We start from the raw sequence: 71,506 nt of genomic DNA, 5'->3' as shown, positions 1-71,506 counted from the left end.
CTTGTGGTTTTGTGAAACAAAATCCAGCATATCTATCTTGTTTGCTGTGTCATACAATGTTGTTATATCAATAATAATAATAATAATAATAATAATAATAATAATAATAATATTCACTTGCTGCTAGAAAGACACCATGGAGGGACCAGTCTAGTCTCTCTGCAAAGGGAGTTCCAGAACCTAGGCACTAAAAGGCCTTATATCATGTCACTATCACATATTCTGGGAAGGTGTTGAACGAAGAACCTTCCCTCAAACTGATGCTTCAGATAACCTGAACATGAGCTATATAGAGAACTTTTCTTCTATTCATTTTGTCAATGGTTGACTTCAGTTCTGGACTTCTACTCACTCAAGAATGGAAAGCAGTGGAAAGTGGATAGTGGTCCTCTTTACTACAACCCACTAAACCCCCCAAAATTTGCAAAAACATCTAGATCTATTCTTTGGAAATCACTGAGAGGAGGAGAATGAAGGTATGAAGGAACAAGAAAAAAACTCAGATGGTATCATCAGTGTCACCTTGGTATTAAACCTGTTGCATTTTTCTATTTGATTGTAAGCAGTCTCGGGGAGCTCTGGCGAAAAATAGCATAAGATGGAAGATTGCATATCTCATTAAAGTTGCTATATTTTGCCCAGTGTAGGTTGATCCCTCTCTCAGTAAGAACCGGCTTTGGCAGTAAGCATAACACTGTTTACTGTTAACACTGCATTGTTTTACATTTTTATATATTGTATTTTATTATGTTATTTAATTATTTTAACTGTTTTATTCTTATTTTATTGTATTATGATGTACTGGTAGTGATCCTACCAGTTGTGTAAGCCGCCCTGAGTCCCCTCGGGGAGAAGGGCGGGGTAGAAATATTGGAAATAAATAAAAATAAAATAAATAAATAAATAAACACTGGGAAACCAAGACCACATCAAAGGGTTGTTACTATGCACAAGATCTTCCTGATTTTAACATTGTATACACCTTTCCATGGAGCAAAATTAGAATAAGAAAGTGATTCTGGTGGAGCATGCTGTGAGTAGGATTTTGGGGAAACTGTGTAGTTTTAAAATGCAATATAAATGTATGTATGTTCATTATATTTTAATTTTTATGCTTCATGAGACAAAATATTTAATTTTCAGAAAAATTGTATTTGTGTTTCCATGCATTTGCTCTGTCTTCAATTTCTTTTGGGTCATCTTTGTTGTGAGCCTCCTTGAGTCCTTCGATCAGGAGAAATGAGGAATAAAAATAAAGTAAATAAGGGGGGCACAAAGGAAGGGGAAGGTAAGGAAGGTATAATAATAATAATAATAATAATAATAATAATAATAATAATAATAATAATAATAATAATAATAATAACAAGCCATAAGAACAAACGCAATTAAGGCCAAGATTGAAAAATCAGCTGATGACCCAAAATGCAGACTGTGCAAGGAAACCAACGAAACCATTGATCATATCCTCAGCTGCTGTAAGAAAATTGCACAGACAGACTACAAACAGAGGCACAACTATGTGGCCCAAATGATTCATTGGAACTTATGCCTCAAGTACCACCTCCCAGCAGTAAAGAACTGGTGGGATCACAAACCTGCAAAAGTATTGGCGAATGAGCACGCAAAAATACTGTGGGACTTCCGAATCCAGACTGACAAAGTTCTGGAACACAACACACCAGACATCACAGTTGTGGAAAAGAAAATGACCTCAAGATTGAACTTCAAAGACTCTGGCAGAAACCAGTGCAGGTGGTCCCGGTGGTGATGGGCACATTAGGTGCTGTGCCAAAAGATCTCAGCTGGCATTTGGAAACAATAGACATTGACAAAATTACGATCTGCCAACTGCTAAAGGCCACCCTGCTGGGATCTGTGCGCATCATCCGAAAATACATCACACAGTCCTAGACACTTGGGAAGTGTTCGACTTGTGATTTTGTGATATGAAATCCAGCATATCTATCTTGTTTGCTGTGTCATAATAAAATAAAAACATGTATAAGTAGATAAAAAGTGTGTAGTAGAGATATGTAGTAAAGTTGTAATGGAAAACTTAAAAACTGATAAGAAACATGCTTAAAGATATCTTTGATTATGATTTTTTTTTTTTACTGTTGGATTGTATACAATATGATATGTCTAAGATACCGCAAAAGGAGGAAATAACGTATACTTATACATTTTGATTGATAAATTAATTATGTAAATAATAATAACAACAACAATAATAATAAATATAAAACATGTATAGTAGATAAACATGTGTAGTAGAGGGATATGTAGTCAAGTTGTAATGGAAAAGTTAAAAATGGATAAGAAATACACTTAAAGATGTTCTTGATTTTTTTTACTATCAGATTGTATACAAAATGATATGTTTAAGATATTGTAAAATGAGGAAATGTATACTTATACATTCTGATTGATAAATGAATGAATAAATAAATAAAATAAAGAAAGGCTCAAGATCTTGCCAAACTACACTTCCCTAGGTTCCATAGCATTTATGTTACTTCGACAGTGAATATGCAACCAAGAAACACTCCGATGTTGCTTGGGTGCATGCATTCCAGTTTTCAGCCATGAAATGTATTTTTTCCCACAGAGCCTAATTACTTCTGGGAAGTTTGGAAGCAGGATATGATGTGAATAGCCCTTTCCTTTAGCTGTGAGACCGGAAGTGAGAGGCACGTTGCCTCTGATGCTGAAGGTGGCATTTAGTCATCATCATGACAGATAGCCATTGAAAGATTTATTCATTCTGATTGCCATTTCTTTCCTGTTTTACCCACCATTGCTGCAGGAATAATATTATTCCAGAAATATACATGATATTTGAAGTTTTAACTGAGAGCAAGCAAGGAAAAATAACCAGGACCTTCTTCCAAATTTATAGTTGGGTCTATCGCCATTGTAACATAATAATAGAACCATAGAGTGGAAGTCCAACCCCAAGAAGCAGGAAAATCACATTCAAAGCACCCCTGACAGACGGCCATCCAGCCTTTCTTTAAAAGCCTCCAAAGAAGTAGCTGCCACAACATTCCAGAGCAGAGAGTTCCACTGCTGAACAGCTCTCACAGTGAGGAAGTTCTTCCCAATGTTTAGGTGGAATCTCCTAGGCTGAAATTTGAAATACCCAAATTTCTAGTCGAGTCTCCATGGGAAGATAGGGCTGAATAGAAATAAAGTTTTACAGTAGAGTCTCACTTATCCAACACTCGCTTATCCAACGTTCTGGTTTATCCAACATATTTTTGTTGTCAATGTTTTCAATACATCGTGATATTTTGGTGCTAAATTCGTAAATACAGTAATTACTACATAGCATTACTGAGTATTGAACTACTTTTTCTGCCAAATTTGTTGCATAACATGATGTTTTGGTGCTTAATTTGTAAAATCATAACCTAATTTATGTTTAATAGGCTTTTCCTTAATCTCTCCTTATTATCCAACATATTCGCTTATCCAACGTTTTGCTGGCCCGTTTACGTTGGATAAGCGAGGCTCTACTTCCTTCTACTTACTCTTGCAAATGCCTTTGATTTGTAAAGCCCATTACAACTGGTTCCAAGGTAAGGATGTAGTTCATTGACAAGTTTCTTCTTGGAGGAATCAACAGTTAATTTCAACGGCTATCTTCATACTGTGAGAAAGTCTCCAAATGCCATGCAGTTTCCAAAGACTATTTGCAATTCAGTGCAAAATTCACCAAACTATTATTTTCTGCACAGAAAATGCTCTTTTGTGCAGAAATCAGCATACGTGAATTTAGCACATAATAAGTCATGAATTGCGACTATTCCTATCAATCCAGAATATTTTTCATTGGGTTTCTTGATACTTGAAAATTATGTTTTCTAAACTTGCACCCTCGGTTTGCTTCTGACATGATACAATACTGGGTGTTGATCTAAGAAGACCAAATGTAGTGGAAATGGTCCTAGTTGAGATGATCTTTACTTGCTGCAGAAAACCAGGTGAGGTGACTCTTGAACAGATCAAGCCTATCCATATGCTTTTGGACTCTAAATCCCAGAAGTCCCAAACAGCACGGCCTATGGCAAATAATTGCAGGACCATCTAGAGGTCCTAAGGTGCACCACCAAAGCTCTGGAGATGATTTAGATGTTTCTGAAGAAATCTGCCACAAAGTGCTTACATATTAAGTAGCCTGAATCTGTATCTATAATAGACCTTCAATTATAAGCAGCTTTGTTTAACTTTGAGAATGGAGAAACAATCGGTGTTGCAGATCTGAAGTGGCCATTTTATTTGGAAGGTGCAGGCTCAAGGTTGCAATTGAAATCACTCGGCCAATGCAAAAAGCAGATTATCGCATCACCTTTTTTGACCATCTGCAGGCATGGCGTCGCTCTTCGGAGGCGTCGAAGGGGGAGGGACCCACTCCAAAGTGGTGCTTCTCTCCGAAAACGGGCATATCGTGGCCGAAGCAGAAGGTCCTTGCACCAACCATTGGGTGAGTGAGGCATTCTCTTCTTCCTCCCCATCCGCACTGGGGAGTTAACGCAGTTTGGAACCGCTCTTCACTGCCATGGTTGCATGCAATGCAGTCGTACTGTTACAAGGCCTTTGCCTTCTCTGCCGAGGAGCTCTAGTTTCCCCATAATGCAAGAAACAATGCATTGTTTTGTTTTTTGCTTGTTGGGCTTTGTGTGTATGTTTCCCTATCAGCCAATGACTACCCGGGGGTTGATTTCTGTTTTACACAACCAAACAATTGACACAGTCATCAAGCGCATTTTGTTGTGGGAGATTTCAATATCTATAGCTGTGCCTGGGGCTATGGCGATGCCGATAGAAATGGCGTAGCAGTTCTGATGTGGGTTGACAATAGTAAAACGGACTCCTCTGTGACAGTAAATTACCACCATCATTTAATAGTGGCTGACAGAAGCATGGTTATATCCCTGATCTGATTTTTGTAAATGAAAGGATAGTCCACCAATTGAGCTTCTGTTCAACCTTTTCAAAGCTCCCTACTTGGACGGTGATGGCATGATCGTCAGCATAGATGAAATTCTCTGTCCCTTCTGTCAGTGGCTGGTCATTTGTGCAAATGTTAAACATGGATGGAGCAAGCACGCTCCCCTGAGGCAGGCCGTTCTTCTGTTTCTGCCATCTCTGACCCTGGAACTCAACAAAAAAGCTCCTGTTTTGTTGCAGATTTCCTACGAAGCAGGTGAGGTGGTTGTCCTTTGTGATATTATATAATATATAATAATTATAACATATTGTATATACATATAATATTCGTAATATGATATTGTAATACGACATAATACTAATAATACAATATAATAATATTATATATTATATTTTACATGTACTGTAATATTACTAATATTACACTATATTGATACACTATAGTAATTTATTGCCAGTATTGTGCTATGCTAATAATATAATATTGTATGTAAATTTAATTTGTAAGCCGCTCCGAGTCCCCTTTGGGGTGAGAAGGGTGGCACATAAATGTAGCAAATAAATAAATAAATAAATGTGGTCGGAAAGGAACAAAAGATGTAAACAAGCGTGGGATGGAGATGAGAAGAATGTAGGAGCTAAATGGAAACAGGAATGTATATAATTGAGAAGGAGGGGAGAGAGTCGAGCTTATTCGGGCTCTTAAAGCATGCCTAGGTTTCTTTACATTATGAGTCTCCCTGATGAGCAGCTGCCTTGCATTGGTATGATTTGGAGATCACAGCAATCTTCCCTCTCATCTAGCGTTCCAGGATTGCCAGAAAAAGAAAGAATGCGGAGGTGTGGAGCAGAGGTCCTTTCTCAATCACTCCACCAGATCTGGGCCAATCCAGATGAGAATAAAGGATGATGTGCCTTGGGGCTGGGGTGGAGGAAGGATGTGAGGCAGAAGGAGAGAGAGAGAAGCCCTTCCTCATGACTAGTTCTGTTGAAAACTTAAGCATTAAACACTGGCATAAATTAACCAACCACCATCTTTCCCCTTCTCTTTCTTTCCCTTTCCTTCTCCATCCTTTCCGCCTTCCCTTCTCCTTTTCTCCTTTCCTTCCTTCCCTCTTACTTCCTTCCTTCCTTCACTTCTTTCTTCCCCATTCCCTTCTTCATTCCCTCATCCTCTCCCCTTCCCCTTTGTTTCCAACCTGTGGAGACCATAAGGCATCCCTATCATGGTGCTATCTTGGCAAAATGTGTTGTCTTTCATTGTAACCATTGAGTCCAGAATTTCACAGATGCAGCAACTGTCCTTTAGAAGGTCACTTTGAACCAAGAAGAAGGTGTTTCTTGTTTTTCTTATCACAATAAAAAGAAAAAGTGTGAACTGTAATATTCTCAGGGACGAAGCATTAGATATTCCTAGGTGGAAATAATATTGCATTCTCAACAGGAAACGGGTCGGGTACTTGGGCTGTGTTCAAGACAAAGAAATGCACCAAGCCAAAGAAGATATTCCCATGGAATTCAAATTACAGTGACAGCATTGTAACTGCAAATCATTTTTGGTAATATCTGTAAGCATGAGCTGCACCAACTTATTAAGTCAGGTACTATTGTCTCCTGTCAAGACACTATTATTATTATTATTATTATTATTATTATTATTATTATTATTGACACAACGACGCTGTGCGACACAGCAAACAAGATAGATATGCTGGATTTCGTATCACAAAATCATAAGTCAAACACTTCCCAAGCGTTTAGGACTATGCATGCAGATCCCAGCAGGGTGGCCTTTTGCAGTTGGCAGATCGTAATTTTGTCAATGTCTATTGTTTCCGGCTGAGATCTTTTGGCACAGCACCCAATGTGCCCATCACCACCGAGACCACCTGCACTGGTTTCTGCCAGAGTCTTTGAAGTTCAATCTTGAGGTCCTGATAGCGGCTGAGTTTTTCCTGTTGTTTTTCATCAATGCGACTGTCACCTGGGATGGCAACATCAATGATCCAAACCTTTTTCTTTTCCACAATTGTGATGTCTGGTGTGTTGTGTTCCAGAACTTTGTCAGTCTGGATTCGGAAGTCCCACAGTATCTTTGCGTGCTCATTTTCCAATACTTTTGCAGGTTTGTGATCCCACCAGTTTTTTACTGCTGGAAGGTGGTACTTGAGGCATAAGTTCCAATGAATCATTTGGGCCACATAGTTGTGCCTCTGTTTGTAGTCTGTCTGTGCAATTTTCTTATTCTTATTCTTATTAGAAATAACACTCCACAAAAAGTTACAGACTGCTTTGTAGCAGATAATACAACAACTAGAAGCCATATCTGCATTGCAACTCCCTCTAATGCTTGGAAGGTAAAGAAACCTTATTTTTTGAGAGTTTGCATGAGGATCCTGTTCTATTAACAAGACCAGCCCTGAGCTCAGAGCAGTATATGCTCATAATTGTATCTGTTTAGATTCAGATTGAAATTGATTGAATGGAAGTGACTCAAAAGTAATCTTGAGAGTTTCGTAGTTGATCTGAAATTAGGTCCTATCAGTTCTTGGCCGGTAACTGTGACTACTGTATTGCAGTGGATGTTTAATGCTTGGAGAAGATGAGTAAGAGGTTGAACACCTCCCTGTCTGGTGGATTGTGAATTCTGCATTGACTATGTGACATCTCAGGTTCTTTCCATGCCTAGGATCCTGGAATTCTCAGAAGCAGGGGCAAAACATTTACTCTACTTCTATAGGTTTCAATACATTTCAGGTCATTTCCAGGAAACCCTGGAAGGTCGGAGATGTTTAAACCAAGAAGACTCTTAAACTCAGGTGGAAAAATTGTATGTTAAGAATCATGGAAATTTCGTGTAATCTAGATTAGATGGTGTGGGAAAATGAATGTAGTTTTGATGACTCTTTGGTCGCTTCCCGTAATCTCTTCTGCAAACTTGATCTTTGGCAGGGATTGGGAAGGAGAAACTTTCCAGTGTTTGTCTTAGGGGTTTGGCTGATGCTGTTCATATTGTCTTTCCTCCCCGCCCCCCACGTTAATCTCCTTCCCATCCCACAACGTTCCACTCCCCTCCTGGAGGGAAGCAAGCCCTTTGACCCAACCAGTGTCCCTCCAGGAGCTCTGAAGGGTGGATCTGCTCTCGGTCCCTTCCTCTGATAGAAGAGCTTCTCTCATCTGGCTTCCCATCTCTTTGAGGTTCTGCCCTATCCTGCCAGCAATTAGATGCTCCGTAGCTGCTCTCCAGATGTCATAACTGGTGTGGGTTATCAGTCTGGGAAGCAGGATTTGAAGCTGGAGTTAAAATCTGCATTTGCTGTATCATGTTCCTCAACCCTGGCACATTAAATGAAGGCCTCAAATTGGAGATGCTCGACAAGTCTACATAGACAAGAAGTTGCTGTATCTATGTCCTAAGTACAGTAGAGTCTCACTTATCCAACATAAACGGACCGGCAGAATGTTGGATAAGCAAATATGTTGGATAATATGGAGGGATCAAGGAAAAGCCTATTAAACATCAAATTAGGTTATGATTTTACAAATTAAGCACCAAAACATCATGTTATACAACAAATTTGACAGAAAAAGCAGTTCAATATGCAGTAATGCTATGTAGTAATTACTGTACAGTACAGTCTCACTTATCCAACATAAACGGGCCAGCAGAACGTTGGATAAGCAAATATGTTGGATAATAAGGACAAATTAAGGAAAAGCCTATTAAACATCAAATTAGGTTATGATTTTACAAAGTAAGCACCAAAACATCATATTATACAACCAATTTGACAGAAAAAGCAGTTCAATACGCAGTAATGTTATGTAGTAATTACTGTACAGTACAGTCTCACTTATCCAACATAAATGGGCCGGCAGAACGTTGGATAAGCAAATATGTTGGATAATAAGGACGGATTAAGGAAAAGCCTATTAAACATCAAATTAGGTTATGATTTTACAAATTAAGCACCAAAACATCATGTTATACAACAAATGTGACAGAAAACGTAGTTCAATACGAAATAATGTGATGTAGTAATTACTGTATTTACAAATTTAGCACCAAAATATCATGATTTATTGACAACATCGACGACAAAAATGTGTTGGATAATCCAGAACATTGGATAAGTGAGTGTTGGACAAGTGAGACTCTATTGTATTTACGAATTTAGCACCAAAATATCACAATGTATTGAAAACATTGACTACAAAAACATTGACTACTAAAAGGCAGACTGCATTGGATAATCCAGAACATTGGATAAGCGAATGTTGGATAAGTGAGACTCTACTGTACATCCTTTAATCCAATCTGAAATTCTCAACAATTCATTTCAGGTGACACTACTTTAGCTACCATGAATATGGAACCCTGGGAATTGCAGTTTTACAAGGTTGTCAGCTTTCTTTGCCAGAAAATGTTAGTGATTCACCAAACTGGCTCCCAACTTCCATAACATGCTTGTTAAACCAGTGTGAGACATTAATTCTACATTGTAGATACTAGACATGTGTGATCGATTAAAAATGGTTCAAGTGTATTTACAAAACTGGGGGGGGGGGGGGCTGGCGCTTCGTTTCTAAAGTACCATATATACTCGAGTATAAGCTGACCCGAATATAAGCCGAGGCACCTAATTTTACCACAAAAACTGGGAAAACTTATTGACTCGAGTATAAGATGAGGGTGGGAAATGCAGCAGCTACGGGTCAAATTCAAAAAATAAAAATAGATATTAATAAAATTGCATTATTTGAGGCATCAGTAGGTTAAATGTTTTTGAATATTTATATAAAACTGTAATTTAAGATAATAATAAGACTTTAATAAGATAAGACTGTCCAACTCTGAATACCTACTCAAGTATAAGCCGAGGGGAGCTTTTTCAGCCCTAAAAAAAGGGTTGAAAAACTAGGCTTATACTCAGGTATATACAGTATTTCTAAAGTTTCATTAGTGAAAATTTTGTTGCTATAACGCGACTAACGAAATTTCGTTACTATTTCACTATGGTAACTGCGCATGCGCATTAATGCAATAATTACTACAATTGGGGGGAATTCAGGAGCTCCTTTCTCCCTCATTTTTAAAGCTATTGGAGTGAAACTTGCTACAATGGCAGAACACATTTTCCACTCTTTGCCCATCAAGTTTCAGATTGTTTCACTTATCCATGGATTTTTTTGAAATTTTTCAAAGTTTTTACAAACTTTTTAAATAAATTGAATTTTATATACAATGAACAAGATAACCAAAACATCAATCCCTAGAAGTTTCAGAAAGATTCACACATCTACAGATTTTTGGGGATTTAAAAAAGTTTAGACAAAAACGCATTAATGCAATAATTACTACCATTGGGGAAAATTCAGGAGCTCCTTTCTCCCTCATTTTTAAAGCTATTGGAGTGAAACTTGCTACAATGGCAGAACACATTTACCACTCTTTGCCCATCAAGTTTCAGAATGTTTCACTTCTCCAAGGATTTTTGGGGAATTTTCAAAGTTTTTATAAACACATTTTTTATAAAAGAGCTATCTATTGAATTTTATATACAATGCACAAGATAACCAGGACATCGATCCCTAGAAGTTTCAGAAAGATTCACACATCTACAGATTTTTGGGGATTTTAAAAAGTTTAGACCAAAACAATTTATCCCCCCAAAAAGCTACAGCAGCAGTCTCCTTGAATGTCCACCTGTCTTTGTGACACACAAGCACATAACTTCAACTTAGCACATTTTTACTTACTTTAGTCCTCTTTGCAGATTCAATTATTGGCGAATTTTTCAATTTTTAAATTCCCCTCACACCTTTCCTGGATATTTCGGATAGCGATTCGTATGCACGAAATTTAATGAATTTCATACGACTTATGACAACATCAGATTTATTTGCACACCTCTAGTAATCAAATAAAACCAGCTTTCATTGGAGAAACTTTCTTCTTTTGCTTGTAGTTTCACATGCATCCAGCTGTTCTGGTCACATGCAAAGGACGACCCGGGATGAAGCTTAACAAAGACTTGTTTTGTTTTTGTTTTTAAAAAAGAAAAGGCAGACACTTTGCATGGGCCATTTTCTTTTAATTTAACTCTTAGAAGGAATCAACCATATGCTTTATAACGTTATGCATCATTTCATTATAAAAATAAGCAGAGAAAATAACTTGCATCTTTTCTCATTGCTGCAGTAGGTTTTTTTTTCCTCCAAACAATCATTATCTGAACAAATGGAGTTTTGCGCTTTTTTTTCTAAAGAAAAAAAATATGCAGTTTAATAAATAATGACATATACCAGATATGCTCACTGTTTATTCCAGTACATGGCAAAAATTAAATTATAAATACATACTATATATATGTCTCTTCTGTGTGTAGAAATGGCACAAATAATCTAAAGTGCGAAAAAATACAAATAAATCATGCATTGTGGGTTTTTTTAAAAAATAGATAAGCCAACTTCCAGTGTGGGGTGGAACGGATAGAAGTCCGAATAGATTTAAGAATGAACCATTTGTGGATTCCTGAATGCACTATTTATTAACTCTTACTGTGATCTCATACTGCAACCTCTTGTTTCCAACCATTTCAGTGGTAACATTAAGACAATGGGCATATAAAAACTGCTTTGATGCATTCAGTGGGTTAAACCCTTGTGCTGGCAAGACTGATGACTTGAAGATTGGGTTGCTGACCTGAAGGTTGCCGGTTCGAATCCAACCCAACGAAAGCGCGGATGAGCTCCCTCTATCAGCTCTAGCTCCATGCGGGGAAATGAGAGAAGCCTCCCACAAGGATGGTAAAAACATCAAAACATCCGGGCAACATCCTTGCAGACAGCCAATTCTCTCACCCCAGAAGTGACTTGCAGTTTCTCAAGTCGCTCCTGACACAAAAAATAAAACTTCAGTACAGGTAGCTCAAATTATTAATCTCAATGGACAAGTAAGAGTTCTTTCTACCACCATAGACATTATTCCACAGATATATAAACCTTGCCTCGTTTCCTATAGACCTCACAACCTCTGAGGATGCCTGCCATAGATGTGGGCGAAATGTCAGGAGAGAATGCTTCTGGAACATGGCCAGACAGCCCAGAAAACTCATAGCAACCCATTACTTTCCATCTTCCAACATCTGTGCCTTATTTTAGAAGGATTTTTTCCATTGTGTCAAAAGCCCTATGTAGGCATTCTACGTCATGCGTTCACTTAAAATGGCATAGGTACTCAAGACAAAAATCCAATTTCTTTACTAAACTAAAAAAAAGAGTAAAGTGGAACCAGGATTTCATATTCCCTAAATTCCCAGAATTTGTAGGGAGGTTAGGGAGCACGAAGGAAAGCCTTAAATGCAAAATGACCCAGTATAACAGGGGTCCTCAAACTTTTTAAGTGGAAGGCCGATTCATAGTCCCACAGACTTTTGGGGGGCCGGACTATGATGAAATAGTCCAAAATTAGGATTGTTTTTGTGTGCCTTCAAGTCATTTCAGACTTAGGTCAACCCTAAGTCTAAAGTTTAGGACAGAGGTCAGGTAAGTGACCTTGGAGGGCCGCATCCGGCCCACGGGCCTTAGTTTGGTGACCCCTGATCTGGACGATCTCATAAGAGCATAGGTAAGCAAAGAGACCTCCAAAGACCATCTAGATGGTCTCATTAGATCATCGGTAAGGAAAGGGACCTTAAAGGCCATCTAGATGATCTCATCAGGCCATCAGAAGACCATAGATAAGAAAAGAGACCCTCAAAGACCATCCAGATGGTTTCATAAGACCATAGGTAAGCAAAGAGACCTCCAAAGACCATTTAGATGGTTTCATAAGACCATAGGTAAGGAAAGGGACCCTCAAAGACCATCTAGATGATCTCATCAGGCCATCAGAAGACCATAGATAAGAAAAGAGACCCTCAAAGACCATACAAATGGTTTCATAAGACCATAGGTAAGGAAAGGAGTCCCCAAAGGCCATCTAGACAATCACATAAAACCATAGGTAAGGAAAGGGACCCTCAAAGGCCATCTAGATGATCTCATCAGGCCATCAGAAGACCATAGATAAGAAAAGGGACCCTCAAAGACCATCCTGATGGTTTGATAAGACCATAGGTAAGGAAAGGGACCCTCAAAGGTCATTAGACAATCACATAAAATCATAGGTAAGGAAAGGGACCCTCAAAGGCCATCTAGATGATCCCATCAGGCCATCAGAAGACCATAGATAAGAAAAGAGACCCTCAAAGACCATACAAATGGTTTCATAAGACCATAGGTAAGGAAAGGAGTCGCCAAAGACCATCTAGACAATCACATAAAACCATAGGTAAGGAAAGGGACCCTCAAAGGCCATGTAGATGATCTCATCAGGCCATCAGAAGACCATAGATAAGGAAAGGGACCCTCAAAGCCCATTTAGATGGTTTCATAAGACCATAGGTAAGGAAAGGAGTCCCCAAAGGCCATCTAGACAATCACATAAAATCATAGGTAAGAAAAGGGACCCTCAAAGCCAATTTAGATAGTTTCATAAGACCATAGGTAAGAAAAGGGGCCCTCAAAGGCCATCTAGATGATCTCATCAGGGTCACCAGAAGACCATAGATAAGGAAAGGGGCCCTCAAAGACTATCCAGATGGTTTCATAAGACCATAGGTAAGGAAAGGGACCCTCAAAGGCCATCTAGACAATCTAATAAAACCATAGGTAAGGAAAGGGACCCTCAAAAGTCATCTAGATGGTCTCATATGACCATAGGTAAGGAAAGTGATCTCCAAAAGCCATCTAGATGGTCTCATAAGGGCGTAGCTAAGCAAAGAGATCTTCAAAGACCATCTAGACGATCTCATAAGGCCATAAGTAAGCAAAGAGACCCCAAAAGACCAGGTAGACTGAGGTTTAGGACAGGGGCCAGGTAAATGACCTTGGAGGGCCGCATCCGGCCCCTGGGCCTTAATTTGGGGACCCCTGCAGTATAATATTACTTTTTTTCTGAGTAATGCAGACTTTGGGTTCGTTTCTACAAAATCCAAAGTCATTCCCCAAAAGAGACCCAGAAAAGTCTCCAAGGGAATAAGGATTTTGCTTCATCTCTTGATGACAACACTAGTTAAAGCAGGCATGGGCAAATGGTTTTGGACTACAACTCCCACCATTCCTAACAGCCTCAGGCCCTTTCCTTTTCCCCCTCAGCCGCTTAAGCGGCTGAGGGGGAAAAGGAAGGGGCCTGAGGCTGTTAGGAATGGTGGGAGTTGTAGTCCAAAACCCTTGGAGGGCCACAGTTTGCTCATGCCTGAATTAAAGCATAGAAAGGATGGAAGTAAACTGCCATCTAATATACCTGAAGCAGTGTTTGGATTGTGTTCTACATCTAGATTCGACGGCATCAACACAGAATATAAAAAAATACTCCCAACGAGTAATTTCTTCTTCTGCTTATAACCCTGGAATAGGATTTCCTAGAGCCGCGTTCATGGAAACGAAGACAGCTTAAAAAGTCAAGGCGCTGCTGCCCCTGATCTTGCAGCAAATTACTATTTAAAGGCTTTTGTGGTTAAAACATCCTATTGCTTTTGCATTAAATGGTTCTCCAAGAAGGGTAATAAGCCTTTTCAGAGGTTCTCCAAAGCCTAGGACATGGAAGTTATGGGGAAATCAAAAGGAACTCTTCCCGGCTTGTTTCCATGGGTCAGGATTTAGAGCAGTGGTTCTCAGCCCGTGGGTCCCCAGACGTTTGGGCTTTCAACTCCCAGAAATCCTAACAGCTGGTAAACTGCCTGGGATTTCTGGGAGTTGTAGGACAAAACACCTTGAGAATCACTGATTTAGTGGGAACGCAATCGCCTTTGTATTCAAGCAAGCTTTCCATGTGCGTGAATATACTTCCCTATCATGTACCCAAACACCTCCCTATCACATACCCAAACATTCTCCAATGTGGGTTGTTGTATGTCTTTCGGGCTGTGTGGCCATGTTCCAGAAGTATTCTCTCCTGACGTTTCACCCACATCTATGGCAGGCATCCTCAGAGGTTGTGAGGTATGGATAAACTAAGTAAGGAAAGGAAAGAATATATATCTGTGTAGAGTCCAGGGTGTGGCAAGAGTCCTTTGTCACTGGGAAGCCAGCATTAATGTTTCAGTTAATCACCCTAATTAGCATTGGAAAGGTTTTTGTCTCTTGCCTGGGGGCATCCTTTGTTCAGTCATTAGCTGTCCTCTGCCCTCAGAGTGTTGGTTCCCATCTATTGTTTTGATTTAAGAGTTTTGTAATACTGCTAGCCAGATTTTGTTCATTTTCATGGTTTCCTCCTTTCTGTTGAAGTTGTCCACATGCTTGTGGATTTCAATGGCTTCTCTGTGTAGTCTGACATGATACCCTGTTTCCCCGAAAATAAGACAGTGTCTTATATTAATTTTTGCTCCCAAAGATGTTCTAGGTCTTATTTTCAGGGGATGTCTTATTTTTCCACAAAGAAGAATTCACATTTTTGGTTGAATCTTTTAAAAAATGAACATTTATTATCTACTGTACAATAGTTGTCATCACAAACCAGCATAACCAAACTGTGAATCCTTTCAAGAATGTCTATATTATATTTTATTGCTATGCTGTTTTTAAATTACTGTTCTAAATTTCTGTTCATATGTAAATTTATGTTATTGTTGGGCTTGTCCCTGTGTAAGCTGCCCTTCTGGGAGATGGAGGTGGGATACAAGAATAAAGTTATATTATTATTAATATTTCTTGTTACTACCTTTATTTCCATGTAAAACAATCTATGGTATGTACATTTACCGATTCTGCATGCTTCCAAACAAAAACTTTACTAGGTCTTACTTTTGGGGGAGGCCTTATATTTAGCAATTCAGCAAAACCTCTACTAGGTCTTATTTTCTGGGGATGTCTTATTTTAGGGGGAAAAGGGTAGTTGTTGGAATGGTCCAGCATTTCTGTGTTTTCAAATAATATCCTGTGTCCAGGCTGGTTCATCAAATGCTCTACTATGGCTGATTTCTCTGGTTGAATGTGACAAAGGACTCTTGCCACACCCTGGACTCTACACAGATATATATTCTTTCCTTTCCTTACTTAGTTTATCCATACTTCACAACCTCTGAGGATGCCTGCCATAGATGTGGGCGAAACGTCAGGAGAGAATACTTCTGGAACATGGCCACACAGCCCGAAAGACATACAACAACCCTGTGATCCCGGCCATGAAAGCCTTCGACAACACATTCTCCAATGTGTTGGTCAAACAGTGCTCAAAGTTGAGCAGAAAAATGATTTCTTCACACACACAAAATATTTGGAAAGTGCAATGCATAAAACGCCAGTTTACATTCCACCTGAACATTTTCTAAGTGCACATGTTGAGAAACCCAGTTTTTCATGGGAACCACGAAGCATGGCTTAGACTAGGCCTGGGTAAACGTTGGCCCTCCAGGTGTATTGGACTTCAACTCCCATGATTCCTAACAGGAGGGTCGAAGTTTGCCCAGGCCTGGCTTAGACAAACAGATCAGGAGAAAAACCGGCCCTGAAATGCTTTGATGGAAGGGATTCTCTTTTCTGTTGGACTGTGTGTGAACCTTACACAGACCAGTCAACTGACGTCCCTTTTCTCCTTGAACCCCTGAGTCTTGACCAAAGTGTCATCCCTAATTCAATAAAGCTCAAACAACAAGGTCTCTCTAGAACTGGGCTGCACTGTTATGCAGAAATTATAATGCTGCAGCCATAAATATTCTGAATTGCGGTATGTTAAATCAGTTCAATTCTCTCTACACCAACTCAAGTTTCAGTTATACTGGCACTGCTCCAACAGTTTACTTAGCTGTTATAACCACGTGCCTTATAGCCAAATAAAGGAGAATCCAAACTGAGCTTCTCACACTATTTGATGTTGGAACCATCCAAGGTTTTTCCTCAACTGTTTCGTTCTTTACTTGAAATATATCAAGGACTGGCATCACTCCAGGGACTGAGACTTTTACACAGAAGTATATCCCATAGAGTGCAATGGGTCTGGCTAGCCGAGAATGGTGAAACTTTGGCACAGTTTTAATCAACCGAACCCAGCATAACCAATGGAAATGGATTCCAGGACTTCTAGTTAAACAACCAATGGATGCTACAGCTTCCTCACTCTTCCGATAGATAGTTTCCATGGGCTCACAGCTTTGGACTCTCTGTGGACACTAGAAATCTGATGTACAGGTGAAGAGTCTGCAGCACTCCACACAAGTCTGGACTTCGGTTTCTAGCACCGGCCCCAACAGTTGGACCAAAGGGTTGCTGTGAGTTTTCCAGGCTGTATGGCCATCTTCCAGAAACATTCTCTCCTGGCGTTTCACCCACATCTATGGCAGGCATCCTCAGAGGTTTTCTGTTGGAAACTAGACAAGTGGGGTTTATATCTCTTTGGAAAGTCCAAGTTGGAAGAAAGAACTCTTGTCTGTTTGAGGTACAGTAGAGTCTCACTTATCCAAGACTCGCTTATCCAAGGTTCTGAATTATCCAATACATTTTTGTAGTCAATGTTTTCAATACATCGTGATATTTTGGTGCTAAATTCGTAAATACAGTAATTACTACATAGCATTACTGCACATTGAACTACTTTTCTGCCAAATTTGTTGTATAACATGATGTTTTGGTGCTTAATTTGTAAAATCATAACCTAATTTGATGTTTAATAGGCTTTTCCTTAATCCCTCCTTATTATCCAAGATAATTGCTTATCCAAGGTTCTGCCGGCCTGTTTAGCTTGAATAAGTGAGAATCTACTGTAAGTGTGAATGTTGCAATTGGCCTGCTTGATGTGCATTGATTGATCTTACAGATTCAAAGCCTGGCCGCTTCCTGCCTGAAGGAATCTTTTGTTGGGAGGTGTTAACTGGCCGATTGTTTCATGTTTTTAATACTGGTAGCCAGATTTTGTTCATTTTCATTATTTCCTTATTCCTGTTGAATTTGTCCACATGCTTGTGGATTTCAGTGGCTTCTCTTGTAGTCTGAGTATTACCTATATCACAATACTCTAAAATCAGGACAGTAAGTAAAGAACAACACTCTGAAAACAGGGCAATTCCAGACATGAAACAATTAGGGCCAGCTAACACTTCCAAACAAAGGATCCCCTCAGGCAGGAAGCAGCCAGGAAGGTCATTCAATGCTACTCAAAGTGATCAATTGCAACATTCACACTTGTCTCAAACAGACAAGAGTTATTCTGGACTTTCCACATATTTATAAACCTCACTTAGCTAGTTTCCAACAGACCTCACAACCTCTGAGGATGCCTGCCATAGATGTGGGCGAAACGCCAGGAAAGAATGCTTCTTAAACATGGCCAGACATCCCAGAAAACTCACAGTAACCCAGTGATTCTAGCCATGAAAGCCTTCGACAAAACAGATTGGACCAAAGATTGAGAATGATGTGATCTAGAGGCCAGCAACATTGATAGGACTTTGGTCCACCATTCCTGACCTAATACCTTACTGTGCTTTTAGTAGATGCAATCTTTCACTAATTCGACTCTTCTTAGGCAAACAAAACCCTACAACATGAAGCCATACATAATAAAGTTAACATGTAAGCAACAAAATTATGTTGTGCCACTTCAAGACCCCAGGCACTGCTGGAAGTTATGTACACTACAAACATGGTCCTGTTTACACAACAGAACATGACTTGAGATCCTATCCTTAAGACAACGTATGCTTTTGATCAAGGTTCTTTGCTTTAAAGCTTTAAGTGGAGATACAGTACGTAAGATTATTTGCTTGGACAGAAGTCATGCAATAGCTATCCAACAGCTGGAGTCACCTCTAAATGGGGTGGACTTTTCCAACATGGTTCCCTTGGGATGCATTTCATTGTAACACCCATCATGCTTAGCTAGACATGGAATACTTTTCCCTACCACAAAGAAGGAACCATATAAAAATGGAATAAACCTCATACTGGCATTCTCAATTCAAACTGCAGGTAAGTGCTACCATGACTGAATGGACACTCTTCCATATGGTTGCTGTGGGTTTTTTGGGCCATGTTCATGGAGCATCCTCTCCTGATGTTTTGCCCACATCTATGGCAGACATCTTCAGAGGTTGTGGGGTCTGTTGGATGCCTATTATAGATGTCAAGCCTATAGATGATAGGGGCCGGGTTGTGGCGCAGGCTGGTTAGCAGCCAGCTGCAATAAATCACTCTGACCAAGAGGTCATAAATTTGAGGCCAGCCCATGTCGGGGTGAGCACCCGACAATTACAAATAAAATATAGCCCCTGCTCGTTGCTGACCTATGCAACCCGAAAGATAGTTGCATCTATCAAGTAGGAAATGTAGGTACCACTTATATGTGGGGAGGCTAATTTACGACACCATAAAAATCATCCAGCCGCTGTTGGAATGAGGAAGTGCCATCACAGTGGATGATGAAGCAACTGCTCCCCCTGTGGCTGGAATCAAGCATACCCTCAGGAAGTTGGAGAAGGTTTAAATCGCCTCTGCGTCTGTCTCTGTTTTATGTTATATGGCATTGAATGTTTGCCTATATGTGTACAATGTGATCCACCCTGAGTCCCCTTCGGGGTGAGAAAGGCAGAATATAAATACTGTAAATAAATAAAAATGTCAGTGAAATGTCAGGAGAGAATGCTTCTGGATCATGGCTATACAGCCCAGAAAACTCACAGCAACCCAGTGATTCCAGCCAAGAAAGCCTCCGACAATACACTCTTCCATAGATACTACCAAGAAAGCAAGAGCATCAACACAATGCTTTGTACCTGAGTTGAATACCAACTTCAAAGTTCGGGAATTTGTTGACATTGACTGGATGCATGCACGGAAGAGCATTCAGTCATGTGCAACCTTGCCTACATTCATGTTGGGAAGTGGAATTTTCCATTCGCAAGGATAGCAATGCAGTTCTGCTATAAATAGAGGCAGCAGTGGCAACAGTAACTGCAACAAAGGAGACCAGCAGCCAAACTGCCTCCTCCTGCAAAGCCCTGGATCTACTGTCATTTTAGGGCATTGACAGGAGAAAACGTCAGCTGCCCCCAGGAAAAAGAAGAAAAATGTTTGGCAAAATGACTCACTTTTGGAAGGAGAGAACAGAAAAGAAAATGATCTAAAAATCAAAATTGTTGACTCAAGAAACATATTGAGGGTGATCTTCATTCAAATGGAGAATAAGGAGCATGATCACAAGCTTCTTAGGCCGTAACTATAATGGGCAAATTTCCATTACCTGGTTTAAAGCATGCATTTAAGGGACTCTCAGACCTGAGAAAATTAAGACCACAGCTTTAGGACCACGGGTCCATATTTTTTCTTATTTCTCTCCAGCCACCATAGTCGTAACACAAGCTCCAGACATACCGATGATGTGCAACAAATGCATTTTTGGATCGATCAAGGATTAGGAACATTACAGCTCTACGAATGGTCAAATCGCAATGGCTTTCAAAGTACGGGACAGAGAAAGTTTGGTGTTTACTGGAGAAGTGCTTTACGGCTTTTTCTGTGACAAGCCACCGATTGACTGGATTTCTGTGCAGAGAGAGAGGCAGGAAAGACAAAAAGAGTGCTTCCATTTGAGGAAGATTTGTTCCCTAACCAGAAACCTGAAGAGCAGGGGCTGGAAATAGAAATTTAAAAACCTAAAACTAGTTTCCAGGAACCAGTCTATACATTCATACCAAGCATGCAGTTCAGATTTCCAGAATTCCAGGCTAATGGGGCCATTCAAAAAGTCCCTGTCAAATTGGGTGACTGAAATAGGTTGCAATGGTATTGTCTCAGAGACTAGGTTTAAAAGGAATGTTCAGATAGATTCAGGTTTGTTGTTACAGGATGCTAAATACGTTAAGTTGCCTGTTGACACAGTTAACCAATCAATTTCATAGATTTAGGTAAGGAATACTCAGAGGTGGCTTTGTCAGGTCTCCGCTATTCCCCGCAATTGTGATTTGTAGCAATCCCAAAAGGACTGGACCGCATGGAAGTGCTTTGTTGAATGGATGTATAGACTGGCTCAGTGTCCTTCAGAATCAGTTACAGTACATTTTCTGGCATGTTGTGAATGCTAAAGAAAAACAAAACCAAAGGAATAATTTTCCAACTTTGGTAGAGCTTGGATTCCCTACGCTTTCGTGACTATCACACGCTTTCTGAAGAAGTACGCTTCATATGGGGTTGAGCCAGGCCCTCGCCTTGGAGATTCCTGAAGTAGATTTTGAGCTTCTGGGGCTCGGCGATGCGCCTCCGGCTGAAGTCTGCTCTCGGCTGGATTCGGGCACAGTGATCCGTCTGCAGTGTATTGAAAAGGCTGGCCATGTCTGGTCCAATTTTGGCCATGAGGCTGGCCTTTACGGTCCTCACCGTCTCTTCATCACATTCCAATAAGCTTTTCAAGAGCTTGTTATAATACCTGTCAAGATAAGGACAGTTATGACTTTTATGACTGACTTTTATTACTGTTTTACTGATGTTGACGTTTTATTGATGCGATTTTGTTTTATTGTCTTATTACTGTTATTGTATTGTTGTGTCGGGCATGGCCCCATGTAAGCCGCTCCGAGTCCCTTCGGGGAAATGGGGCGGGATATACAAATAAAGTTATTATTATTATTATTATTATTATTATTATTATTATTATTATTATTATTATTGTCTCCATGTTTGCTTGCTTATGAGTGACCTTTGTATCTCCCCCTTTACTCCAGGCCACTCAATGTATACATTTCTTTATTAGAGTATTAATATCCTCCCCCGCCCCCAAATATCATGCCATCTCAAGGCAGTATAGTAGCATTAATTTAGCCACCTGAAAGCAGTACAAAAACAATGTAAACATTCTAAAAGGCCATTCAATCATTTGCCAAGTTAGAGTAAGATATTAAAGACAGATCAAACAGTTGACTACAACTACCCTGTTTCCCCTAAAATAAGACATCCCCAGAAAATAAGACCTAGTAGACGTTTTGCTGAATTGCTAAATATAAGGTCTCCCCCAAAAGTAAGACCTAGTAAAGTTTTTGTTTGGAAGCATGCAGGATCGGTAAATGTACATACCATAGATTGTTTTACATGGAAATAAAGGTAGTAACAAGAAATAATAATAATCTATATATATATAAAAGAGTGATGGCATCACGGCAATTCACAAAACAACAAAAGTACAGGCCCCCCAACCTCAAAATTTGACAACACAACCCATCATCCACGCCTCAAGGTTGATACAACAAAAAGAAAAGAAAAATAAAGTCCTAATTAGAGGGAGAGCAATATTTTTTTTATCCAATTGCTGCCAGTTTAGAGGGCTAATCTCTGCCCACTTGGTTGCCTAGCAACCAAGGGACAGCCAGGTTTCAGTTAGGGGACAGGCAGATTTAGGCCTCACTTAGGCTTCTTCCACAGATTATCTAATTTGCACTGGATTATATGGCAGTGTAGACTCAAGGCCCTTCCACACAGCTATATAACCCATTTATAATCTTATATTATCTGCTTTGCACTGGATTATCTTGACTCCGCACTACCATATAATCCACTTCAGTGTGCATTTTATACAGCTGTGAAGAAGGGGCCTCACATAATCCAGTTCTGAGCAGATAATATAAGATTAGAAATATACGGTAGAGTCTCACTTATCCAACGTAAACAGGCCGGCAGAATAAGTGAATATGTTGGATAATAAGAAGGGATTCAGGAAAAGCCAATTAAACATCAAATTAGGTAATCATTATACAAATTAAGCACCAAAACATCATATTATACAACAAATTTGACAGAAAAAGTAGTTCCATGCGCAGTAATGCTATGTAGTATTTACAGTAGAGTCTCACTTATCCAACACTCGCTTATCCAACGTTCTGGATTATCCAATGCATTTTTGTAGTCAATGCTTTCAATATATCGTGATATTTTGGTGCTAAATTCATAAATCCAGTAATTTCTACATAGAATTACTGTGTATTGAACTACTTTTTCTTCCAAATTTGTTGTCTAACATGATGTTTTGGTCCTTAATTTGTGAAATCATAACTTAATTTGATGTTTAATAGGCTTATCCTTAATTCCTCCTTATTATCCAACATATTCGCTTATCCAACATTCTGCCGGCCCGTTTATGTTGGATAAGTGAGACTCTACTGTACTGTATTTACAAATTTACCACTAAAATATCACAATGAATTTAAAACACTGACTACAAAAAACATTATGAAAAGGCAGACTGCGTTGGATAATCCAGAACATTGTATAAGCGAATGTTGGATAAGTGACATTCTTCTTTAATATGAAATAATTACTGGGATAGAATAATGCAGAACAATATAATCTCTAAAACCAGGACAGTAAATAAACAGGGGAATTCCAAACAGGAAAGAATCAGGGCCAGCTAACACCTCCCAACAAAGTATTCCCATCATCAAAGTCTGGCAAATCCTGTTTTCTCAGGGCCACAAACAGTAGAAGCACATAAAATATCACAAACAACACCACTCTGAAAACAAGGGAATTCCAGACAGGAAGCAATCAGGGCCAGCTAACACCTCCCAACAAAGTATTCCCATCATCAAAGTCTGGAAAATCCTCTGTTTTCTCAGGGCCACAGACAGTAGAAGCACATAAAATATCACAAACACCACTCTGAAATCAAGGGAATTCCAGACAGGAAACAATCAGGGCCAGCTAACACCTCCCAACAAAAAATTCACTCAGGGAGGAAACAGCCAGGCTTTAAAGCTGCAAGGCCATTACATCCTAATCATTTTTCCTAATTGCAGCATTCATACTTGCCTCCAACAAACAAAAAAAACCAATCAGAAATATTGTATATTCACAACCTTTAGGAAATAATATCCCCTGATGGCGCAGCATGTTAAAGCGCTGAGCTGCTGAACTTCTGGACTGAAAGGCCGCAGGTTTGAATTGGGGGAGCGGAGAGAGCCCCCACTGTTAGCTCCAGCTTCTGCCAACCCAGAAGTTCGAAAACATGCAAATGTGAGTGCATCAATAGGTACTGCTCCGGCGGGAAGGTAACGCCGCTCCATGTAGTCATCCCACATGACCTTGGAGGAGTCTACGGACAACGCCGGCTCTTCGGCTTAGAAATGGAGATGAGCACCAACCCCCAGAGTAAGACACGACTGGACTTAATGTCTGGGGAAAACCTTTACCCTTTACCTTAACTACCACCAATTCCTCAATACTTTATTTCCCATACCACCAGACTTCGCCACAGCAACGCGTGGCCGGGCACAGCTAGTAATAATATAATAACTTTATTCTTGTATCCCACCTCCATCTCCCAGAAGGGACTCAGGGCAGCTTACACAGGGACAAGCCCAACAACAACGTAAATTTACATACGAACAGAAATTTAAAACAGTAATTTAAAAACAGTATAGCAATAAAATATAGTATAGACATTCTTGAAAGGATTCACAGTTTGGTTATGCTGGTTTGTGATGACAACTACTGTACAGTAGATAATAAATGTTCATTTTTAAAAAATTCAGCCAAAAATGTGAATTCTTCTTTGTGGAAAAATAAGACATCCCCTGAAAATAAGACCTAGAACATCTTTGGGAGCAAAAATTAATATAAGACACTGTCTTATTTTCGGGGAAACAGGGTAAGAACCACACAAATTTGTGGAATTTGGATGAAACAACAACAAAATACCTAACAGCAGGCACCATGTTTTCATTTTCATTTTGGTGCCATAAATATACTTGCATTAGCTTTATTCAGGCTTCGAAACTGTGTGTATGCTTGCCTTCAGGTTGCCTGTAGGACTTATCACCATAAGCAAGCAGGCTTATAGTGATAAGCCTGTTGACTTTCATAAGGTGAATTTCATATCACCTTATGAAATTCACCCATTAATTTCATAAGGTTTTCTTAAGCAAGGAATATTTGGAGGTGGTTCTGCCAGTTGCTCCTCTGAAATATAATCTTCAATCTGGTGCCTTTAGGGTATTTAAGCCTGTGCAGCAGCCCAAGAGAATCGTCATTTCAATCTGTACTATGGTAGGTGTCCATTAGGTCAATGGCAAACAAGACTGGTGTCAGCACATGGGCCCTTGAGACAATACTGGGGCTCACCAAGGCTGACACTGCTATCCAAGGTGCTGAATCCTGGTTCCCAGAATTCTTGACCATTGGACTGTTGGAGATAGCAACCTTCTCAAGCCTCCTCTATTGAATGTTTTTTTTCTGTTTTATAATGTGTCATTTTATGTCCTGAAGTGTATGTCTTATTTGGTTTACAGTTTCTTAGCTCTATGTACTTAAAGCAGGAGTGACCATGTGACTGAAAAAATGTTCAGTTTTTAAAGGATGATGGTAAGAAAACAGTTGAGGCTTGAGTCTATTTAAGTACAGAAGCCAATATTAGAAGTTAGAAGTCCGTTGAGGCTTGAGTCTGCTAGAGTGCAGAAGCCAGTGTTAGGAGTTAGAAGACATTGAGGTTTGAGTCTGTTAGAGTGCAGATGTCAGTGTAGGAAGTTAGAAAACTGTTGAGGCTTGTGTTTTTCCTGGAAGTAGACTGTTATTAAAGAGAGTTGTACAAAGCAATATACAGTAGAGTCTCACTTATCCAACACTCACTTAGCCAACATTCTGGATCATCCAAGGCATTTTTGTAGTCAATGTTTTCAATATATCATGATATTTTGGTGCTAAATTCGTAAATACAGTAATTACTACATAACATTACTGCGTATTGAACTACTTTTTCTGTCAAATTTGTTGTATAACATGATGTTTTGGTGCTTAATTTGTAAAATCATAACCTAATTTAATGTTTAATAGGCTTTTCCTTAATCCCTCCTTATTATCCAACATATTCGCTTATCCAACATTCTGCCGGCCCGTTTATGTTGGATAAGTGAGACTCTACTGTACCTTAATTTCCTACTTGATAGATACAACTATCTTTCGGGTTGCTAGGTCAGCAACGAGAAGGGGCTATTTTATATTTTTTTTAATTTTAATTAAGCAAGACTTTACTGTAGTTTTAAAGAGACTGTTAAAGGCCATAAGTTAAAGATACAAACTGAAACATTTTAAAGATTAACCTGACATGAAATGTACCTGTATATTTAAATACATGAAGCTGTGAGTAAAACAAACATGTTACTTTAAAAGAAGTCTACTCTTTATCTGCTGAGAGCACTGAATAGAAACAAGATATCTATACGCCCAGTGATTATCCATTACCCAATAAACTAAAGTAACACTCCTGAAACTCTGCTACCCATTAGGTTATAATCCTAACAGGTCCTAATCCAATAGCCTAACAGGTTGTGATCCTAACAGGTCATAATCCATTTTCCCAATATGGACAAATTGGTTATGTCTTCTTGGATTCAAAGGCTCAAGTATCTGGAGGGCCGCAGGGTTTGCAAACCTGGTGTAGATCCTCCAGGGCAATTCTATGGTCAAGTTTTGCTAGAGATTGACCACAGAGTAACATGGAGAACCTTGAAGTATTTTGAGAAAAGATCTTTCCAAGAATATTTAGTTCATCCAATGTGATTCTATGATCATAAAGTCATGCTGGAAGACCTAGAGATTCCAAGAGGGATGTTCACCCATGTAAAAAAACATGATATATTAGTATTTTTCACTTTGAGGAGAGCCTTGTGAGCCTAACCCCAGCAAATGTGGAATGTTTTCTGTGCTGACAATCCATCAATCTTTCCTGCTTTTGACCAAGGGTTATTGTAATGCCAGGGTCCCCAAACTACAGCCCACGGGCCACATGCGGCCCATTGAAGCCATTTATCCGGCCCCACGGCACAAAGGCAGAAGGGGGATGGGTTAAATGGCCCAAGGGGTCTCTTCCAACCCTCTTTATTATTACAGTAGAGTCTCACTTATCCAACATAAACGGGCCGGCAGAATGTTGGATAAGTGAATATGTTGGATAATAAAAGGAAGGATTAAGGAATAGCCTATTAAACATCAAATTAGGTTATGATTTTACAAATGAAGCACCAAAACATCATGTTATAATCACGATGTTTTGAAAACATTGACTACAAAAATGCATTGAATAATCCAGAATGTTGGATAAACGAGTGTTGGATAAGTGAGACTCTACTGTATTATTATTATTAACATTGAGCCTGGGAGGCCATCTGTCAGGGGTGCTTTGCTTATGCTTTTTGTCCACAAAGGCAGAAAGGGATTGGACTAAATATATTATTATTATTATTATTATTATTATTATTATTATTATTATTATTATTATTTATTGCTCAGTGGCCAACTATAGTCTCGCCCTCCAATGGTCTGAAGGATCATGAACTGGTCCCCAGATTTAAAAGTTTGGGGACCCCTGTTGTAATGCAATGAAATCATACCAGTCATTGGTCTGACAAGATTTAAGCTTGAGCCAAAGCAAGCTAAGCTGTTCCTTAGCCATCAGACAACAACACTGAAAAGTCTGAAATATAGATGTGACTCAATCCCTATTTGGCTAGTAGGTTAAACACATGAAAAGAGGACCATGCTAACTCCACTGCATTTGGTGTCACTTTAATCAAGTGAAATGACCATAGGACCTAAAGATTCTTAGAGACAGAGGCTGGATGGCCATCTGTGGGGGGTGCTTTGAATGCGATTTCTTGCTTCTCGGCAGGGGGTTGGAATGGATGACCCATGAGGTCTCTTCCAAATCTATGATTCTATGAAATCCACAAACAATCAAAACCACAAATATGGAAGGCTGACTGTACATCACAAATGCCGCTGCACCATTCCGTACCTGTGCTGTGCAGAGATCCACAGACCAGCCCTCAATGCACTGGGAAAGCAATCTGTCGGGGCTGGAAATGCCTAAGAACTGGAGTAGTTCTGCAACCAGCCCCCACTCCCTTGTCATTTTCATTCTCAGCTGCCAGACCTCATGTTCCAACTGATCAACTGCATAACTCCTTCAAGAAAGGCTTCCCCGAAGTGTGACCCTTCAAATGCATAGCATTGCAACTTTTATCACTGGCTGGATAAGAAAGGAATTGCAATATGGCACATTTGGAGGCTGCTGGTCTTAGGATGTCTGCCTTTAGTTGCCTTAGCATGAATCTGGCTGCCTAGAAATGTCTAACACACAGTTGTCTTTTCAGCATAACTGTAGTCACCAAGTAATCCCATAAGATGAAATCTAAATGTATTAATTTATTTATTTATTTACAGTATTTATATTCCGCCCTTCTCACCCCAAAGGGGACTCACATTGTATACATATAAGGCAAACACTCAATGCCCATATACACATAAAACCCAGACAGAGACAGACGCAGAGGCAATTTAACCTTCTCCTGAGGGGATGTTCGATTCCGGCCACAGGGGGGAGCAGCTGCTTCATTATCCACTACGACGGCACTTCCTCATTCTAACGTCAACTGGATGATATTTTTATGGAGTCGTAAATTAGTTAAATTAGCCTCCCCACTTTATAAGTGGTACCTTAATTTCCTACTTGATAGATGCAACTATCTTTCGGGTTGCTAGGTCAGCAACGAGCAGGGGCTATTTTATATGTTTTAATTGTCGAGTGCTCACCCTGCCACTGGCTGGCTTCAAACTCATGACCTCATGGTCAGAGTGATTTATTGCAGATGGCTGCTTACCAGCCTGTGCCACAGTCCGGCCCCATATCAAACTATGTTTGGCCTTATAAATCCTTCCCAGAGCTTGGGAAAATGGGAGTTGGTCTACAACAGGCATGGGCAAACTTTGGCCTTCCATTTGTTTTGGACTTCAACTCCCACAATTCCTAACAGTCTCAGGCTGAGCGGGGAATTGCGTTGGGAATTGTGGGAGTTGAAGTCCAAAACACCTGGAGGGCCAAAGTTTGTCCATGCCTGGTCTATAATGTCCATAAACACTCAACCCTCATAGCAAGTGGCCATGCCATTTCAGGGATTGTGGACATTATACTGTAATAAAAACAACATTTCAATGTTCTGATTTTTCCCAGTAATATGGCGTGTATGCGTGTGTGAACTGGAGTGTGGAAGTGGCTTCACAAGACAATCTCCACCAAAGCTGCTCCCAAAGAACCAGACACTTAAGAATGTGAAGCATTTTCCAACCCCACAATAACTGCTCCAGATATGCAAGTCATCCCTCATTTAGAGAAAGAAAATCCCCAGCAAACAATGCGAAGTACCCTTTATAGCACTGAATATCTTAATTCTGAATGTGAACAAAAAATGGAAGAGAGTCAATTTTAAACCAAATTATGCTCCCATCAGTGTACCTCTTCCCTTCAACGAGGGGGCACAGGAGAGATGAAAAGCTCATTAGGACTTTATGCAATCAGCAAATTTGATGAAATTACTTTGTGAATCCATATTACTGCTTGAGCCATAGCACTAATGTCTCCAAGCTCTGTTTTTTTCCTATTTACAGCTTCTATTTTATTCTTTTTTTGTTTTGTTTTATAAAACTAAACTCCATGAAAATTGTTCAACTCTGCTCCTACTCAGTCAGGGAACTCACTGGGTAAGGTTATTCTGGTTTTTCATTGGCTTCCTTTTCCTTTTTTTTTTGGAGTTAGTATGCACTTCACAGATCTTGCGGCTATTTAGCTCTCACTCTCTTGTGATTTGCTGGTAACATAAGGGCCAGCACTGGGAGAATGAGTTGTGTATTGCTATACCAGTTTTCCATTTTTGCCCATTTTGGAGAAAGTTACTTCTTGGACTACAACTCTCTGAGTTCTCCTAGGCAACAGGGCTACCGGCCATTTGGCTGGAGACTTTAAGAACTGGGTTGCTGTGAGTTTTCCGGGCCGTATGGCCATGTTCTCTCCTGACATTTCACCCACATCTATGGCAGGCATCTTCAGAGGTTGTGAGGTCTGCTGGAAACTAAGCAAGTGGGGTTTATATATCTGTGAAATGTCCAGAGTGGGAGAAAGAACTCTTGTCTGTTTGAGGCAAGTGTGCATGTTGCAATTGGCCACCTTGATTAGCATTGAATGGCCTTGCAGCTTCAAAGCCTGGCTGCTTCTTAGCTGAGGGTGTTTGAATGAATAGGCCCTTCAGACTTGTCTTCATACTGTTACTGGTTATGTTTACAAAATCGCCTGGCACCTTATTACTGTTCCTTATCCCATATGTTATAGCACTTTAATGGAACCTGTCCCCGTATTCCTCCTTTTTCACTCTGATTTTATCTATAAACCCTTGAGCTCTGAACTAGTCACCCTTTTGCTGTGTGCAAAATTGATGCTCAGGCTTTTAAAGAAATTGTCTTGTTATGTCGTTTTTGTTTATTGTTGGAATGTTTTATATTGCTGTTAAATTTTATACATGTAATGCTATGTTATGTTGTTGTTCGGGCTTGTCCCTATGTAAGCTGCCCCGATGGGGCGGGGTATAAGAATAAAGATGATGTTGATGATGATGATTATTATTATTATCCTTATGTAGACTTGTTCACAAATGTGGGTGAAACGTCAGGAGAGAATGCTTCTAGAACAGGGGTCCCCAAACTAAGGCCCAGGGGCCAGATGCGACCCATCGAAGCTATTTATCCGTCCCCCACGGCAGAAGGGGGTTGGGCTAAATGACCCAAGGGGTCTCTTCTTCTCTTACAACCCGTATTATTATTATTATTATTATTATTATTATTATTATTATTATTATTATTATTATTGTTAAACATTGAGGCTGGGTGGCCATCTGTCAGGGATGCTTTGCTTGTGCTTTTGATGCACAAAAGCAGAAGGAGTTGGATTAAATGGCCCAAGGGGTCTCTTCCAACCCACTTTATCATCATCATCATCATTTATTATTATTATTATTATTATTATTATTATTATTATTATTATTATTATAATTAACATTGAGGCTGGGTGGCCATCTGTCAGGGGTGCTTTGCTTGTGCTTTTGGTGCACAAGGGTAGAAGGGGATTGGACTAAATGGCCCAAGGGGTCTCTTCCAACCCTCTTTATTGTTGTTGTTGTTGTTATTAATTATTATTGCTCGGTGGCCAACTATAGTCCGGCCCTCCAATGGTCCGAAGGATCGTGAACTGGCCCCCTGTTTAAAAAGTTTGAGGACCCCTGTTGGCCATACATGGCCATACAGCCCGGAAAACTCACAGCAACCCAGTGATTTCAGCCATGAAAGCCTTCAACAACACATTTTAAGAACTGTCATCCAAAATATACATTTTCAAATACTTAATTACCAACCGACTGAGGAAATAAAATAAGTACGTAACAAATAGTGTAGGTATTAAATCAATCAGGGTTTTTTCCCCTTTTCTTTAGTTGCATGCTACTTAAAGATACTTAGTGAAACTAGTGAATCGTGTATTTTAACAGCTTACCTGTTAGAGAAATAGTCTGGAAGCTGGACTACTTCTGCCATGGCTTCTGGGTTCCTTCTGGCAACATTGCAGATGTCCAGCTTCTTGTAACATTCCTGCTGCACTTCTGAAATCAAGCGCTGAAACGTAGAGCATCTCCGAACAGCAAGGAACACCTTGGACGTGATGCCACTTGCGATGCACTTCAAGCTCTCCTTGACAAAGCCTTTCCCCTGCCGATTGAGAAGCACATTATGTGCAAGTGAGTGGGATAAAAAACAGCAGGCAGACGGTTTTTGACAACTCCTTTAAAAGATCGATGGTTGGCATGTAGAAAGCATACTTGGCAACTCACAGCCATGTTTAAATACTTCCCATTTCACATAGAGAAAAAGAGGCTGATTTGCACATGTAGCACATCCTTTGCCACAAGTGGATCTCTGGGCAATAAGTATGACTACTAAGAAAGAGCCAGGCAACCCAGCTAACAATAAGGAAAAGATATCCTTGGATGAAATAGGCTGCTCTTCCCTATAGAAGCCAGAGTTTACCTTCCTGGCTCAACTAATTCTGACTCACACTTTCCTACTTTTCTACTTTCAAAAGAGTAACAGACAACGGACTTAAAGGAATCATAGATCATAGAATCATAGAATAGTAGAGTTGGAAGAGACCTCATGGGCCATCCAGTCCAACCCCCTGCCAAGAAGCAGGAAATCGCATTCAAAGCACTCCCGACAGATAGCCATCCAGCCTCTGTTTAAAAGCCTCAAAAGAAGGAGCCTCCACCACAAAAATTGGTATAAGATGGCCTTTAGGTGGTATATGACGCCACAAAAATTAGGAAAATATTATAAAAATGTAAGAAATAAATGCTGGAAGTGTGAAGAGTACGAAGGATCCTTCTACCACATGTGGTGGACGTGTGGAAAGGCTAAGAAATTTTGGAAGGAAATAAGAGATATGTTAGAAAAAATACTAGAAATAAAAATACCACATAAACCGGTATTATTTTTACTAGGCATATATGAGCTAAAAATGGATAAAAATAAAGACAAATTACTCTCCCTCGTAATAACAGCAGCAAGAATTTGCTATGCCAAATTTTGGAAGAAAGATAAGATACCGGATGAGAAAGAATGGTTAAATAAAGTCCAAGATATAAGAAATATGGACTGACTTATCTTCTTACTATCTAAAAGTAAAGGCATATCTATAAAAGAGACAGATTGGAGTAGTGTTACAGAATACTTAAAACAAAAAAAATTATAAGATACTGATATAAAAATATAAAATATAAAATAAACAAAGGATAAATATGAAGAAAATTGGTTAAGAAAAGTAAGAAATATATTAAAAACCAAATAAGGAGCAAAAACATGAAGATATGAACCAAAGAACCAGAAACACAGAAAACGACAGGAGAAGAAAAAATCGAGAATTGACAGTGGATCAAGGAAAAGGACTAAAACTCTCCTAGAAGAGTCCCGGGAAGTCATCACCAAAGAAAATCTAGAACTTTCTTATTTTCTGTCACTCTTATCTTGACACTTCTTGGACACAACTTCCCCCTTTTTTCTCTCGTTCTGTCAACCCCTTTCCCCCTCCCACCAACTACTTTCTCTTCTTGCTACTTTACTTTTCTCTCTCTCCAAACTTTCTATCTATATATATAAAAAGGTAATGAAATTTCGGCCTAGGACAAAACAACAAAACTACACATCCCAGAAACACTAAACTTGGCAGCACAACTTCTCATCCATGCCTCTATGTTCATACAACAAAAAGAAAAGAAAAATAAAGTCCTAATTAGAGGGAGAGGAATAATTGTTTTTATCCAATTGCTGCCAGTTAGAAGGCTAAGCTCCGTCAGGGCAAAACCTTTAGCCTTTACCTTAAACTACCACCAATACCTCAATACTTTATTTCCCATACCACCATACTTCACCACAGCAACACGTGGCCAGGCACAGCTAGTGATTTTATATGTTCTTCATGATTTTAGATTTATACATTGTTTTAAAACTGTAATAAAGATTTAAAAAAAAAAAAAAAGAATAACAGAAAGAAGCTATAAGAAGCCTTCCTTCACTCTACGTTTATAGTAATGGAAGGCTATGTCCATAATATTTGCATGGTAGATATTAAATTACATTACTGCGGGTGTAATTTCAAACATGGAATAGGAGCAACTGCCAGGCTTGCTCCTTTGCATCCAATTGTGCCGGGAAGGTCAATGGGATTGAGTGAAAAACTTCCTCCAAAGATCGTAGATCTCAAACACATTTGTATAGGGAGATATGGTCCTTAAGATACCTGGACCTGACCTCTATGGTGCTTCGAATTGGGCATGGAAATGGACTAGCAGTTAATGGAATGGTTGTCAGAAGGAAATGGTATGCTCCATTTCATGGACCAAATCATGAATTTGCACAATTTTCAAAAGCAGCCCTAATACAGAGCACACCGCAATAACACTATGTAACACGATTTTTGTTCCTGGCTTATAAATATCATGTCCTAATTGGTTCTGCTATAAAAATATGTAAAAAGTGTATTAAACTACAAAAAAAACTTTGTTTTTGTGTGACATCCTGCAGCACATTTTGCTATAGTTTTTCAATGAATATTTCATCGGGTCTCAACCAATTCAAAGTAGTTTGTGGCAGCCACAAAAACTACGTTTCTGGAACAGAAGAACTGTTTTCAAAGTAAGTGCCGCACAATTAAACATGAATAACACTTTCAAACCAAGAACAGAAATTTTTTCCAATTGTGTTACCTAGAGTAATCAAAAGGGTATGTAAGTGAAACATACATCATGATGCATCTCCTGTCATGCATCTCCTGTCATGGGTGCAGCAGGCACATCAGCATTAACTGTGCAGCTAGGAAATGTCACTTTTCTATGGCCCAAAAACGGTTACTTTTTGGACGGCAACTCCAAGGATTTCTGTATGGGCTGTAGGCGAAAAGGTCATTTTCCTCAGCTCTGCTCTTCATTTCATTTGAGGTCAAGCCTTGGTGAGGAAATCCCTATGGCATTCCCAGGATCAACAGATGACCTGGAAGGCACAGATCTACACAAGGCAGGCATAGATTGTGCTCTCGGAGGTAGAGGTGCCAAATGTCTAAGCCCTAAGTTTATATTGGGCTATTTTGGCTCTGCTCACCCAACAAGAGCTTTCCAGCCCTCAAAGAATCTGGCTCTTCTTGCCAACTCCCCGAGGAGGAGCGGTTGTGGGAAAGAGCACTCACTTCCTTTCGAAAGGGAAATTTCCTTCTCCACCCCACTCATGGCAGCAGCTGCCAGGTCTTCCTGTACAGCAGGTGGAAAATGTATTGTCATATCGTGTCGACTGTCCGTTTGGTCTATTCTGTGCCAGCATTTGTGTCAATGAGTCCCATATTCCTAATATCTAGGATTCTTAATATTCAATTTTCAATAGAGGGAATTTCTTGAGATTTCCATAGTTTGGCTAGGCATATCCTAGCAGCAGTTGCAAAATAAATAAATAGCTTGTTTGTATTTAAATCCACAAGAGCCAAGGTGGCGAAGTACTGAGCTGCTAAACTTGCAGACCGGAAGGTCCCAGGTTCAAATCCTGGGAGCGGAGTGAGCACCCGCTGTCAGCTCTAGCTTCTGCCAACCTAGAAGTTCGAAAACATGCCAATGTGAGGAGATCAATAGGTACCGCTCCGGCGGGAAGGTAACGACGCTCCATGCAGTCATGCCAGCCACATGACCTTGGAGATGTCTATGGACAACGCCGGCTCTTTGGCTTAGAAATGGAGATGAGCACCGACCCCCAGAGTCAGACATGACTGGGCTTAACGTCAGGGGAAACCTTTACCTTTACCTGTTTAAAAACATATGTAAGCCCTAACAAAATGTATTCTGGTTTTAACTCAGATTTACTTTGTAATAATTTTTCCATCTTTCTGTGTACCTCGTGCCAAATCTTTTTCACTTTCTTACATTTCCACCACATGTGTAGAAATCACCCTTGTGTTTCCAACATTTCCCATTATTTCTGTCCTTACTGAATTTGGCTGTTCTTTCTGCTGTTAGGTAGCATCTGTAAAACATTTTGTACCAGTTTTCTTTTAATTCTACTATGTATATTTTAGTTTTTTTGACCACATTTCTTCCCACTCAGCCATGTTTATCGTGTGACCTATATCCCTTGCCCACTTTATCATCACCTCCTTCACCTGTTCTTCCTCTGTCTCCCATGCTAGCAGATTGGAACAAACTAAGACTTTATTTGAAGAACGAGAAAATAGAACTTTACTAAAGATGATCTTGAAATAACCCTCGGACAGATAGATTACATAGTCCAATGCTGACATAAGAGAAAGATCAAGAAAATACGGCCTGCTAACAATAATAACAAAATTTTTAATTAATTTTTTCCAGAATATACACAATTTAGTGTAGGTAATACACATAGCAAAATAGATGCTCTAACTTGCAGTCTTAAATCTGTTCTATTTATGTCCCTTTTTCATATCTATATATTAATCTTTCTTTTTCTCTTTTCTTTTTTCCTTTTTCTTCTTTATTACTATTATATTATTACTGTATTATAAAAGAAATCTTAATAAAAAGTATTTTTTTAAAAAAGAAAATACGACCTGCAACTCAGGAAATCTTGAAGTACAGTAGAGTCTCACTTATCCAAGCTTAAACGGGCCGGCAGAACTTTGGATAAGCGAATATCTTGGATAATAATTAGGGATTAAGGAAAAGCCTATTAAACATCAAATTAGGTTATGATTTTACAAATTAAGCAACAAAACATCATGTTATACAACAAATTTGACAGAAAAAGTAGTTCAATACGCAGTAATGTTATGTTGTAATTACTGTATTTACAAATTTAGCACCGAAATATCACGATATATTGAAAACATTGACTACAAAAATGGCTTGGATAATCCAGAAACTTGGATAAGCAAGGCTTGGATAAGTGAGACTCTACTGTATGACCAAAATTTTCCTTTTTTCTTGTTCTTTTTATTTTCCTTTTCCCCTTTTCCCTTTTCCCCACTTTTTTTATATCATTATTTCCCCCCCCCCCCCCCCCCAGCCTGCCTCCCTTATCTTCTCTCTCCCATTCACCCCAAGGACATTTTCTCATCTATCCATATTCCAACTTTCTCTTTCTATAAATTGTTCCACCACTTTTATTGTAACTTTAAAACCAAAATAAAATTCTTTAAAAAAAGAAAACGTATTGTCACACAACTGCTTTGCCTAATAGTTGCCATGCCAAAAAAAAAGGAATCTACCAGTCTTGAAAACGTTCTCAAAGACAGCACAAAAGTGTGCACATCGCTTGGGCACTGGTGAGGCAGCGGCAACTGTGTGGCCCTCCAGTTGAATGCAATTTCCAACATTCCTCAATGATGGGCGTTGCAGCAGCCCAAGTGTATCCACAAGACCACACAAGGGTGATCCGCTCACTTTTATCCCATACATCCATACTAAGGATGTCTCTGAAATGTTTACTGGACGCCAGCTGGAGGACTTTACACACTGGCATGCAGCTATTGTAGATCAGTCAACAAATCTGCAAGTACTTCAATATGTGCATATTGGTCTCTGGATAAGACACAGCTGGGAATCACCCTGCATGCAACCAGTTATTCAGATGGTTAGGACTGCGCAGTAGAGTGGGATTAGTGACTGAGGTATTACCGTACATACTCGAGTATAAGCTGACCCGAATATAAGCTGAGGCACCTAATTTTACCACAAAAAAAACAGGGAAAACTTTGACTCCAGTATAAGTTGAAAGTGGTAAATTTCAGAATTAAAAATAGATACAGTAGAGTCTCACTTATCCAATATTCTGGATTATGCAACGCATTTTTGTAGTCAATGTTTTCAATATATCGTGATATTTTGGTGCTAAATTCGTAAATACAGTAATTACTACATAGCATTACTGCGCATTGAACTACTTTTTCTGTCAAATTTGTTGTATAACATGATGTTTGGGTGCTTAATTTGTAAAATCATAACCTAATTTGATGTTTAATAGGCTTTTCCTTAATCTCTCCTTATTATCCAACATATTCGTTTATCCAACATTCTGCCAGCCAGTTTATGTTGGATAAGTGAGACTCTACTGTACCACTAAAATTACATTAATTGAGGCATCAGTAGGTTAAATGTTTTTGAATATTTACATAAAGCTCAAATTTAAGATAAGACTGTCCAACTCTGATTAAATCATTACTCTCATCTTCTTCAATGTAAATGTAATAATAATATAATAATAATAGAGTAAATAATAATAGAGTAAAGTAATACATGTAATAATAATAATAATAAATACAGGAAAATAATACATGTAGTAATAAATAGAGTAAAATAATAAATATAATAATAATATCAGAGTGAAATAATAAATGTAATAATAATAATAATAATAATAATAATAATAATAATAATAGAGTAAAATAAATGTAATAGTAGCAACAATAATAGAGAAATATAATAAATGTAATCATACCAATAATAATAGAGAAATATAATAAATGTAATCATACCAATAATAATAGAGAAAAATAATAAATGTAATCATACCAATAATAATAGAGAAAAATAATAAATGTAATCATACCAATAATAGAGAAAAATAATAAATGTAATCATACCAATAATAATAGAGAAAAATAATAAATGTACCATATATTCTCGAGTATAAGCTGATCCAAATATAAGCCAACCAGGACCCTCACCCGAGTATAAGCCGAGGGGGGCTTTTTCAGTCTTAAAAAAAGGGCTGAAAAACTAGGCTTATACTCGAGTATATACAGTACTTGCCTCGTTCACTATCTTGCAGGCAATGCACTCACAGTAAGCAGTTCCGGCAGCTTAGCTACTTGATTCCTCTCTGCAAGGAATTGCTGCCCAAAGATCAATCCTAAGCATTTCAGCAAATTGGATTTGTCAAGGGAAAATAAATTACAGTAGACACTCAGTTAACCAGAACTCTCAAGCAAACAAAAAACTGAAGAAATGTTTCAAATTTAAAAAGTTATTTTATAACACAGTAAAACCATTATATGAAGTTGAGCTTGCCTTTGTGTTAATTTGCTTTAATTTACTGTATTTCAATATTAATATCAAGTCAACACAAAATTTAAGGAACAGTATTAGATATTAGGGTTGTGCATTCGGGGTAAACCTTGACCCGTTTCGTGTCTCAGCTTTCGGTGGGGTCCCGATCCTTTTTTTGGGAGCCTCCCAAAATTAGCAGGGCAGATTTTGGGGCCCCGAAAGATCCGTTTTCTATCGGACCATTTGGGGGAGGGTTTCCCACCCAGGCTCCCCTTCCAGGAGGCCTACCTGCTGTTTCTTCTACTCTAGAGTAAAAAGCTCTCAGATGCAGGCACTGGGCCTGAACGCCACACCACACACAGAGAGTGCATGTTTGGCGTGGCATGGAGTGCAGGCCCAGAAAGCATGCGTGTCTGCCAGTTCCTGCAGCCAAGCGCCTCTTACTCTAGAGTAAGAGGTGCTCAGCTGCAGGAACTGGCAGGCATGCATGCTTTCTGGGCGTACACACCATACACGCACTCTCTTTCCAAGGAGAGTGCGTGTTTGGCATGGCATGGCATGCAGGTCCAGAAAGCATGCGCGCCTGCCAGTGCCTGCAGCCAAGTGCCTCTTACTCTAGAGTAAGAGGTGCTCAGCTGCAGGAACTGGCAGGCATGCACGCTTTCTGGGCCTACACACCACATACGCACTCTCTTTCCAAGGAGAGTGCATGTTTGGCGTGGCATGGCATGCAGGTCCAGAAAGCACGCGCCTCACTCAGCTGCAGGAACTGGCAGGCATGCACGCTTTCTGGGCCTACACACCACATACGCACTGTCTTTCCAAGGAAAGTGCGTGTTTGGCATGGCATGGCATGCAGGTCCAGAAAGCACGCACACCTGCCAGTGCCTGCAGCCAAGTGCCTCTTACTTTAGAGTAAGAGGTGCTCAGCTGCAGGAACGGGCAGGCGTGCATGCTTTCTGGGCCTACACACCACACACACACTTTCTTCCTGCTGGGCAGATGAAAGAAGGCTTGGAGACAGGATTGGCTGCAGCTTGCTTTCGTGTTGAACTGATTTTCCTGTGGGGAGGGGGGGCTTCCCGTTTCATGCTTCCATTTGTAGAAACAAATTCCATGCACAATTCTTAGGCATAAGCTATTTTTAATACAGTAGAGTCTCACTTATCCAACACTCGCTTATCCAATGTTCTGGATTATCCAACGCATTTTTGTAGTCAATGTTTCCAATACATAATGATATTTTGGTGCTAAATTCGTAAATGCAGTAATTACTACATAGCATTACTGCGTATTGAACTACTTTTTCTGTCAAATTTGTTGTATAACATGATGTTTTGGTGCTTAATGTGTAAAATCATAACCTAATTTGATGTTTAATAGGCTTTTCCTTAATCCCTCCTTCAGGCCTGTAGCGAGGGGGCGGTTTTAGGGGTTCAACCCCCCCCCCCCGAAATTTTTCAGGTTATAAAAAAAACCTGATTTACTCATGAATTTTAACTGGTTAACCAAATCCCCATGCTAAGTCTATGAGACACAAAACATTAAGAGTCCCTCCAGGCACTATCTCAAGCAGATATTGACAGGTTTGTGGCGGGGAGGGGTGTGTGCTAGGGGTTAAACCCCCCCCCCCCGAAATTTTCAAAACCCCCCCCCCGAAAAAATTTTCTGGCTACGGCCCTGCCCTCCTTATTATCCAACATATTTGCTTATCCAACATTCTGCCGGCCCGTTTATGTTGGATAAGTCAGACTCTACTGTAGTAACTCAAGCCACCCAAAACTACATTTCTCTGGCATGAGTGCTGGTAAACTGCAAGTCTACTGTACTTGCAGAGGAAGAAAAGAAATTATAGAGATTTCAGACCTGATGATTTCAATGCTTGATCTACTTTTATCATGACAGGCAACAGACTGCCAGGGTTTCCGAAATCTACCTGGAGACTGAAAGAACAGTTCAGAAAAAAGTAGATTTGTCTCAATTTGTACACAAAGCATAGGCAGAAACCTTGCCGCCCCGTTCTGCTCTGTTCTGCTTTCCTGACCCATTAGCAAAGAAGGTACCAGCCAAAGGAGAAACAAAGCCCCGAGACGTACCTGAGTGTCGAATTTAGCAGCACTGTACAGGAAGGATTTGCATATGTCGTACATGCCGCCCGTTTCGCACGTGGCATTTTCCAGGCAAGCAAAAATCTCACAGCCCACCTGGAGGGCACTGATCAAACACCGGACCACATCTGCTGCAAAGAGAGAGAAAAAGAAACAATTATACTAAAGCTTCCATCATGTTTCCATAGCAGCTTCCTCAAGCTCAAGCAAAGGCATCTGCCAGCAATTGCTGAGTCACATTTTATTCCCAAGAAATACACATTTGTGTGCTACATTTAGTATTATTTTATATTTTGTCACCAGAAGGGATTTTGCTCTTAATTCGTTAATATTTGCATCATAAGATTGGCAGATAAGAGCTAATTGCCTTAGATTTAGTGTAAGATTGAGTGATATACCCATGCATGCTGTACATTAAAGAGTAACATCCAGATGGAAATTAATTAAGACAGTTCACAGGGGAAGCATTCATCTCCTGCTTTATTATTCCAAAAGGCATCACAATTTTATCTTAACGTGATGATATTCAGAAACTGGAGTATTTATGTCCCACCTTCTCCCCACTTTGGGCCTCAAAGAGGTTTGCAACAAAGATGGTTAAAAACAACACACAAAAGTTAAAAATATAAACAGACAAGAGTGCTTTCTCCCACCCTGGACGTCATTCCACGGATATATAAACCCCATTTGCCTAGTTTCCAACAGACCTCACAACCTCTGAGGATGCCTGCCATAGATGTGGGTGAAATGTCAGGAGAGAATGCTTCTGGAACATGGCCATAGAGACTGGAAAACTCACAGCAGTCCAGTGATTCCGGCCATGAAAACCTTCGACAACACATTGAATGAATACAGTTTACCCACTATAGCTCAATGCTGTTCAATCCTGTGAGTCTTTATGGTGTTTCTCCCAGAGTTCTGGTTTCTCACCAAACTTCATCTCCCATTATTCCATAGCATCGCTGTGGACGTCAAACTGTATCAATTCTATAGTGTAGATGCATTTAGGATAGCCTCCCTATGATCACTAATCCCATGGATCTTCTGTGTTCAAAAATAGAGGGTCTTTCCTTGAAACCATCATTGCTTACTCATCTCTACATTTTGGATACATATAACCATCCATTTCCCTTTCCCACATATTGAGCCCTTTAAAATCCCAAGCATCTTGCATTCTCTGGATGAAGGACATTTCAAAATGCAAGCTTGTCCAGTGCTCCTAATAGCATTAGTATATTATTATTAGCATAATAATATCATGCTATACTAATATATTGTAATAATAATAACAACAACAACTTTATTTTTATACCCCGCCCCATCTCCCCGGAGGGACTCGGAGCAGCTTACATGGGGGCCTAGCCCGACACATACAGCAATAAAACAATGAAACAAATATTCCAACAATAAAACATCAACATCAATAAAACCATCATAAGAATCAACGTACAGCATAAAATGTTAAAAACAGGAGATTAAAACACGGATCTGGGCCAAAGTGCAGAATATTTCAAAATGGGAGAGGTAGGGTTGTTGTATGTCTTTCGGGCTGTGTGGCCATGTTCCAGAAGCATTCTCTCCTGACGTTTCGCCCACATCTATGGCAGGCATCCTCAGAGGTTGTGAGGTATGGAGAAAACTAAGCAAAGAGGTTAATATATATCTGTGGAAAGTCTAGGGTGAGAGAGGTCAGTGTGAATGTTGTGTAGTTAATCACTTTAATTAGCATTGAAAAGCTTATCTGCTGTCTTCTTCCTGCCTCTGGGGCATCCTTTGTTTAGAGTCGTTAACTGCCCTAGGTTGATTCATGTCTGGAAATCCTCTGTTTTCAGAGTATTGCTTTTTATTTACTGTTCTGATTTTTGAGTTTTTTAATACTGGTAGCCAGATTTTGTTCATTTTCATGGTTTCTTCCTTTCTGTTGAAGTTGTCCACATGCTTGTGGATTTCAATGGCTTCTCTGTGTAGTCTGACATGATAGTTGTTAGAATGGTCCAGCATTTTTGTGTTCTCAAATAGTCAAGAGTCAAAGAACATGAAAGGCACTGCAGACTAATTCAACCAGAGAAATCAGCCATAGCAGAGCATTTGATGAACCAGCCTGGACACAGAATACTATTTGAGAACACAAAAATGCTGGACCATTCTAACAACTATCATGTCAGACTACACAGAGAAGCCATTGAAATCCACAAGCATGTGGACAACTTCAACAGAAAGGAAGAAACCATGAAAATGAACAAAATCTGGCTACCAGTATTAAAAAACTCAAAAATCAGAACAGTAAATAAAAAGCAATACTCTGAAAACAGAGGATTTCCAGACATGAATCAACCTAGGGCAGTTAACGACTCTAAACAAAGGATGCCCCAGAGGCAGGAAGAAGACAGCAGATAAGCTTTTCAATGCTAATTAAAGTGATTAACTACACAACATTCACACTGACCTCTCTCACCCTAGACTTTCCACAGATATATATTAACCTCTTTGCTTAGTTTTCTCCATACCTCACAACCTCTGAGGATGCCTGCCATAGATGTGGGCGAAACGTCAGGAGAGAATGCTTCTGGAACATGGTCACACAGCCCGAAAGACATACAACAACCCTGTGATCCTGGCCATGAAAGCCTTCGACAACACATGGGAGAGGTAGTTTCCCAGCCGAAGTAGTCAATAAAGTGCAAAGTAATAATGGCAAAATATCCTGTTTCTGAATGGGCAGATAGTTCAAACCTACAATAATTAATCCTCAAAGCCCTTTTGGAAGAGCACGGTTTTTAGGCTCTTCCGGAAGGAGAGGAGGGTAGGGGCCTGCCTGATCTCCCTGGGGAGCGAGTTCCAAAGTCGAGGGGCCACGACGGAGAAGGCCATCTTTCTCGTCCCCACCAGCCGCGACTGTGAAGGTGGTGGGAGCGAGAGGAGGGCCTCCCCCAACAAGTGAAGAGAACGTGCAGGTTCGTAGGGGGAAATGCGGTCTCTAAGGTAGGTGGGTCCCAAACCGTTTAGGGTTTTGTAGGTGATAACCTGCACCTTGAATTGGGCCCGGAAAATAAACGGCAGCCAGTGGAGCTCCTTAAACAGAGGCGTAGAACGTATATACATATATACATATACATATAATATTGATAATAATATTATGATGTAATAAAATATAATAATAATACACTATTATAATTGTATACTATATATTACATGTAATATTACTAATAATATTTCAATGTAGTGGTATAGTACAATATAGTAATATATAATGCTTACTGTATATACTTGAGTATAAGCCTAGTTTTTCAGCCCTTTTTTTAAGACTGAAAAAGCCCCCCTCGGCTTATACTCAGGTGAGGGTCCTGGTTGGCTTATATTTGGGTCAGCTTATACTCGAGAATATATGGTACATTTATTATTTTTCTCTATTATTATTGGTATTATTACATTTATTATTTTTCTCTATTATTGTTGCTACTATTACATTTATTTTACTCTATTTTTAATTATTAATACATTTATTATTTCACTCTGATCTTATTATTGCATTTATTATTTTACTCTATTATTACATGTATTATTTTTCTGTATTATTATTAAAAGAATACATAAGCACATTTACATTGAAGAAGATGAGAATAATGATTTGATCAGAGTTGGACAGTCTTATCTTAAATTTGAGCTTTATATAAATATTCAAAAACATTTAACCTACCGATGCCTCAATTAATGTAATTTTGTTGGTATCTATTTTTATTTCTGAAATTTACCACCCTCGGCTTATACTGGAGTCAATGTTTTCCCAATATTTGTGGTAAAATTAGGTGCCTCGGCTTATATTCGGGTTGGCTAATACTCGAGTATATACGGTATATTGTGCTATGCTAATAATATAATTTTTTGTAGGTACATATAACTTGTAAACTACCCTGAGTCCCCTTGGGGGTGAGAAGGGCAGGATATAAATGCCACTAATAATAATAATAATAATAATAATAATAATAATAATAATCCCCCCTTTTCCCAACGGCAAAAGGCCACCCTACTGGGATCTGCACGTATCATCCGAAAATACATCACACAGTCCTAGACACTTGGGAAGTGTTCGACTTGTGATTTTGTGATATGAAATCCAGCATATCTATCTTGTTTGCTGTGTCATAATAAAATAATAATGATAATAATGATAATGATAATAGTTTCTTAGCCAAAAATTAACATACTGAAATTTTAGCTATCCGCATCAATCAAACCCAACAATATGGCTATTCTCAACCTGGACAGAACCATATAAAGTTTTGAAAATTTGTGAGTTTGGACAATTCATAGGAGCCCCCAACTAACACAACTCGCAGTTTTGCAGAAAAATATATTTTAAGTGAGCATTTTCATCAATCCTATTCTATGTATTATTTTTTTTCACTTTGCTCATTTTTCACAAGGAAGAAAAAGGAAGGTTTAGCTAGCAAATTTCTCATTCAAGGAAGCGTCGTTGCAATCTTTCAATACTAAAAATGGAAATTAGAGATTCTAAACCAGATAGCCGGTCTTCCAAGAAAATGTAAGCAGCGGGGACATTTCCAGTTTACAAAACAAACACATTTCAGATGCTATCCAGGAACACCAGTGCAGACAAGGAATGGAATGAATATTCAGTATTTGTTTCCCGGCCAAGAATGGGGTTTCCCAACACTTCAGAAACAGCTTTGGAAGAAGAGCGGCAAGCCAACTTTTTCTGGAAGATTCTTGGCTGTTAGGAAACACAGAAAACATGTTCTGTGAGCAAACAGACAATAGATAAGCTAGATGAAAGATGATAGATAGACAGACGGAGACAGACAGACCCAATTATTCTATAGGGTCTGTCAATCTGTCTGTTATGTGTTTCCTAAGAGTAGAAAATACTGCTTTGCATAGAAAATATTCCATTCCATAGGTATGGAATTTGCATGATCCCGCCCACTCCCTATCCCATAACCCTTTCCTATTCTTTTCTATGGCACACAGAAAACAGAGGAATTGATCAGCAACTAAACATACTGGAGCGGTTTGGGGAGAATTCACCATGATTTATAGAGCCCGGGCTGTGGCACAGGTGGGAGAGCAAGCCAGTGCAATTAACTGCAATGAATCACTCTGACCAGGAGGTCATGAGATCGAGGCCCGCTCGGAGCCTATGTTTGTTTGTCTTTGATCTATGTTAAAAGGATTGAATGTTTGCCTATATGTGTAATGTGATCCGCCTTGAATCCCCTTCGGGGTGAGAAGGGCGGAATATAAATGCTGTAAATAAATAAATAATAATATAGGAATTGTAGGTACTGGGATGTATAGTTCACCTGCAATCTAAGAGCACTTTGAACTCCACCAACAATGGGCCTGGAACTAACTTGGCACACAGAAACCCCATGACCAAGAAAAAAATACTGGAGTTCTTTGGAGGGATTTATAGGAGTTGTAGTTCACCTACATCCAGAGTGCACTATGAGCTCAAACAATGATGGATCTGGACCAAACTTGGCATGCACACCCGATATGCCCAAATTTGAATACTAGTGGGTTTTGAGGGGAATTGGCCTGGACATTTCAGAGTTGTAGATACTGGGATGTATAGTCCACCTGCAATCAAAGAGCACTCTGAACTCCACCCAAGATGGAATTGGACCAAACTTGTCACACAGAGCCCCCATGACCAGCAAAAAAGTACTGGAAGTCTTTGGGGAAAATTCACCTTGATTTGGGGGAGTTGTAGTTCACCTACATCCAGAGAGCACTGTGAACACAAACCTCAATGGATCTGGACCAAACTTGGCACACAGACCTGATATGCAGAAATTTGATTAATGGAGGGGTTTGAGGGGAACTGACCTTCCTTTCTGGGAGTTGTAGTTCACCCACACCCAGAAAAACTGTGACCTCCTCTGATGATGGACCTGGACCAGACTTGGCACACAGAACCCCCATGACTAACTCAACCTACCGGAGGGGTTTGAGGGGACTGACTCACCATAGTGGGAGTTATAGTTTACCCTACAGCCAGAGACTACACTGAACCACACTGATGATACATCCAGAGCAAACTTGCCCAACATAACAAACTGATGGAGTTTCTCGGGGTTAACCTGGCATAATGTTAGTTGTAGTTAATCCACAACCTGATGCATTTCGTACAATTAAAAATTGACTTTTCCAAATAACCCAGGCAATGCCAAGTACCCAAACTTTTGTGTGTGTGTGTGTGTGTGTGTGTGTCTATCTATCTATCTGGGGGAATAAGAGAAGGAAAGAAAGCCTTCCACCTATTTACTTCTCCAAAGATGCCTTATCTGTAATACAGTAGAGTCTTGCTTATCCAACGTAAACGGGCCAGCAGAATGTTGGATAATAAGGAGAGATTAAGGAAAAGCCTATTAAACATCAAATTAGGTTATGATTTTACAAATTAAGCACCAAAACATCATGTTAAACAACAATTTGACAGAAAAAGTAGTTCAATATACAGTAATGTTATGTAGTAATTACTGTATTTACGAATTTAGCACCAAAATATCACGATGTATTGAAAACATTGACTACAAAAATGCGTTGGATAATCCAGAATGTTGGATAAGCGACTGTTGGATAAGTGAGACTCTACTGTATACTTACGGTAAGGAGGCACAATATGGTTTTCTCCATGCTGCTGAACCCACTGTAGTACGAGTTCAGTTCAGTTTGGAAGAATTTGCCCAAACTCATAAATCATATATTTGGGATGGAAAGAATTTAAAAATTTAAAGGCTTGTTTAGAAGCCGACAGAGAAATTAACTTTTTCCTATCACAATTCCAAACTAAGGGGGAAACGCATTCTCTCCGCTCCTTGTTCAATATATTAAAGCAACAGCAGAGGAAAGTACAAATCCTTAAAAGGTTGCTATGAGTTTTCCGGGCTGTACAGCCATTTTCCAGAAGCATTCTCTCCTGACGTTTTGCCCACATCTATAGCAGGCATCCTCAGAGGGTGTGATATCCTTACACTTTCCATTACAAATAGAAGATATGCATGACATCTTTAAAAGTCTAATTAAACAGATATTTTACATTTTCCTCCACCTGGCCACTTTGCTGCATGCAATTCCTGATCACCGATGGCAAAAAGGTTAATGCCTCAATACCAGGCTGCTTCTCTTTGGAGTGAACATATCTGACATATATTACTACTACTGCTTGGACCCCTGGTTGAACATTTCAGCATGCAATTATGATTAGGGATGAGTTAGCAGAACAAATTCCATACCATTGGGCTCCCTGTAATTCATCCCTCTCTATCTTCACAACAATATGTTTCTATGGTTTCGAGTTATAACTTTGCATTCAGCCAGCTTGAGATGCACGGTGGCTCTTATTGTTTTAGAGACAGTGGGATAATCGAAACGCTATGTTTCTATAGCAACCAAATACAATACTCTAATACAGTGCTGCAGAGCCTTGCGGATATTATTTTTTTTAAAATTGGAGGAACATAGTTGCCTACATTTATATAGAATGGGAAACTACAGTCAAATAAATCTCTAGCAATTGATTCGGTTGCTATTTTGGTATGTCTTAATTTACTTACCATGAGTTAACTTTACTATTACTTGCCATGAAGGCTCACCCAATAATAAGTGTATATATACACTTATACATACTTATCCATATGGACATATAGATATACATATGGATAAGTGTCCTTTATCTATGTCACATATACACTTATCCATATGGAGATATATATATATATATATATATATGTGTGTGTGTGTGTGTGTCTTTTATCCAAAATGCTTGGGATCAGTAGTGTTTTGGAATTCAGATTTTGGAATATCTGTATTTGCACATATGTACTCAATGAGATATCTTGGCAATGGGACACAAGTTTAATAATATTAATACACTATTACAATTGTATATTTATATTACATGTAATATTACTAATAATATTACAATACAGTGTTACAGCACAATATAGCAATTTATTTATTTAATTTATATCCCACTCTTCTCACCCCGAATGGGACTCCGAGCGGCTTACAAATTAAATGTATACAATATAATATTAACATAGCACAATATAAGCATTAAATTACTATATTGTACTATATCATTATATGGTAATATTATTAGTAATACGGTAGAGTCTCACTTATCCAAGATAAACGGACCGGCAGAACGTTGGATAAGCGAATATGTTGGATAATAAGGAGGCATTAAGGAAAAGCCTATTAAACATCAAATTAGGTTATGATTTTACAAATGAAACACCAAAACAACATGTTAGACAACAAACTTGGCAGAAAAAGTAGTTCAATACGCAGTAATGCTATGTAGCAATTACTGTATTTATGAATTTAGCACCAAAATATCACGATATATTGAAAACATTGACTCCAAAAATGCGTTGGATAATCCAGAATGTTGGTTAAGCGAGTGTTGGATAAGTGAGACTCTACTGTATTACATTTAATATATAATATATAGTTAATAGTATTATATTGTATTATTATTAGTATAATATTGTATTACATTATAATATTATTATCAATATTATATGTATATACAATATATTATATATTTATAAAGTATTGTATATCATATATATATATGTATATAAAATTAACATATATAATGCTTATATTGTGCTATACGAATAATATAATATATTGTATATACATATGACTTGTAGCTGCCCTGAGTCCCCTTCGGGGTGAGAAGGGTGGGATATAAATGTCGCTAATAAATAAATTGTGTTTTCCTGCGTGTTTCTTATATGCCCGATATACGCAACCTGAAAGTAATTTTAGATGCAACATTTATAGTAATCTTGTGCATAGATCCAGGGAGCTCCTGATGGCGCAGCGGATCAAACTGCTGAGCTGCTGAACTTGCAGACCAAAGGGTCGCAGGTTCGAATCTCGGGAGCGGAGTGAGCACTTGCTGTTAGCCCCAACTTCTGCCAACCTAGCAGTTTGAAAACATGCAAAATGTGAGTAGATCAATAGGTACTGCTCCGGCGGGAAGGTAAGGGCGCTCCATGCAGTCATGCCGGCCACATGCCCTTGGAGGTGTCTACAGACAATGCCAGCTCTTCGGCTTAGAAATAGAGATGAGCACCAACCCACAGAGTCGGACACGACTGGACTTAATGTCAGGGGAAAACCTTTACCGTAGCTGTGCATGAATCCAAATGGGTAGACATTGGTCCCTTCTACACTGCCATACAATTCATATCATCAAAGTTGATAATCCACATTATCTGATTTGAACTGGATTATATGGGTCTACACTGCTATATAACCCAGTTCAAAGTAGATAATCTGGATTTTGTATGGCAGTGTCAAAGAAGCCATTGAACTACCGGAACGCAAAGGGCAATTTGGGATTCTGGCTTTCAGAAATCCAAATAAAGGATGCTAAACATATTGTTTTAACACACACACACACACACACACCTATGTACACACATACACATTGTCTAGGAGATTTCATCTAAGTTGAAAATGGGTGGGAGAAAAAAACCTGAGACAAGACATCATGTCGAAGGTCCAAAGTAAATAAGGGCAGCAAATTACATTGAATAGTAGAAGTCGAGCATCCCTTATTGTCCAAAATTGTCCATATAGTGTGTTGCTGTGAGTTTTCCACCAAGTTCCAGAAGCATTCTCTCCTGACATTTCTCCCACATCTATGGCAGGCATCCTGAGAGGTTGTGAGGTCTGTTGGAAACTAAGCAAGTGGGGTTTATATATCTCTAGGGTGGGAGAAAGAACTTGTGTCTGTTGGGGGCAAGTGTGAATGTTGCAATTGGCCAGCCTGATTAGCATTGAATGGCCTTGCAGCTTCAAAGCCTGGCTGTTTCCTGCCTGGGGGAAATTCTTTGCTGGGAGCTGTTTGCTGGCCCTGATTGCGACTATTGTAATTGGCCACATTGATTAGCATTGAATAGTCTTGCAGTTTCAAAGCCTTGCAGCTTCAAAGCTTGGCTGCTTCCTGCCTGGAAGAATCATTTGATGGGAGGAATACCCATCAAAGGATTCTTCCAGGCAGGAAGCAGCCAAGCGTTGAAGCTGAAAGGCCATTCAATGCTCATCAAGGTGGCCAATTGCAATGGGAGGTATTCCTCCCATCAAAGGATTCTTCCAGGCAGGAAGCAGCCAATTTTTGAAACTACAAGGCCATTCAATGCTAATCAAGGTGGCCCATTGCAATGGGAGGTGTTCCTCCCGTCAAAGGATTCTTCCAAGCAGGAAGCAGCCAAGCCTTGAAGCTGAAAGACCATTCAGTGCTAATCAAGGTGGCCAATTGCAATGGAAGGTAATTCTTCCAAGCAGGAAGCAGCCAAGCCTTGAAGCTGAAAGACCATTCAGTGCTAATCAAGGTGGCCAATTGCAATGGAAGGTAATTCTTCCAAGCAGGAAGCAGCCAAGCCTTGAAGCTGAAAGACCATTCAGTGCTAATCAAGGTGGCCAATTGCAATGGAAGGTAATTCTTCCAAGCAGGAAGCAGCCAAGCCTTGAAGCTGAAAGACCATTCAGTGCTAATCAAGGTGGCCAATTGCAATGGAAGGTAATTCTTCCAAGCAGGAAGCAGCCAAGCCTTGAAGCTGAAAGACCATTCAGTGCTAATCAAGGTGGCCAATTGCAATGGAAGGTAATTCTTCCAAGCAGGAAGCAGCCAAGCCTTGAAGCTGAAAGACCATTCAGTGCTAATCAAGGTGGCCAATTGCAATGGAAGGTAATTCTTCCAAGCAGGAAGCAGCCAAGCCTTGAAGCTGAAAGACCATTCAGTGCTAATCAAGGTGGCCAATTGCAATGGAAGGTAATTCTTCCAAGCAGGAAGCAGCCAAGTCTTGAAGCTGAAAGACCATTCAGTGCTAATCAAGGTGGCCAATTGCAATGGGAGGTATTCCTCCCATCAAAGGATTCTTCCAGGCAGGAAGCAGCCAATCTTTGAAACTACAAGGCCATTCAATGCTAATCAAGGTGGCCCATTGCAATGGGAGGTGTTCCTCCCCTCAAAGGATTCTTCCAAGCAGGAAGCAGCCAAGCCTTGAAGCTGAAAGACCATTCAGTGCTAATCAAGGTGGCCAATTGCAATGGAAGGTAATTCTTCCAAGCAGGAAGCAGCCAAGCCTTGAAGCTGAAAGACCATTCAGTGCTAATCAAGGTGGCCAATTGCAATGGAAGGTAATTCTTCCAAGCAGGAAGCAGCCAAGCCTTGAAGCTGAAAGACCATTCAGGGCTAATCAAGGTGGCCAATTGCAATGGAAGGTAATTCTTCCAAGCAGGAAGCAGCCAAGTCTTGAAGCTGAAAGACCATTCAGTGCTAATCAAGGTGGCCAATTGCAATGGGAGGTATTCCTCCCATCAAAGGATTCTTCCAGGCAGGAAGCAGCCAATCTTTGAAACTACAAGGCCATTCAATGCTAATCAAGGTGGCCCATTGCAATGGGAGGTGTTCCTCCCCTCAAAGGATTCTTCCAAGCAGGAAGCAGCCAAGCCTTGAAGCTGAAAGACCATTCAGTGCTAATCAAGGTGGCCAATTGCAATGGAAGGTAATTCTTCCAAGCAGGAAGCAGCCAAGCCTTGAAGCTGAAAGACCATTCAGTGCTAATCAAGATGGCCAATTGCAATGGAAGGTAATTCTTCCAAGCAGGAAGCAGCCAAGCCTTGAAGCTGAAAGACCATTCAGTGCTAATCAAGGTGGCCAATTGCAATGGAAGGTAATTCTTCCAAGCAGGAAGCAGCCAAGCCTTGAAGCTGAAAGACCATTCAGGGCTAATCAAGGTGGCCAATTGCAATGGAAGGTAATTCTTCCAAGCAGGAAGCAGCCAAGCCTTGAAGCTGAAAGACCATTCAGTGCTAATCAAGGTGGCCAATTGCAATGGGAGGTATTCCTCCCATCAAAGGATTCTTCCAGGCAGGAAGCAGCCAATCTTTGAAACTACAAGGCCATTCAATGCTAATCAAGGTGGCCCATTGCAATGGGAGGTGTTCCACCCCTCAAAGGATTCTTCCAAGCAGGAAGCAGCCAAGCCTTGAAGCTGAAAGACCATTCAGTGCTAATCAAGGTGGCCAATTGCAATGGAAGGTAATTCTTCCAAGCAGGAAGCAGCCAAGCCTTGAAGCTGAAAGACCATTCAGTGCTAATCAAGATGGCCAATTGCAATGGAAGGTAATTCTTCCAAGCAGGAAGCAGCCAAGCCTTGAAGCTGAAAGACCATTCAGTGCTAATCAAGGTGGCCAATTGCAATGGGAGGTATTCCTCCCATCAAAAGATTCTTCCAGGCAGGAAGCAGCCAATCTTTGAAACTACAAGGCCGTTCAATGCTAATCAAGGTGATTAAACTGTAATTCACATTGGCTTCAAACAGACAAGAGTTCTTTCTCCCACCCTGGCCTGCTCTACAAAGGTGTCCTTCTGCCTTCCTTCTCCGGGGCTGCGGGGTCTGATTACCTGAGGTCTGGGCGGCCAGCCTGGCCTTCCTGGGGCCGCTGACCGAGTCATTGTGCTCGACCTCGTAGCCCGACGAGGACGCCTCCACGGCCAGCAGGAGCAGCAGGGCCAATGCCCCCGGTGCCTGGCGCATCCTCCGCGCTGAAGTTTGCCCTGAAGTTCCTTCCCGACCGGCGTCCCAGCAGCGGCGCCCCTTCTCCCTTCTCCCTTCCGTCCTCCGCCTGCCTCTGCCTCTCTCTCTCTCTCAGCCTTCACTCCCGGCAGGTGAGCGACCTGCCGCTTTTATCGCCTGCCCGGCTGCCCCTCCCTCGCGCCAGGCCCCTTCCCCGGCTCAGCCTCCAATCCGGACTCACCGCCGGCAGCCAATGGCAGGCGGCCCCCATTCAAGCACGCGCCTCGTCGGAAGAATTTTTTCCAGCCTATTAAAAGACCCAGCCAAGCATGCAGACGGGAAAGGACACAAAGCGGATTGGGGGGGGGGGGGGGGGAGTTTCGCTGTGAGTTTTCCGGGCTGTCTGGCCGTGTTCCAGGAAGCATTCTCTCCTGACGTTGCGCTCACATCTATGGCAAGCATCCCCAGATGTTAGGACAGGGATCCCCAAACTTTTTAAACAGGGGGCAGTTCACGATTCTTTGGACCGTTGGAGGGCCGGACTATAGTTGGCCACCGAGCAATAACAACAACAACAACAACAACAAAAGTGTTGGAAGAGACCCTTTGGGCCAGGGGTCCCCAAACTAAGGCCCGTGGGCCGGATGCGGCCCATCGAAGCCATTTATCCGGCCCCCATGGCACAAGGGCAGAAGGGGGTTGGACTAAATGACCCAAGGGGTCTCTTCTTCTCTTCCAATCCTCCTCCTCCTTATTATTATTATTAACATTGAGGCTGGGTGGCTATCTGTCCGGGGTGCTTTGCTTGTGCTTTCAGTGCACAAAGGCAGAAGGGGATTGGACTCAATGGCCGAAGGGGTCTCTTCCAACCCTCTTTATTATTATTATTATTATTATTATTATTATTATTATTATTATTATTATTAACATTGAGGCTGGGTGGCCATCTGTCAGGGGTGCTTTGCTTGTGCTTTCAGTGCACAAAGGCAGAAGGGGATTGGACTCAATGGCAGAAGGGGTCTCTTCCAACCCTCTTTATTATTATTATTATTATTATTATTATTATTATTATTATTATTATTAACATTGAGGCTGGGTGGCCATCTGTCAGGGGTGCTTTGCTTGTGCTTTCGGTGCACAAAGGCAGAAGGAGGGGATTGGACTCAATGGCCCAAACGGTCTCTTCCAACACTCTATTGTTGTTGTTGTTATTATTGCTCGGTGGCCAACTATAGTCCGGCCCTCCAACAGTCCGAAGAATCGTGAACCGGCCCCCTGTTTAAAAAGTTTGGGGACCCCTGCTTTGGGCCATTGAGTCCAATCCCCTTCTGCCTTTGTGCACCGAAAGCACAAGCAAAGCACCCCTGACAGATGGCCACCCAGCCTCAATGATAATAATAATAATAATAATAATAATAATAATAATAATAATAATAATAATAATAATAATAATAAAGAGGATTGGAAGAGACCCCTTGGACCATTTAGTCTAACCCCCTTCTGCCTTTGTGCATCAAAAGCACAAGCAAAGCACCCCTGACAGATGGCCACCCAGCCTCAATGTTAATAATAATAATAATAATGAGGAGGAGGAGGAGGAGGAGGATTGGAAGAGAAGAAGAGACCCCTTGGGTCATTTAGTCCAACCCCCTTCTGCCCTTGTGCCATGGGGGCCGGATAAATGGCTTCGATGGGCCGCATCCGGCCCCCGGGCCTTAGTTTGGGGACCCCTGGGTTAGGAGGTATGTTGGAAACAAGGCAAGTGGGGTTTATATATCTGTGGAAGAATCATAGAATAGTAGAGTTGGAAGAGACCTCATGGGCCATCCAGTCCAACCCCTTTCTGCCAAGAAGCAGGAAGTCGCATTCAAAGCACCCCCAACAGATGGCCATCCAGCCTCTACTTAAAAGCCTCCAAAGAAGGAGCCTCCACCACGGCCCGGGGCAGAGAGTTCCACTGTCGAACAGCCCTCACAGTGAGGAAGTTCTTCCTGATGTTCAGGTGGAATCTCCTTTCCTGTAGTTTGAAGCCATTGTTCCGTGTCCTAGTCTGCAGGGCAGCAGAAAACAAGCTTGCTCCCTCCTCCCTATGACTTCCCTTCACGTATTTGTACATGGCTATCATGTCTCCTCTCAGCCTTCTCTTCTGCAGGCTAAACATGCCCAGCAATTTAAACTGCTCCTCATAGGGATTGTTCTCCAGACCCTTGGTCATTTTAGTTGCCCTCCTCCCAGGAAGCATGACTTACCTGGATCTAGATGCTCTACCTGCATAAATAGAAGGTCCAGGTTGAGGGAAAGAACTCTTTATCTGTTGGAAGCAAGTGTGAATATTGCAATTGCCCACTTTAATTAGCATTGAATGGCCTTGCAGCTTCAAAGCCTGGCTGTTTCCTGCCTGTGAGAATCCTTTGTTCTTGAAGTGTTAGCTGGCCCTGATTGTTCCCTTTCTGGAAATCCACAAGCCATTGAAATCTTGTCTTGAAATCCACCTGGCATGCAGGAAGATACAATCCAAGCACTCTTTTTTTTAAAAAAGAAAAAAAGTCTTTATTAGTGCTTTTCTAGCATTGTGATACACAGACATAGTGACAATGAGACAGACAAGACTACATTTTGTATGATGACCAAACTGAAGTGGTGCCAACCCAAATGACATAAAAAAGGAGAGGGGAAGGGAGAGGGGAGGAGATAGTATTATTATAAAGATAAAATAATAATAATAATAATAATAATAATAATAATAATAATAATAATAATCAGTAAAAAAAAAGAGAGAGAGAAAGATTATATATATGTGTGTGTGTGTGTGTATAGATAGATAAATAGATAGATAGATAGATAGATATTTAAAAAATATAAGAATGGATTGCCTAAGATGTCCTATTAATGGATACACAAGGACGTTAATATATACAGTAGAGTCTCACTTATCCAACATAAACGTGCCAGCAGAATGTTGGATAAGCCAATATGTTGGATAATAAGGAGGTGTTAAGGAAAAGCCTATTAAACATCAAATTAGGTTATGATTTTACACATTAAGCACCAAAACATCATGTTATACAACAAATTTGACAGAAAAAGTAGTTCAATATGCAGTAATGCTATGTAGTAATTACTGTATTTATGAATTTAGCACCAAAATATTATGATGTATTGAAAACATTGACTACAAAAATGCGTTGGATAATCCAGAATGTTGGATAAGCGAGTCTTGGATAAGTGAGACTCTACTGTATCTGTGAAAGCATGGGAGAAAGCACTCTTGTCTGTTTGTGGAAAGTGTGAATGTTGCAGTCGACCACCTTGATTAGTATTGAAAGGCCTTGCAGCTTCAAAACCTGGCTGTTTCCTGCCTGAGGGAACCCTTTGTTGGGAGGTGTTAGCCAGCCCCGATTGTTTCCTATCTTGAAATCTACAAGCATGTGAAAAATTCAACAGAAAGGAGGAAACCATGAAAATGAACAGTGTTTAAAAACACCAGAATCAGGACAGTAAATAAAGAACAAAACCCTAAAAACAGGCGAATTTCAGGCACTTAACATTCAGGGCCAGCTAACACCTCCCAACAAAGGAATCCCCTAGACAGGAAGCAGCCAGACCTTAAAGCTAAAAGGTTATTCAATGCTAATCAAGGTAGTGAATTGAAACATTCACACTGGCTTCAAACAGACAAAAGAGTTCTTTCTCCCACCCTAGACATCATCCCACGGATATATAAACCCCACTTGCCTAGTTTTCAACAGACCTCACAACCTCGGAGGATGTCTGCCATAGATGTGGGTGAAACGTCAGGAGAGAATGCTTCTGGAACATGCCCAGACAGCCCGGAAAACTCACAGCAACCCAGTAATTCCGGCCATGAAAGCCTTCGATACAACTCCGGGGATTCCATAGCATTGAACCATGGGAGTTCAACCTGGATCGAACAGCATTAATTCCTCAATGTAGATGCACACTTAATAATTATTAATAGCATGGTATTATTCTATTTATAACAACAGTTAAGTGTTTAATAAGGTACTGCTCAATTAATAATAATTATGAATTAATACTTTATTATTCCTAATGCTTTGATTATTAATAATACATTATTATTATTATTATTAGTAGTAGTAGTAGTAGTAGTAGTATTAATGTGTGATGTTATCTTTTGGTATAAAAGATAGAAGTGTGTGTGAGAGAGAACCATAATTGAATTTTCATGTTTAGACTTGGGCCCCATCTCTCAAGCTATCTCACTGTGTACGTTATGCAAATTCAGGCATTTTATCAGATTGTGAAAAGGCTATATTTGCATAATGTACATAGTGAGAAAGCCTGGGAGGTTGGACTCAAGTCCCAACACGAAATCTCAGTTATGGCTCATATATATCTTATACACCTGAAGGCAATGTTATATAGTGTTTGGGAATAATTTTGTGCATGGAACAAAAGGTGCACCTACACAGATTAGTGCCATCTGGCCCCATTTGAACTGCCATGGCTCAGTGCTATGGAGTCCTGGGAGTTGTAGTTTGACGAGGTCTTTAGCCTTCTCTGCCCAAGAAGAGCTGGTTCCTCAACAACAACTAGTCCTGATATTCCTGAGCTTCGAACCATGGTAGTTAAATTGGTGCCAAACCACATTAATCCTACAAGGAGTCTGCACGTGGAATGACTTGGGCCCCTTCTACACTGCCATATAATCCAGATTATCAAAGGGATCCTACATGCCATAGATTTTTTATTTTTTTTCGTGTCAAGAGCAACCTGAGTTGCTTCTGGGGTGAGAGAATTGGCCGTCTGCAAGGACGTTGCCCAGGGTACGCCCGGATGTTTTTGATGTTTTTACCATCCTTGTGGGAGGCTTCTCTCATGTCCCCGCATGGAGCTGGAGCTGATAGAGGGAGCTCACCCGCACTCTCCCTGAGTGGGATTCGAACCTGGCAGCCTTCAGGTCAGCAACCCAACCTTCAAGTCACAAGGCTTTAATCCACTAGGCCACGGGGGCTCCATGCCATAGATGAGAGGTCCTTTTTACAGTCGTATAAAATCCAAATTATCTGCTTTGAACTGGATTACTTGAACTGGATCATATGGCAGTGTAGACTCATATAATCCAGTTCAAAGCATATAATGTCAATTATTTGATGTGATTATCTGGATTATATGGCAGTGTAGAAGGGGCCCAAAGGCTATTCTTCCTCCACTATGTAGTAAAGTTCCCTTGTTGATCGCAAAGAATAATAATAATAATAATAATAATAATAATAATAATAATAATAATAATAACGTTGATCATCTCCCCAGCTGCTGTAAGAAAATTGCACAGACAGAATACAAACACAGGCACAACTACGTGGCCCAAATGATTCATTGGAACTTATGCCTCAAGTACCACCTCCCAGCAGCAAAGAACTGGTGGGATCACAAACCTGCAAAAGTATTGGAAAATGAACATGCAAAGATACTGTGGGACTTCCGAATCCAGACTGACAAAGTTCTGGAACACAACACACCAGACATCACAGTTGTGGAAAAGAAAAAGGTTTGGATCATTGATGTTGCCATCCCAGGTGACAGTCGCATTGACGAAAAACAACAGGAAAAACTGAGCCGCTATCAGGACCTCAAGATTGAACTTCAAAGACTCTGGCAGAAACCAGTGCAGGTGGTCCTGGTGGTGATGGGCACACTGGGTGCCGTGCTAAAAGATCTCAGCCGGCATTTGGAAACAATAGACATTGACAAAATTACGATCTGCCAACTGCAAAAGGCCACCCTGCTGGGATCTGCGTGCATCATCCGAAAATACATCACACAGTCCTAGACACTTGGGAAGTGTTCGACTTGTGATTTTGTGATATGAAATCCAGCATGTCTATCTTGTTTGCTGTGTCATAATAAAATAATAATAACGTTATTTTTATATCCCGCTTCCATCTCCCCACGGGGACTCGGAGCGGCTAACATGGGGCCAAGTCCAAATATCCACAATACACAAAATAACGTAAAATACATTCACAATTATAGACTAGATTAAACTAGCATTTTGACAACAATATAATGATGGATTAAGAAGCCTAATGTCACACTTGCACTGCAAAAGGAATGCTGCTCTTCAACTGCAATGCAACATTGTGATATTTTTTGCAGCAAAACAAATTACAAGCAAGTGGTTGTTTTCAAATTCTGGAATTACGTATGAAACATCAGTTGCCATTCCACAGGAAATGTATGTACCATATATACTCGAGTATAAGCCGACCCGAATATAAGCCGAGGCACCTAATTTTACCACAAAAAACTGGGAAAACATTGACTCAAGTATAAGCCGAGGCTGGTAAATTTCAGAAATAAAAATAGATACCACTAAAATTACATTAATTGAGGCATTTACATAAAGCTCTAATTTAAGATAAGACTGTCCAACTCCGATCAAATCATTATTCTCATCATCTACAATGTAAATGTGCTTATGTATCCTTTTAATAATAATAGAGTAAAATAATACAATAGAGTCTTACTTATCCAACATAAACGGGCCGGCAGAACGTTGGATAAGCGAATATGTTGGATAATAAGGAGAGATTAAGGAGAAGCCTATTAAACATCAAATTGGGTTATGATTTTACAAATTAAGCACCAAAACATCATGTTATACAACAAATTTGACAATATGCAGTAATGCTACGTTGTAATCACTGTATTCACGAATTTAGCACCAAAATATCACGATGTATTGAAAACATTGACTACAAAAATGCGTTGGATAATCCAGAACGTTGGATAAGTGAATGTTGGATAAGTGAGACTCTACTGTACATGTAATAATAATAATAATAATAATTATTATTATTATTATTATTATTATTATTACAGGAAAATAATACATTTAATAATAGAGTACAATAATAAATGCAATAATAATAAGATCAGAGTGAAATAATAAATGTATTAATGTGCACGCAAGCTTTTAATGAATGAGAATATGGATTTTACATGACCTGTACGAAGACTTGAGGATTCTGGATGAATGGATTTTAATCTTGGACATTCTTAAAATTTTATATAGTGATTTTATTTTGTAATGGTATCTGTTTTATATGAACTGTTGTTTTGTAGATTGTTTTATATGAATTGTTGTTTTTACGTTGTTTTTAGGCATTGAGTTTTTGCCTATTTACTGTAAGCCGCTTTGAGTCTCCTCGGAGAGAAAGGCGGGGTAAAAGTGATGTAAATAAATAAATAATAAGAATAGAGTAAAATTAATGTAATAGTAGCAACAATAATAGAGAAAAATAATAAATGTAATAATAGTAATAATAAGAGAGGAAAATAATAAATGTACCATATATTCTCGAGTATAAGCTGACCCAAATATAAACCAACCAGGACCCTCACCCGAGTATAAGCCAAAGGGGGCTTTTTCAGTCTTAAAAAAAGGGCTGAAAAACTAGGCTTATACTCGAGTATATACAGTATATATTCGTGAAAACAATATGACATGGGGGACAGATTACGTTGTAGATTGAATGCGATTTGACACCACTTGAACTGGTACGGCTCAATGCTACAGAATCATGGGAGATACAGTTTTCCAAGGCCTTTAACCTTCTCTGCCAAAGAGTGTCAAACTATAATGCCCAGGATTTGCTAGATGAAAGTGTGTCTCCTGCTGCATTTCAAGGGAGAGCCTGATGCAATAAGCTGCTACTCTTGATTCTGATTTTGTTCCCATGGTAATGGCAGTGTCATAGACTTGGGGCTCGATGGGCAGTGAAATCAAAATAATTTAACAGAGAAATTATTCACAATGCACCTTGTGTGTGTGTGTGTGTCAGTAGCATTTCATCTTGCACTTGCCGTTTTGATTTATTAGTTCTGAGGTCCAAAACAGTAGCCTTTTCAAAAAGTTGCATCCATTTGGGAGAGCCCAACTCGTCCTTGATGGCTCATTTGCATTGGAAAGCATCGGCTCCACATATCATTAACAGCTGTGAAATTGGTGTCATTCTTAAAGGTTAAAATAAAAACCCAGCTTCTCGGCTGAGCTGCCAAACATTTCTGCAGACAGAGCTCTGGTCAGAAGGCTCCGAAGCAGAAATATCCCTTCGTCCTTCCTTCCCTGTCATGCATGGAAGTGGATAGGCAGAACTGAACAAATACTATTGCTAGCTATTATTACTGTATTAATATTATTGACACAGCAACATAGTCTGACACAGCAAACAAGATAGATATGCTGGATTTTGTATCAGAAAATCACAAGTCGAACACTTCCCATGTGTCTAGGACTGTGTGATATATTTTCAGATGATGCGCGCAGATCCCTGTAGGGTGGCCTTTTGCAGTTGGCCAATCGTAATTTTGTCAATGTCTATTATTTCGAAATGCCAGCTGAGATCTTTTGGCACGGCACCCAGTGTGCCCATCACCACCGGGACCACCTGCACTGGTTTCTGCCAGAGTCTTTGAAGTTCAGTCTTGAGGTCCTGATAGCGGCTGAGTTTTTCCTGTTGTTTTTCACCAATTCAACTGTCACCTGGGATGGCAACATCAATGATCCAAACCTTTTTCTTTTCCACAACTGTGATGTCTGGTGTGTTGTGTTCCAAAACTTTGTCAGTCTGGATTCAGAAGTCCCACAGTATCTTTGCGTGCTCATTCTCCAATACTTTTTGCAGGTTTGTGATCCCACCAGTTCTTTGCTGCTGGGAGGTGGTACTTGAGGCATCAGTTCCAATGAATCATTTGGGCCACATGGTTGTGCCTCTGTTTGTAGTCTGTCTGTGCAATTTTCTTACAGCAGCTGAGGATATGCTCAATGGTTTCGTCGGTTTCCTTGCACAGTCTGCATTTTGGGTAATCTGCTGATTTTTTTATCTTGGCCTTAATTGCATTATGTTCTGATGTCTTACTCCTGGGCTGCAAGAATCAGACCTTCTGTCTCCTTCTTCAGTGTCCCTTTTGTGAGCCAGAGCCAGGTCTTCTCCTTATCAGCTTTTCCTTCAATTTTGTCAAGGAACTTTCCATGCAATGACAAAATCACAATCTGCCAGCTGCAAAAGGCCACCCCACTGGGCTCTGCACACATCATCCGAAAATACATCACACAGTCCTAGACACTTGGGAAGTGTTCGACTTGTGATTTTGTGATACGAAATCCAGCATGTCTATCTTGTTTGCTGTGTCATACAATATAATAATAATAATAATAATAATAATAATAATAATAATAATAATAATAATACATCACACAGTCCTAAATGCTTGGGAAGTGTTCGACTTGTGATTGTGTGATACGAAATCCAGCATGTCTATCTTGTTTGCTGTGTCATACAATATAATAGTAATAATAATAATAATAATAATAATAATAATAATAATACATCACACAGTCCTAAATGCTTGGGAAGTGTTCGACTTGTGATTGTGTGATACGAAATCCAGCATGTCTATCTTGTTTGCTGTGTCATACAATATAATAATAATAATAATAATAATAATAATAATAATAATAATAATAATAACAAATCACATAGTCCTAAATGCTTGGGAAGTGTTCGACTTGTAATTTTGTGATACGAAATCCAGCATGTCTATCTTGTTTGCTGTGTCATACAATATAATAATAATAATAATAATAATAATAATAATAATAATAATAATAACAACAACAAATCACATAGTCCTAAATGCTTGGGAAGTGTTCGACTTGTAATTTTGTGATACGAAATCCAGCATATCTATCTTGTTTGCTGTGTCATAATAAAATGATAATAATAATAATAATAATAATAATAATAATAATAATAATAATCGTAATAATAATAATTCAGCCATGGTCGTCCAAGTGGTGTCAAACTGCATTAATTCATCATTAATATACCTCTAGGAATCTCTATTTTCTCCAGAGTTTCCATCTGGCAGTGTTCCCATCTGTTGCACATTTAACCGGTTTTCAAATTGAAATGTTATGAGCACATCATCAAATGCATGGCTGAAATCCAGATAAATGACATCCTCCGCATCCCCACCATTGACTAAACTAGTGAAAAGAGATACAAGCTTGGCAAGATTGGCTCTCCACCAACCCGGGCCGGCTCCTAGGGATGAAGGGCAGAGGCTTTGGGAGAAATATTATCCTGAAGCTATGACAGGGCAGTAGCCTCCTCCAGCAAATCAGCTGGCCAACGCTATCTATATTTGGCCCTGCAAGGGAAGTACTCTTGAGAAAGGGATTGGAGCAGGAAGGGCTAAAGGTCACCATCCTAGGGTTTGGCCGGAGCTGCATTAGAGCCATGGCATGCGGAAGATTTCTCCCAGAAGACAGCTGCTGAATAAGGTCCCACATTATAGTTCATATACAATCAATGGAATGCAGTGACCCTGGGTTGGAACTATCGAGGAAGGACAGAGTTATTTGAGGTAGCTCAGGCATATATCTCAATATGTTGAGGCAAAAGAAGAATACATTCAGAGCGGAAGAAATATAATTTTCCGCAAGATGAATGCTTATCTGTTCCTCCTATATTTCTTTCTACTGTTTTGTTTTCTTGATGTCCTAAGAGCCAGGTTTGGCAAATTTCTCTATTCTATGTTCCATAATGGATAAAGGTCCAGTAATTCCACCCCCTTTTGCAACTAGGTCCCCTTCTACGCTGCCATATAATCCAGATGATCAAATCAGATACCGTATACACTCAAGTATAAGCCGACCCGAATATAGGACAAGGCACCTAATTTTACCACAAAAAAACTGGGAAAACATTGACTCCAGTATAAGCCGAGGGTGGTAAATTTCAGAAATAAAAATACATACAGTAGAGTCTCACTTATCCAAAATAAACGGGCCGGCAGAATGTTGGATAAGCGAATATGTTGCATAATAAGGAGACATTAAGGAAAAGCCTATTACAAATCAAATTGTTATGATTTGACAAATTAAGCACCAAAGCATCATGTTATACAACAAATTTGTATTTTTATAATAGCCCCCATTTCGAGATGTTGCCAATGCTATTTTGCACTTTATTGTCCATTTCTACCGGCACATTCTGTCCTGGATTTTATGAATTAATTTCCTGTTTTAATATTGTACGTTTTTCGTATGCTTCTTGCCGATTTTAACGATTGTTTTATTGCTATTGATATTTTACTGGTATAATTGTTTTATAGTCGTGTTACTGATATTGATTGTTTTATCGGGCTAGGCCCCATGTAAGCTGCTCCGAGTCCCTTTGGGGAGATGGGGCGGGGTATAAAAATAAAGTTATTATTATTATTATTATTATTATTATTATTATTATTATTATTATTATTATAATTTGACAGAAAAAGTAGTTCAATACGCAGTAATCCTACGTAGTAATTACTGTATTAACGAATTTAGCACCAAAATATCACGATGTATTGAAAACATTGCCTTTGTTCTGATGTCTTGCTCCTGGGCTGCAAGGATCAGGCCTACTGTCTCCTTCTTCAGTGTCCCAGTGTCAGGTCTTCTCCTTATCAGTTTTTCCTTCAATTTTGTCAAGAAACTTTCCATGCAATGTTTTGTTGTGCCAGCTGTCAGCTCTAGTTTGTAGTGCGGTTTTCTTGTACTGATTCTTTGTTTGCTGTGCTTTGAGGAGTTTCTGATTTTTGACTTCAATCAAAGCAGGTTCTTCACTTTGCTTTACATATTCTACCAGGGCAGCATTATTATTTTATTATGACACAACAAAACAAGATAGATATGCTGATAGATATATGATAGATTTCGTATCACAAAATCACAAGTCGAACACTTCCCAAGTGTCTAGGACTGTGTGATGTATTATTATTATTATTATTATTATTATTATTATTATTATTATTATTATCATCATTATTTTACTATGACACAGCAAACAAGATAGATATGCGCATTATTATTATTATTATTATTATTATTATTATTATTATTATTATTATTATTATTTGAACTCGACTATATGAGGCTACACTGCCATATAATCCAGTTGAAAGCCAATAATCTAGGATCAGAAACTGGATTACATGGCAGTTTAGATGAGGTTTGAGACATTCAATTGCCATGAATCTAACATGCTGGCTATCCATGTTTTTTGCAAGATGGTTTTTGTGAATAGATAATGCAGTTTGAACCACAGTACATTGAAATGAATTACTGTATATGACAATGTAGATCCAGCTACAATTCCCAACGTATATGCTTCCCCCTTTGTCCTTGGTACAAATTCTCAAGGCCTGGAAAGATTTCACCAGAGGCAAAGGCTGCAGCAATTTGAAGCTTCATCGCCGGTGATATTTAATACTCTGATTGAACAAAGGCCTGAGAGGCACACAGCCTTGGCCTGCTGGAGTGGAGGATTATATGACCCCCCCCCCCCCTCCCCAATCCACCCAAAACTTTTTCCATGACTTTCTAGCCAATGAGCTGGAAACGGCTCCACTTCCGAGCGGCAGTCAAAGTGCTTTCAAGTTTATGACAATGGCCCTGGAATCTCGGATTTCCTTTACTTTCTTCAGTTGGTAGACTTCTCTGTGAGTTTGCGAGACAGGCCAGCCAGCGTTTGAAAAGTGGAGACAATTGTTCTATCATGATTGTTGTAATCAGAGACCTTAATGGGCTAATGAATATCTCATCCTGAAAGAAAGAAAAAAGATTAGTGAGCTTTGAAAGGCTTTTTTGCCAGCATCAAGACAGGAAGCCACTTAATTCTCAACCATCTCATTATCTCTCTTGTTTTACTGAAACAAGAAGTTTTCTTTTAAAAAAGAAGTTTTTTAAAGAAGTTACTGAAGTTACTGAAGTTTTCTTTTAAAAAAAATCCAAAAAACATTATCCATGGATATTAACGTGGGAATATTATAGATTGTTTGCACAGAAACAAACTCCTCGTGAAGTCACTGCTAAATCAATGTGTTGTCGAAGGCTTTCATGGCCAGAATCACTGAGTTGCTGTGAGTTTTCCGGACTGTATGGCCATGTTCCAGAAGCATTTTCTCCTGACATTTTGCCCACATCTATGGCAGGCATCCTCAGAGGTTGTGAGGTCTGTTGGAAACTAGGCGAGTGGGGTTTATATATCTGTGGAATAATGTCCAGGGTGGGAGGAAGAACTCTTGTCTGTTTGAGGCAAGTGTGGATATTGCAATTGGCCACCTTGATTAGCATTGAATGGCCTTGCAGCTTCAGAGCCTGGCTGCTTCCTGCCTGGGGGAAAACTTTGTTGGGAGGTGTTAACTGGCCCTGACTGTTTCCTGCCTGGAATTCCCCTGTTTTCTGAGTGCTGCTCTTTATTTAGTGTCCTGATTTTAAAGTTTTTTTAGTACTGAAAGCCAGATTTTGTCCATTTTAATGGTTTCCTGGTTGAAATTGTCCACAAGCTTGTGGATTTCAATGGCTTCTCTATGTAGTCTTGTAGGGACCATAAGCCAGAAAATAGTAAACTTTTGCCTAACATAGCTTTGCCTCTGCATATATCATATAGCCTTTATATAGACAATATAAGCACTTTGTATGAACCAAAGTAGTACAGTAGAGTCTCACTTATCCAACATGAATGGGCTGGCGGAATGTTGGATGAGCGAATATGTTGGATAATAAGGAGAGATTAAGGAAAAGCCTATTAAACATTAAAATAGGTTATGATTTTACAAATTAAGCACCAAAACATCATGTTATACAACAAATTTGACAGAAAAAGTAGTTAATTACACATTAATGCTATGTAGTAATTACTGTATTTACAAATTTAGCACCAAAATATCATGATATATTGAAAACATTGACTACAAAAATGCATTGAATAATCTAGAACGTTGGATTAGTGAGTGTTGGATAAGTGAGACTCTACTGTATGTGCAACACAGGGCCTGTGCTCCTCCCTTCTTGGGGGCTGGTGCCTTTCTCCAGGAAGTTCCAAAGGGAGAAGAAAGCTCAGAGTAAACAAGTTAGGTCATTGGAATCACTTGTGCCAAAGTAGGTGTGGAAGGTGAGGAAGACCCTCAGCCATTGGTCAATTTTAGATAAGCTGAGATATAAAATTCTTTGTGCAATGGCTATTTGCATGGTACGGACCCACAAATTGGGTACCTATGGCTGTTTTGACTTATCATCAGCTGTGATAATAATAAAAGGCTTGTTTTATTGCTCTCCTGGAATTCTCTCCTTTACTTCCCCTCCGGGCTAGTCTCCAACAGTCTGACATGGTGGTTGTTACGAGTGGTCCAGCATTTCTGTGTTCTCAAATAATATGCTGTGTCCTGGTTGGTTCATCAAGTGCTCTGCTATGGCTGACTTCTCTGGTTGAATTAGTCTTCAGTGCCTTTCATGTTCCTTGATTCGTGTCTGGGCAATGCTGCTGCATTTGGTGGTCCCTATGTAGTCTTGTCCATAGCTGCATGATATACAGTAGACTCCTGCAGAGGTGGGAGGATCCCTCTTGTCCTTTGCTAAATCACCCCAACAAAGGATTTTGGGATATTGTGGGTTATATGGCTGTGTGGAAGGGCCCACTGACTTTAATGGAGTTCCACTTAGCATCTCTTCCCAGGCTACAACGGTGAGAAACCAATGCAAGCTTTTCCCGTCTCAAGTCCTCAGCACAGGACTGACTTTCAGAGGCGGAAAGGAATAAGCTTTGGATTTTGGAAGCCAAATCACCCCTGTGACTCTGATGTGGCCCGGAGCTATTTAGGGAATCAGATTAACACAAAAGTCTTTATGAGCCATCAGCTATATAACTCTGGGGGAGTGAATCAGCAGACCGATCGCCCGGAGGCCAGTTCTTAATTGAAAAGGGAGCGAGGAAATGGATGCAGGGTTGGATCCAACAATGAAATAGCCTGGAAAAAAGTTTTGCACTGTTTGAACCCAGGGAGGCTGGGAAGTGAACTTTGTTCTTGTCCATCCCATTCGTCTTCTTCCAGTTCTATTGCTACTATTGCTTTAGTGTTACTATCACTATTATTGTTGTTATTCTCGTTGTTACAGGTTGTGTATCTCTTAACCTGGAGAGCTGAAATTCGCCCATGCCTGCCCTACAGGTTACCTATAAGCACTGTTTTAGCGGGGGGGGGGGGGGGGGAGGGGTTCAACACCCCCCCTCCCAAAAGTTTTAGGTTTTTTAAAAAATGGTTTACTCATGAATTTTAACTGATTAACCAAATCCCCATGAGTGTCCACTGAAGCTAATTTGTTTTAAGTGTCCACGGAAGTTTCTTGATGGAGCCTGATTTATAAATTATTTTTGTGTTATGTAACTACTCTTCATGATTCGCTAAATAAAAGTTTCAACCCCCCCCCCCCCCCATTTTTTTCTGGCTATGGCCCTGCCTACAAAATTGCACAACCTGCCATTTAGGACATCAAGATCATTTGGTGGGCGGCTACTCCATCCAACCAGAACCCAACTGGTGACTGTCACCAGAGGATCCCTATTTCATCAGCCACCTCACGACAGTGGATTGACCTGCCAGGGGAGATCTGACAGCTAAATGAGGTATCGGAAATTAAAATGCAGTTGAAGACTCATCTCTTGCTACCCAGCCAACTTTCTAATATGAATTTTGATTTACATTCTATTGCCGGTGACTGTCACCAGAGGATCCCTACTTCATCAGCCACCCCACGACTGTGGAATGACCTGCCGGGTGAATTCAGACAGCTAAATGAGGTGTCGGAATTTAAAATGCAATTGAAGACTCATCTCTTCCTACCCAGCCAACTTTCTAGTATGAGTTTTGATTTACATTCTCTTGCCAGTGACTGTCACCAGAGGATCCCTATTTCATCAGCCACCCCATAACTGTGGAATGACCCGCTGGGGAGCTCCGACAGCTAAATGAGGTGTTGGAATTTAAAATGCAGTTGAAGACTCATCTCTTGCTACCCAGCCAACTTTCTAATATGAATTTTGATTTACATTCTATTGCCGGTGACTGTCACCAGAGGATCCCTACTTCATCAGCCACCCCACGACTGTGGAATGACCCACTGGGCCATTCTATTGCCATTGTATGCCAATTTTGTATCTGTGATTGTTGTATATATGTATATGTGTGTGTGTATTATATACACACACACACCTATATATACACACACATACATAAACACACAGAAACTTTGTATGTGTGTTTATCTACATAATTGATTGTATTTTAATGTTGATTTTTTTAATTTGTTGTACTCCTTGGGCATCAGGAGAGGTGTGCAATACATAAAATATGTTATGAGCATGATGATATGTGGGCACAAACACTTCACTGTACAATCTGCAAAACAGGTAAATGGGCTGTAAATTTTTAAGGTTCTCTCTGGTGTTCACCTCACCTTTAACTCTCAGATCAACTTGGTGCCACAATGTAAAAGTGCTATTCTCATTTTGGGCAGCGAGAAGTTGTGGAAGAGAAGAATGCAGAAAGGGCCACGTTGCATCTTGCAAGCAGCCAAGTGGGCTTATATGGGGCCAAGAATCCTCAAGGCTGCCATCAAAATGACCCCAGGCTTAGTATCCAACTAGCAGGAGTAGGCATTGGGGGATTAGAAGGTGGAGAAGTAGAGCCTAGCTGTCTGGCTTTGTAAGGCCGAGGGATCAGCTGTTCTTTGTAAGCACCTCTGCGGCAAGCCACATGATATAAAATGATAGGGCACACGGACACTATAGAATAATATACAGCTTTACACCACTTTAACTACTTTTTCGCATCAGGAATGACCTGAGAAACTGCAACTTGCTTCTGGTGCGAGAGAATTGGCCATCTGCAAAAACATTGCCCAGGGGATGCCCAGATGTTTTGATGTTTTTACCATCCTTGTGGGAGGCTTCTGTCATGTCCCCGCATGGAGCTGGGGCTGATAGAGGGAGCTCATCCATGCTCTCCTCGGGATGGATTCAAATCTGGCAGCCTTCAGGTCAGCAACCCAACCTTCAAGTCACAAGGCATTCACCCACTATGCCACTGGGAGCTCTTTAAACTACTTAAGCTACTCCTTATGGTATGGGATCTTGAGAGTTGTAGTTCTACCAGCTTTTTTCCTCCTCTCCCAAAGAGTGTGGGTGCTACAGCACCTACAACTCCCATTATTCCTTAGCACTCAAAGTGGCGTCAAGCTGAATTAATTCTACAGTGTAGATGCACCCATAGAATCCTAGAGTTAGGCAAGCCACACAGGCCATCCAGTCTGCCTATTTGTTATTTATACATCTTTATTGCAGCTAATGCAAAAGAAAGAAAAAGAAGGAAAAGTGGGCAGGGCTTCAATTGAATTCAGTCCATGCATGCAACCATAAATCCAGCTCCTTCTAATTTTGTACTGCCCAAGAGTTTTCCAAAACTGCATGGAAACATTTGACACTTAAAAAATAGAAAAGGGGCCGAAAGCTGTTTGGAACTGTGGTCGGTACCGATAGTGTGTTTGGAGATATTTATATTTCTTTTTCCTTCCCAGGAATTCTTCTAGTCATCTGGATGCTTTAAAGAGACATCTGAGGGTTGGAATCCAAGACTGCATAGCAAAGAGGGCAGGTATTTTTACTGACAAGGCACCCATTTTCTTAGCACATCCACAATTCAAGAATGTTAACTGCTGTGGCTCTTGGAACTTGTAGTTTTACAAGGTCTTTAGCCTTCTCTGCCAAAGAGTGCTGCTGGCTTACCAACCTGCAATCCTCAGCACTCCATAACACTGAGTAAGGTCAGCTGAAGTGCCGTCAAACTGCATTAAATCTACAATGTAGATGCATCCTTAAAGAGGAGTCTAGTCTATGGGGCCAGGCTGTGGAGCAGCTGGCTAGTAACCAGCTGCAATAAATCACTACTGACTGAGAGGTCATGGGTTCGAAGCCCGGGTCGGGTTAAGCCCCTGACCATTAAATAGCCCGGCTTGCTGTTGACTTATGCAAGCCCGAAAGACAGTTGCATCTGTCAATTAGGGAAATTTAGGTACGCTTTATGCGGGAGGCTAATTTAACTAATTTACAACATCATAAAACTGCCAGCAAAACACGAGGAAAGGAATGAGGAAGTACAGCCATTAGTGGACAGTGAAGCAACAGCTCCCCCTGTGGCCGGAATCGTGAAGCTGGAAAAAATGTTAAATGCCTCTGTGTCTGTCTATATATGTTGTTTGTCTGTTGGTATTGAATGTTTGCCATATATGTGTTCATTGTAATCCACCCTGAGTCCCCTTTGGGGTGAGAAGGGCGGAATATAAATACTGTAAATAAATAAATAAATAAATAAATAAATATGGAGGATGACTCGGATCTAGAGTCTGCCATGGTTGAGATGCCTTCAACACTTTTTCCAGACATTAAAAAAGTATATTATTCAAGTAAATCCTATTCTAGTTCCAGAAAATGTCATATCCTGTCCAGATGTATAATTTAATATATGAGTTGCTACATTTATTTATTCCCTTTCTCCAGGGAGC

At 40.0% G+C, this 71,506-nt stretch overlaps 1 protein-coding gene across 2 annotated transcripts; it reads right to left on the bottom strand.

Moving 5' to 3' along the window:
* Positions 1-11,030: 11,030 nt before the first annotated feature.
* Positions 11,031-53,254, bottom strand: stc1 (stanniocalcin 1). Of its 2 annotated transcripts, none has more exons than XM_062960945.1 (4): positions 52,965-53,254; positions 40,496-40,635; positions 31,346-31,557; positions 11,031-21,415 (listed from the first exon to the last, which is right to left on the bottom strand). In XM_062960945.1, the coding sequence occupies exons 1-4, from the start codon at positions 53,095-53,097 to the stop codon at positions 21,145-21,147; spliced, it is 756 nt and encodes a 251-aa protein (XP_062817015.1). In that variant the 5' UTR covers positions 53,098-53,254; the 3' UTR covers positions 11,031-21,144. The 2 variants fall into 2 exon arrangements, with proteins under 2 accessions (XP_062817015.1, XP_062817014.1); XM_062960944.1 differs by having other exon boundaries at positions 40,496-40,638; positions 52,965-53,253.
* Between the last annotated feature and the right edge of the window lie 18,252 nt (positions 53,255-71,506).

This window comes from Anolis carolinensis, unplaced genomic scaffold (genome assembly GCF_035594765.1).
Source record: "Anolis carolinensis isolate JA03-04 unplaced genomic scaffold, rAnoCar3.1.pri scaffold_8, whole genome shotgun sequence".
Classification (NCBI taxonomy): domain Eukaryota; kingdom Metazoa; phylum Chordata; class Lepidosauria; order Squamata; family Dactyloidae; genus Anolis; species Anolis carolinensis.
The sequence above is the reverse complement of the archived record's forward strand: the minus strand, read 5'-3'. Positions and strand labels throughout refer to the sequence as shown.

Bases quoted from the DNA above. Each gene is read 5' to 3' on its own strand.
- stc1 (XM_062960944.1), bottom strand. From the start codon at position 53,097: ATGCGCCAGGCACCGGGGGCATTGGCCCTGCTGCTCCTGCTGGCCGTG. The intron at 31,558-40,495 runs GTACGTCTCGGG...CTCAATCGGCAG, and splicing joins CTGCTAAATTCGACACTCAG to GGGAAAGGCTTTGTCAAGGA. The intron at 21,416-31,345 runs GTAAGCTGTTAA...TTATCTTGACAG, and splicing joins CCAGACTATTTCTCTAACAG to GTATTATAACAAGCTCTTGA.